General features: G+C 42.8%; 1 protein-coding gene across 1 annotated transcript; it reads left to right on the top strand.

Moving 5' to 3' along the window:
- The first annotated feature begins 1,062 nt into the window (after positions 1-1,062).
- plekhb2 (pleckstrin homology domain containing, family B (evectins) member 2) lies at positions 1,063-44,419 on the top strand. The gene is made up of 8 exons (XM_059949095.1): positions 1,063-1,168; positions 3,698-3,753; positions 4,526-4,678; positions 5,050-5,152; positions 9,205-9,244; positions 11,167-11,259; positions 26,282-26,402; positions 41,589-44,419. Exons 2-8 carry the CDS (start codon positions 3,717-3,719, stop codon positions 41,717-41,719), a joined length of 678 nt encoding a protein of 225 aa, XP_059805078.1. The 5' UTR covers positions 1,063-1,168; positions 3,698-3,716; the 3' UTR covers positions 41,720-44,419.
- Positions 44,420-60,948: the final 16,529 nt, after the last annotated feature.

Below are 60,948 nucleotides of genomic sequence, written 5' to 3'. Positions count from 1 at the left end.
ACCTCAGAAAGATCCTTCTGGTGGATTTTTCCAGAAACGGTCTAATCCTTCTGGGAAGGTGGAGCAGGCTCTTCCTCCCCCCTCCCCCCAAAATCCCTTTGGATTTAACTTCCTAAACCCCTAATGGAGAGCATTGGTGAGAGTTACTGAGCTGAATAATCATGAGGTGTGCCAAAATAAATATTACGAAGAGGTTTTAAGTGCCAAGTGTAGTACGGTCCAGATTTTTACCACTTATGATTAAGGCTGGAATGTCATAGCTAGGATGGAGCAGTCTTACTTTTTAGATTGGATTATAGAGAATACATGAAATAGTCAGAGCATTTGATTTCACCAGCATCTGCCAATACATTTTCTCTTGGTCTCTTAAATTTATAAACAATATTTGGCTTAGGGTCTTGGACCTGAGACATGAATTCTGTTTCTCTTTCCACAGAACTATCTGATCAGTTGAGTATTTCCTGAATTACTGTTTTTATATATGTTTCCTTCTACCTCATAAGTTTGTCCAATCTCTTTAGTTGCATCTAAAATTCGCTACAGTTAATCATTCTACACGCACACCGCTCTCTGCGTAAATAACACACACAAGATGCTGGTGGAACACAGCAGGCCAGGCAGCATCTATAGGGAGAAGCGCTGCGACGCTTCTCGCTTCTCCCTATGGATGCTGCCTGGCCTGCTGTGTTCCACCAGCATTTTGTGTGTGTTGTTTGAATTTCCAGCATCTGCAGATTTCCTCGTCTCTGCGTAAATAATTTGCTTTAAAATCCCTTAATCCTGGAGGGCTGACTTATTAAAGGTTTCAAGTTAAGCTCTCAATCACCGGTGGTGATATTTTGCCGGTACTCGTCACTGAAACCGTGACAGATTTTTTTTAGGATGATACATTTACAGTCGCTGAAATAGTAACTTTGGGGAGGAGCTATCTGCTGTTTGTGTCAGACTCATCTGATCAGACCAGGGACGAGACGGCGCTCTGCCTCCTGGGATTTGTAGTATCTCAAACCCTAGGGACACGGCGAGGCTTGGTTGAATTCACTACAACCCCCAGACGGCATTGCGAAGGGAGGGGTGGGGACGTCGACGTGACTCCTCAGAAGTGAAACGTTTTCTGTTACAACACGGTTGCTTTTTGGTGTTTGTGTTGACAGGGACCCGTCTGCCGGTAAGTCAGGTGTTTTGTTGAATGAAGGGCAGGCAGCTGATGAGTGAGATGGAATGTGAAGTGTTACATGGCGTTCTGGTTCCAGTTCTGCTGTGTGTCAGGATTCCAGCCCTGAACGTCAGTCCGGGCCCGGACTCGATCCTTCGGCGGGTTCGGGGGTCATAGTGGAGCAGGGCTTGGCTCAGGGCTGGCGCACCTTACCAATGTTTACAGAGAAGGTGGAGCAGCCCCTGGCCAACTCAAACTGTAAATATAATCCCTCGTTTCGTCCCTTGCACTTTCTGTCTTGTCGACATTGCTTAGAATCGGGCTCTGCCATGCCAGTCATTGCGGCTCATTAAGTTTCAAAATAAAATCCTGTACAGGGTTAATGGGTCTTTGTGTATTCCTTCAGTATTGTTATTACATTAACGGTGATAACTCGTGATTCTGAAGTTAACTCATAGAAGCAAACATTTTTTCTCTATTTCCGTTTTTGGTTTGCTTCCGCCTTCCACCAAAAACTTGCTTCGTCCGCTGTCCATCATCGACACATTACAGTGCCGTTCTGAAAGCATCTTTATATTTCAATAAACTGATGTTAAAATCAAGTTTGTTCTCATATGCACAAGCACACGTTTGTATAACAGCATCACGGGCACATACAGAAGCTGCATTCACAAAAAAAAAACATTAAATAATTTATCCAAATATTTAAAAAACAATTAAAACAGTCCATCATATCGAGTAATCCAGGTGGTCATAGCATTGTTCTTGTTAATTTTAATATAGTTATAATGTTTTTGTTGCATGTTACACCCTGACCAACACACCACAGCAAATTCCTAATACATGTAAATATATATGGCCAATAAAGTTGATCCTTGATCCACTTGTGTTCTAGGACTTTGCTGATTGGTTTAGAAACTGAATGGTTGAAGGGAGGTGGCTGTTCTTGAACTTGGTGGTGGGGGCTTCTGTACCTCCTGCCAAGAAGCCTATGCATTTTGTAAGGGATATACATTATACAATGATAGTTTAATTCCCAAAAAGTGTTGTGCCTGTAACTTTTTCTAACGGTTGAAGGAACTTGCCCGTCGTTAGTTTGGGGAAGGGACAGGGAAAATGGAAGTTTTACCTGAGTCAAGTTCTGTATGACTGATCCCTTGTTCAAGCAGGTCCCCTGTGGGATTCCGGAAAAAGTTCCTTTCAAATCTGAGATCTCCTGTTGGTACTGCACTTCAAGCAATATACTTTGCCCACCTTAGCATAAAACCTTCTGGAAAACAGCAACAAAAGCAGCATTTGTGAAAATTCTAAAGACGCTGATAGATCATTTCTTGTAAATAAGTTTACTAGATTGACTAGATTAGGACTTTATTCCTTGGAACATAGAAGATTGAGGGGAGATTTGATAAGTGGTATACGAGATTATGATGGGTATAGAAAGGGTAAATGCAAGCAGGTTTTTTTCCCTTGTGTGATAGAGTGAGACTACAACTAGAGGTCATGGGTTAGGGGTAAAAGGTGGAAAGTTTAAACTGAGCATGAGGGGAGTCTTCTTCACCTAGAAGGTTGTGAGTATGGAATGAGCTGCCAGTGCATGGAGCTTGTGAGCTTTATTTCAATGTCATAAGAGAGGTTTGGATAGGTACGTGGATGGTAGGGGTATGGAGGCCTATGGTCCTGGTGCAGGTCAATGGGAGTAGGCTGTTTAAATGGTTCAGTACAGACTAGATGGGCAGAAGGGCCTGTTTGTGTGCTGTACTTTTCTATGACTCTAATTGAATGGCAGGGTAGTATATGGTGACAATAAATTTACTTTAAAAGTTTGAAACAAGGTAATAACAAGTGACCATGAGTAGATGAAAATGTGTTGATGTAATGGTCAGAGCAGTTTGAAGTTTTTGAATGCTACAGTAAGTGAGTGAGTGCTTAACCCAGCTAATTTGCAAACTTGTGCTTATGGTTGCCAACGTTGGCAGTGAACGGGAAATGTATAAGCATTGCAATTAATATGCTTTCAGTCAGGAAGTCTTTTGAGGCGAAAGACACTTTTTCAAGAAATTGGAAATAAAGAGGAAGAGCTTAAAGAAGATTGAAAATGATGACTTTTTAAAATCAAAATATTATACAGTACACTCACTAATTGTGTGTCTGCAGAATCTTTGGATTCTTTTCATTTCTAATACTTCAATCTTTGTCACCACACCTCTTGATTTAGTTTGAATCTACAAATTATTGATTAAAATAAGACATGCATTATGAATAAACTCTTCTCAGGCTTTCAGCTGGGTACAAGTGCTGACTGTAACAGACATTTCAATGACAAATTCTGCCATGGCAGAGTTTGTCATCGTAACGCCAGTAATAATCGATACCTGTACCTGGCTGGAAGCCCAGGAAGAGTTTATTTGTCACATTAACTGGGAAAGCACTAGATCATTTCGAGACATGCATTGTCCCTAATTTCATATGCCTGTAATGCGTAATACTGTATTTTGTGGGCCTTTGATTTTGGCTTGTTTTGATGCCTTTTTCTTTCCACAGACCTTTTGTTGCCACAAACATGGCCTACATTAAAAGTGGATGGCTGCATCGGCAAAGTAAGTTGTACAATCTTCAAGTAGGAGCTGTGATCTATTATTAAGAGCAATTGTAAGGAGAAAGTTTACGTGGTCATAAAGTACAGTATTTTCCCGATTTGAATCATTGTACACCAAATAAATAAAAAATTCCAATCTAGACCTGAATCTGCCTAGTTGGACACTAGCAACCTTTGCTCCCCACTGCCATTAATTACAGTCTAATGTCACACTATGCTAACTACTATGCTCCCTCTTTTAACTAGTCTCTTCCTTGTGGGTTAATTGAAACATGCTGGGAAACCACCTGCTTTCACACAACTTTCAGTCACCTTGCTTGAAATTCATGGAAAGTTATTTTGTGCCAACATTAAATTTTCCAGATGCATTTGCGTGATGCATCTGATGCTAAAAAAATATCTTTAAGACAATTATCTTATACCCAGGAGGTCTGTTGGCCTGCTCATGCAGAAGTAGACTAATGAACCATTGGGCTGTTGATATTTAGCAATGTGACGTAATTTTATTAGATGTGCACTTTCTGTGGAAAAAAATTGAAGGGAAGGGTGCGGGTGTGATTGAGGATATTCATAAATGTTTTTGCTGTGTTTTGGGTCATTACTTTTGTTTGCAATGTTCGATAACTTCATTAATTATCTTCTGTTTCGTGGCCTTCTTTTTCTGAGCGAGGAACTGTGGAACTTGCACTGATGGGAAAAGCTTCATGTTTTGAATGCTTTGTTTTGCATGTTAGATTCAGCTTTCTTTTCCTCACAAATTTGAACTATTTCAGGTACTATTTTAAAACGATGGAAGAACAACTGGTTTGACTTGTGGTCGAGTGGTCATCTCTTTTACTACGATGATCAGTTGCGAGTGGACTTGGAAGATAAAATCCACATGAAAGTGGACTGTGTTAACATCCGATCTGGATATGAGTGCAGAGGTATTATTCTGATTATTTTTTTACCTTCATTGCTTCATAGGTGTTTAATCAGATCTGTGACAAGGCTGTACTTAGTTAAATTTAATACTTTTAAAAATTGTGTCCTGACATGTTTATATCACATTTCAAAAGCTTATCATACAACTAATTTTATCTAGCCTGAAATTGTAGCTGAATGTTGCAACAATTAGGACATATTGTGCATTTTCTGCAGATTTGCAGTGCAGTCATGCTTAAAGCTATAGTGCAGTCAGTTAAAAGATAACTAGGCACCAGGCTGAGAAAAGCTTTGAACTGGCCTAATAGCTTTGAGTATACTACTTCCTTTCAAACTTAATGTTGGTTTTCGTTTTCTTTCCTCAACAAATTAGATTTCCAGCCTCCAGAAGGAAAGTCTAAAGATTGTTTACTCCAGATTGTGTGCAGAGATGGAAGAACCATCAATCTCTGTGCTGAAAGCCCGGATGATTCTTTGTAAGTATTTTTTACATTTCCCTCAGTTTTCAATATTTTTACAAAAAGTTACGTTTGTTCTAAGTAAAGGAGTCAAAAAAAGGTATTTCTTACCTGTGATCAATTCTCATTGCTTCTCCAAATTACAATACACAGAAGGTAGCACAGTTGGGCCTATGCCAGTTGCTAGAGAGGCAACTCCTTTAGTACTACCCCCACCCCATCCTACCTTCAAAACTTATACAGTCGGCCCTCCTTATCCACAGGTTCCGCATGTGCGGATTCAACCAACCGCGGATCGGGAAAACCCGGAAGTTCTCTCTCCAGCACTCGTTTGAGCATGTACAGACTTTTTTTTCTTGTAATTATTCCCTAAACAATACAGTATAACAACTATTTACATAGCGTTTACATTGTATTAGGTACTATAAGTAATCTAGAGATGATTTAAAGTACAGGCAGTCTTTAAGTCAGATTTGTACGTAAGTCAGAACAGGTACATCCAGTATTATTTAGCGCAGTTAGTCAAATGTTTGTCTTAGCATATAGTATATATTTTACCTTCCTGTGCATATAAAACACTTAAGAAACATATGTATTTCAATAATTAAACCACTGCGTTGCTTATTAATAATTGTAGCTTTCATGGGGGCAGGGCCTTTCACATGCTCCATTATTTTCACTTTACCCTTTAAAATTGTTCCGATTGTTGACCGACTGTAGCCTAATGCTTTTCCAATGACTGATGGTGTTTCAGCTCTTTCTGATCACTTTATTATTTCCACTTTATTTTCAATGGTCATCATTCTCCATCAACAGAACAGAAACACTGGATTCAGCAGGTCCTGAGCTCTGCTGGTCCTAAAGTCCACCATACAGAGGCAGGTTAAATAAGGGACTTGAGCATCCGTGTCTTTTGGTATCCACAGGGGGGGGGTGTCCCGGCACCAATTCCTCCACAGATAAGGAGATAAGGAGGGCCAACTCTACTCGCTTGTTCATTCTCTTCAGCTTCAAATTGACATGAGCCTAATCCAAGGGGCCATTTACAAGACTCAATTAACCTCTTGGCACGACTGGTGAATGTGAGAGGAAATTGGAACGTCGAAAGAAAGCCCTTGCAGTCACAAAAAAAAATTGCTAACTTAGTACCCAAGCTGAGGATGAATTTGTTTCATTGAGACAATGAGGCAGCAGCAATAGTTTCTCTACCAACAAGCCATTTTCCCTGTCTTTGCTCTGATCCTTCCTCTTAAAAATGTATTGTAAAAATATATGAGACTATTTTGTTTGCCGTGATTTTATTGGCTTTCAAATAGAGTTGATCTCCAAACTGTTTTGTTGCAGAAATTAGGCTTCAGCATTACGAAGGGAAAGCCCTGAGTTGAAAAGGAATACGTTGCACTGAAAGGCATTATGTTGCTATTTTGTTAAACAGCTTATTTTTCTGACTAATTTTGAGCTACTGTACACCATAAGAGAATGGCAAGTTCTGAATGTTAAACACGAGGCTCTTCAGACATCTTGTGTGCCACCTACCTACAGAAAAGATGTAAATAAGATTGAAAGAATACAAAGAAAATTACCAAGGATGTTGTTGGGTCTAGAACACCTGAGTTACAAGGAAAGATTGAATAGGTTAGGACTTTATTCCTTGGAAAACAGAAGATTGAGAGGAGATTTGATAGAGGTATGCAGAAATAGAGGGGTATAGATAGGGTAAATGCAAGCAGGCTTTTTCCACTGGGGTTGGGTGGGACTACAACCAGAGACCATGCGTTAAGGGTGAGAAGTGAAAAATTCAAGGGAAACATGAAAGGAAACTTTTCACTCAGAGGTTCATGAGAGCGTGCAACGAGCTGCCAGTGCAAGTGACGCATTGATTTCAACATTTAAGTTTGGTTCGGTACATGGATGGCAGGGGCACGGAGGGCTCTGGTCCCAATGCAGGTCGATGAGAGTAGGCAGTTTAAATGGTTTGGCATGGGCTGAAGGGCCTGCTTCTGAAAGGTGCTTTACTATGATTCTATGACTTAGAGCAAAAAAAGCAAAAGAGAGGGCATACAAGGAAGCCAAAGCTAGTGGGGTGGTACAGGATTGTGAAGCTTTTTAAAAACTTGTAGAAGGAAACTAAGAAGGTCATTAGGAAGGCAAAGATGAATTACGAAAGGAAGCTGGTGACTAATATCAAAGAAAATACTAATAGCTTTTTCAAGTATATAACGGGTAAAAGAGAGTTGACAGTAGATATAGGGCCAGTAGAAAATGACGCTGGAGATATTGTAAAGAGAGATGGCAGAGGAACTGAATGCATATTTTGCATCATTCTTCACAGTGAAAGCCTTCTGCAGTATACCGGACATTCAAGAGTGTCAGGGAAGTGAAGTATGCACAGTGAAAATTATGACTGAGAAAGTGCTCAGGAAGCTTAATGATCTGAGGGTGGATAAACCTCCTGGACCTGATGGAATACACTCTCGGGTTCTGAAGGAAGTAGCTAGAGAGATTGCGGAAGCATTAACAATGACTTTTCAAGAATCGATAGATCCTGGTATTGTACCAGATGACCGGAAAATTGCAAATGTTACTCCGCTATTTCAGAAGGGTGGGAGGCAGCAGAAAGGAAACTGTAGGCCTGTTAGGCTGACATCAATGGTTGGGAAGTTGTTGTTAAGGATGAGATTACAGAGTACCTGGAGGCACATGACAAGATAAGCCAAAGCCAGCATGGTTTCCTGAAAGGAAAATCCTGCCTGACTAACCTACTACAATTTTTTGAGGAAATTACAAGCAGGGTGGACAAAGGAGATGTAATAGTTGTGGTGTACTTGGATTCTCAAAAGGCTTTAGATGTGAGGCTGCTTAGTACGATAAGATCCCATAATTACAGGGGAGTTACTATCATGAGTGGAGCATTGGCTGATCGGCAGAAAACAGAGTGGGAATAAAGGGATCCTATTCTGGCTGGCTGCTGGTGGCCAGTGGAGTTCCACAGGGGTTGGTGTTGGGACTGCTGCTTTTTACGATGTATGTCAATGATTTGGACTATGGTATTAATGGATTTGTGGCTAAATTTGCAGATGATACAAAGATAGGTAGAGGAACAGGTGGTACTGAGGAAACAGAGAGCCTGTAGAGAGACTTAGATAGTTTAGGGGAATGGACAAAGACTTGGCAAATGAAATACAATGTTGGAAAGTGTATGGTCATACACTTTGGTGGAAGAAATAAACGGGCAAGTTATTATTTAGATGGGGAGAGAATTCAAAATGCAGAGATGCAAAGGGTCTTGGGAGTCCTTGTGCGGGATACACTAAAGGTTAACCTCCGGGTGGTAAAGAAGACAAATGCAATGTTGGCATTCATTTCTAGAGGTACAGAATATAAGAGCAGGGATGTGATGTTGAGGCTCTATAAGGCACTCGTGAGACCACACTTGGAGTATTGCGTATAGTTTCATGCTCCTTATTTTAGGAAGGATATACTGACATAGGAGAGGGTTCAGAGAAGATTCACGAGAATAATTTCAAAATGAAAGGGTTACCATACTAGGAACATCTGGCAGATCTTGGGCTGTATTCCCTGGAGTTCAGGAGAATAAGGGGGGATCGCATAGAAACATTCCAAATGTTAAAAGGCCTGAACAGATTAGATATGGCAAAGTTATTTCCCATGGTAGGGGAATCCAGGACAAGAGGGCACAATTTCAGAATTGAAGGACAGAGATGCAGTGAAATTACTTTAGTCAGAGGGTGGTAAATCTGGGGATTCGTTGCAACAAGTAGCTGTGGAGGCCAAGTCACTGGGTGCATTTAAAGTAGAGATAGATAGGTTCTTGATTAGCCAGGGCATCATGGGGTGAAGGCAGGAGAGTGGGGATGACTGGAAGAATTGGATCAGCCCATGATTGAATGGTGGAGCAGACTAGATGGGCAGAATGACCTACTTCTACTCCTATATCTTACGGTCTTATGACGTCAATTTCTTGGCATTCAATTGTACAAATCGGATATGAATTCATTTTGGACACTTGAGTGCTCCCAAATTAGTGTCTGTTTTTACTCTTCATGCAGGGCTTGGAAAATTGCTCTTCAAGATGCACGGACCAACTCAGTAAGTAGACAGTCTTCTGGTTGGTATATATCCTTTTCTGTTTGAATGGATTTGAATGATAAAAGCTTTCTGTTTTCATATCTCATCTGTTAAAGCTTGCACTGCATATGTTGATGAGTGGGGGAGTTTTAAGGGTGCTTTTCATCACTTTGTTTCTGTCAATGATTCTAAGATGTGTCTTCATTAACAGCGACACCCTGACATCCCCCTTCCCTGCCCCCACCCTCACCTTCCAAATCCTCAATGCTTCATACCTCCAAGAGATCAGGTCTGGTGGGTAAATCTCAAAGTTGAGTGCTAACCTGTTCTTTCAGCATGTCACTGAATACAATTGTCTTACGCAATCTTCGTAGATAGAAAGCTCAGTATCTTCACCTCCTCAGCATACTGTCAAAATTAGTTTTGGCCCCTACTTAGTTTTTCGACTAAGAAAGTTATTAGTTTTTTGATGAGATGACAAGGATGATTGAAGGTAGAGCTGTGGATGTTGCCTGTGTGGATTTTAGTAAGGTGATTGTCAAGGTCTCTCGTGGGAGGCTCATCCAGAAGGTTAAGATCCATGGTGTGATGGCTGTTTGGGTTCGGAACTGGCATGCCCGTAGAAGACAGAGAGTAGTGGTCGAAGGGATTTATTTGAGCTGGAGGTCTGTGATTAGTGATGATTCTTGGGTATTTATGCTGAGACATCTGCTGTTTGTGATGTATATAAATGGTCTGGATGAAAATATAGATGGGTAGGTTAGTAAGTTTGCAGATGACATGAAGATTGCTGGTGTTGTGGATAGTGTAGAAGACTGGCAACAATACTGTGGGATATAGATCAGATGCAGATATGGGCAGAGAAATGGCAAATGGAGTTTAGCTTAACCAAATGTGAAGTGTTGCACCTTGGTAGGTCATGGAAAGAGAGAGTACATTGTTCAAGGCAAAATCCTGAACAGTGTTGATGAACAGAGGGATCTTGGCATCTAAGTTCATGGCTCCCTAAAAGTGGCCACGCCAGTTGACAGTGTTGTTAAGAAGGCTTATGACATGGTTGCATTTATGAGTTGATGCATTGAATTCAAAGGTCAGATATTCAGACTTAATAAAACTCTAGTTGGGCTGTATCTGGCCCCACTATAAGAAGGATGGAAAAGCTTTGGAGAGGATGCCGAAGTGGTTTATTAGAATGCTGCCTGGATTAAAGAGCATGTGCTATAAGCAAGAGGTTAGACAAATCTGGTTGGTTTTCTCTGCTGAGGGGAAATGTTGTAGGAATTTATAAGACTATGAGAGGCATAGATAGAGGAGACAGCATCTATTTTCCAGGGTTGAAATGTGTAGTACCAGAGGGTATGCATTTAAGGTGAGAGTTGTTCATTTCAAAGGAGATGTGAGGGCCCACTTTTGTTTATTTTAAACAGAATGATGGAGGCCTGGAATGTGCTGCCTGGTGTGGTGGTAGAGGCAGATTCATTGTGGACATTAAAGAGCCATTTAGATGGCACATGAATGTGAGGAAAACAGAAAAGTGGATTAATTTAGTTGGCCATTTTGATTACTTATTTATTTGATTCTCCACAATGTGGACTGAAGGGCCTGTTCCTGTTCGGTGATCAATGAACAAGATTTGTTAATGTATCCTCTTCTTCATTAACCGTATAACAAATGACCTCCACGATGTCTATTGTCATAACACCCCTAATACATCATAATCATTCTAGTGTGTTGATTACAATGTACTTATGCTGTGTTTCATATATGAAGACACATATGTAAATGAGTGAATGCTCAGCCTGCAGAGCATTGTGATGGCTGTTGCTGTTTTCATATTAATATAAAGCCAGAGCTTATTACAAAGTTTTCTTTATGTAATTCTTAATTACATTTTTAGGAAGTTCTAAGCATAAACTTGTTTTAACATATTTGACTTATTGCAGAACATTGCTGTCGGTCCTGAAGTTCTCAGAGAAAATGCTGCTTTTGACTCTGCACCTCCACCATACACAGCTTATCCCACAGCACCGGGACAGGTAGATACTAGCCATTACATCGGAACCATTTGTTTGTTTTCACATGGGATTGTTCCGGGGTCATTTCTTTGTTTTGCTGAAGTATACAATTCCATCAACTGGGAGCTGCACGTGGGGAAACAAAGGCAAGTGCATTATTTGGGTCAAGAAGGATGATGATAGGAGGAATGCAGTAGACGTAACGGAAGCTCGAATGGAACTAGGCCTGGAATAATAGTGAAAGCTGCGTGGGAATTTGATGGTAAAAGTACACACATTAGAACATGTAAAAGTGAGGAGCTTGGGAGTGGTGGAGGAAAGGGGAGAAAAATGATAGACTTTGTAAGGTTTAACCTTTTTATGAGTGAAGGATTAGTCAGTTTTGTCCAGTGTGCCTGCCCTGAATTCCCTCATGGGGTGTGATGCAGGCATATTGCGGATGGATTGTCTGCTCTACCAGAACAGAAGATTTATACTGCTTAGGGTCTGCCTTTTGTTTTCTTGGAGGTGCCCAGGGCTTTGTTTCACTTTCCTTATTGACCTATCTTGTGTAGCACACGTAAGGTGCTGCTGGAACTCCGTAAGTCAGGCAGCATCTATGGAAATGAATAAACAGCCAATGCCTCAGGCCCAGATTCTTCCATCCCATCTTGTGTGTTTGTTTGAAGGGTAATGAGAAATTATCATTGTTCTCGTCTCTCTGATAAATATACAGATGGTGAAGAATTTATCTTCTTCTGATTAATTTACTTTAATTTTATTAAGTGGTAAATTTGGGCCATTTAGCACACTCTCTTCTCCAGGCACAATTTTGTTCTCTCTCAGGATACATCCCAAGGGCAAAGTTGGGGATGGGGCAGTGGTGTCATGCTTAAACTTTCCATTCCATAGTGCCAATGTAGTCGCAGTAAACTGAAATGTACATCTGTCATCAAATCCTCATCAAATTTGTTTTCTTGTTGGCAGTCATGGCATGTAGAGTGATTTTATTTCAATACAGGTATTGTTTGGGGATACTGCTTTGTTACAGAGTTGCGCTAACTTGCTTGGGTTGGGGGGGGGGGTTGTCTGGTGCATTTGGTTTAGGTCAGATTAGAGGCGGATTCCCCAGTGAAGAGTTTCTTTTCTATATACTATAGCTTGCAAATTTCCTGAATCATCATTATTTTCATCTCTTCTGTTATCCAGTATGATAACCATCATGTTGACTTTGTGGAGTAAATTATAATTCCATTGCTAGGTTTAAAGCTAAAGTGACTTCAGATCATTCAGCATTGCAGGTAGTTACTGTGCCATTGTTGCAGTAGACAAGCTTTGCAACTTTTAAAATGGTTTATAACATTGGGTATAACTGTGGGTATAAGATTTTTCAGCCCACTTTGAGCTGGAATGCTGTGACCCACTGAAATTTTCTTTGCTTAGTGAAATATTTTTAAGGGCTAAGTTTGAGAATTTAATTTGAAATCTGGACACATTATTTGCATGTATATAAACACCTCCATACACACCACTGACTGCAGTTTTCCACAGAGGATGGCAATAATTGCTGAGGGCCTCCTTATCTCTCCTGAGCAATCTGACCACCATCATCTCTGTCCTAATTGTCCAGCTCGGGTAGCTGACATCTAAGGCTTGTATTGTTTGTCCCATATCCAGCCGGCTAGCCGTGCTTCATCATGCAGTGCTCGAACAAAATCCACTCCAGAATGGCACTACGGTTTCCCTTGGTGGGTCCTGTGCAAGGTTTTGGACTGACCATGTGCCTTAATTGATTATTTTTTTAAAATTTGTACACACATACCTAACTACTGATACCATTAAACAGGTTACCGATAAGTGCAAATAAGAGAAAATCTGCAGATGCTGGAAATCCAAACAACACACACAAAATACTCAAGGAACTCAGCAGGCCAGGCAGCATATATGGGGAAAAAAGTACAGTCAACTTTTCAGGTCTCTGAAACATCGACTGTACATTTTCCCATAGATGCTGCCTGACCTGCTGAGTTCCTCCAGCATTTTATGTGTGTTACCAATAAGTACCATCATTACATAGGTATAACACTTGTGTGTTCTAACAGAAATTTGTCGTAAACTACAAATTTAGACAAGAAAATGGATAGTACTTGTTTTTAAACATAAATCCCAATGAAACTCACGTTTTACAGCCTTTAACCCACATTACAGTTTCTAGTCTTAGAGTGGCTGATGTCTGTCTACTGGAAGTCTGCTTCTTAGCATTTGGAGTGTGATCTAATGGATGTGACGATACCAGTGGCGGAGGATGGTAGTGGCTGCCTGATGCCAGTCTACCATCCACAGCCAGTTGAGGGATTGTCTGGGGGGGGGGCTGCAGGGATTAGGTGGGGTGAGCCTGAGAGATCGTTGTACCAGTCGGTGTTTCATGGAGAGTGAGAAGACATCAATGCCCTGAAGTCTGCACACCAGGCAACCTCATGGGAGACTGGGTGGGGAATTGGTGTGAAGGTCAGACAGCAACTGGCCCACCTCCTCACTACTCCACATTGGTGCTGGGCCCGCTCATCACCATTGTTTTGCTGTCTTCATTCCTTGGAGATCACTCTTCATGCAGTGAGAGGAGAACAATGCTCGTGTTTAAATCATGTGCATTGAGGGGGTATATTCTGCCCGCTGCATGAGAGCAGTCAGTTTGTGGGTGTTTGCTTTCTTATAAGCTACTTGTGTGCAACATCACTGTGGGGAGGTTGACTCAGACTTGCTCATATTATGGCTCAGCACTGTCCGCTATAAGATATAGAGAGGGGCTCCTTCATCCTGCTTGTCACTTCCCACTACCGGTCACCTCTGCCTTCTCCAGAGGCATCCCTGTCCTGGTGCTCACTTGAGGCATGTTTGAATTTTTTTTCCCTAGGTGAGCTCTCACACTTCGTTCCCAAACTGTGGACTGGTGGTGTCTGTTGCCGTGTGAGACACCCAGTAACATTGTGATCTCTAATGGTACCGATGGCTGAGAATATATGGGCTACGTGTGACACGCTGAGTCCTGAACCTTCAGGTTTTTTCAGGTTTCTTCTACTCCCTCGAGTATCTCACCTGCCTGTTCCTGGTCCATTAGTTCTTCCTCTTCTAGTAGAAGGATACCTTGAGCCTCCAATAATAACCTGCAAGGGCAGGAACAGCTACGAAGGTGTAGATGCTGAGTCTTCTGTTAATGTAGCAGTGGTGAATCATTTGATGGTGTGTATGCTGAGTCTGGGGCATGTAGTGTTTTATGATCCATCTCTATTAGATGCCTGCAGCTCTTGTTCCTTGGCCATATAATTCTTCCTACCTTTTCCTGGCAGGTTCTGCTTAAAAGGAAAAGGAATATGGTTATTAACAGACATCATATCTGTTTAAATGCCTGTTCCTTGAATGGAATCGGTTGTGGCAGAGGCAGTCACTACTGTAAAAGAGAGGAGTCTCTTTGAGGGAGAATCACATCTTCTATGGTTGTACACATTTCACCTTGATATTTCAGCTCAAATCATGGAACTACTTGTACCATTGTTCCATGGTCGTTACTGGCACTATCCCAACAACCTCCCAGACTTTTCTAATGGTGCCTCTACGGGTTCTCTTTGCAGCAAAGGACCGTCTTCTCTCATTTCTGACATCAGTCGGCACTTATAAATCTGCCAATTGAAAATCGGTTCTCTCTCCCTTTCCCCAGAAACCCCTTTGTCTTTCTTGCTTGCGCAAGCTCAGTGATCAGCACCCTGAGGGATCACACTGTTGTGCGCAGTTCATGTCTCTACTTGTTGTGTGGTGTGCCCTTTGGGGGCCGTCTCCCTGGCCAGTTTGGTGCTCAGCAAGGTGTGCTGTCATCGTTTAAATTGAGTTGGATACCTTGTGAAATAGAGCAAGTCCCAAATTACAGCATTATTCCAAGTGAAAAGGTTCAAGTGCTTTTTTTTTTGTTTAAAGGTGTTAGTATATTTTGTCTTTTATGGAGAAAATATCGAAGTATTAGTGTTTTTCAAGCTACCCTTAAAAAAGAGCAATAGTGTCTAAGACTCCATTTCTAAATAATACTTTGTTTAATATCCATGTTTTCATATTGGAGATGTAAATGTTTAATTACTTATGCCGAGCAGTTGGTAATTCTTGGAATCAGGTTATTGCTCTAAGTATATCTAGTTGTAGCCAGCCAGTGGTGTCGTGGCCTCTATGCTGGGCTTCAAGGCTGGTGATCCCGGATTTGAAATCAGCCGGCTCCTTGCACACTTCCCATCCGTGCTGGGCTGAGCATTGACCTAACAACTTGACTTCATTTTTTAAAAAAAGCAGACCAAAAAAAAAATGTTAAACAAATGGTTTAATTTATAGAATTATCCAATGTTTGATATGTTATAACTGATTGTAACCATAGTATTGTAAGAACGTCAGGAAACAGTCCATTTGAATATCCTAGTTTGAGGTTTTGGCTTGAATTTGTGTACAAGGACCTCTTCTTTCTTTTTCTCTCCTCCTGCTGAATTTCTGCAACATTCTCTCTGTATAGAGTCATGTATACAGGACCTTCAACCCAACGAATTCATGCTGACCACTATGCCCACCCAGCTAGTCCCAATTTCCTGCATTCAGCCCATGTTCCTCTAAGGCCCAACTCTCCATGTACCTGTACCTTTCTCAGTGTTTCTAAATGATACATTTTACCTGTCTCAGCCACTTCCTCTGGTAGCTTGTTCCATATGCTCATCCCCTGCATGGAATACATTGCCCCTTTAACCCTTTCCTCCTCACCCTAAATTTATGGCCCCTGGATTTGGATTCACCTACTATGGGGAAAATTCTGTCACCATCCATCTTATCTATGCTGCTTACAATTTTAAGTGTTTGTATAAGATTGTCCCTCATTCTGCTACATTCCAAAGAATTAAGATTTGGCCTGGCCAACCTATCTCTATAACTCACACCCTCTAGTCCTGGCAACGTCCTTCTAAATCTTTTCTGTGCTCTTTTCTAGTTTAATCACATAATTCTTACAATGGGTTGACCATAACTGTACAATATTCCAAGTGCGGCCTCACTGACAGACAGGCACCAACCAAGAATAGTGTAGAAATATAGCAATATAAAACCATAAATAAATAAATGATACACGTACAACTGCAAATTGATGTCTAAGTTCCTATACCCAGCACCATGGCCTTCATTAGTCAGGGCAAAGCACCTTTTCTCACTGCCTGTGGTCTCCCTCAACGAGCTGTGCACTTGTTCTCCAAGGTTCCTGTGTTCCATTACACTCCCTGGTACCCTGCCAATCATAGAACAATTCCTGCGCTAATTTGAATTTCCAAGAAGCGTCATTCATACTTATCTGTATTGAAACCCATTTGGCACTGTACTTCTTGGCCCAATTCACCAACTGATCAGGATCCCCCTGCAATCTGTTATAATTATCTTCACTATCTGCAAGCTTACTTAATAAGATTTGTGCTTTCGCACCCAAATCAATTATAAATAATGACTGACAGAGATTCGAACACTGACCCTTGCGGCACACTGCTTCCATTCCAAGAAACAACTTTCAACCATCACCCTCTGCTTCCTATCTCAGACAATTGTCAATCCGCCTAGCCAGCTCCCTCCAGATTCCATTGCACCTAAGCTTCCAGAATAGTCTACGATACAGAACTTTGCCAAAGGCCTTGCTAAAGTCCAAGTAGACAACACCCACTGTCCTGTTCTCATCTACCTTTTCAGTTACCTCTTCAAAGCAATGTAGAAGTTTTAGTCAAGTCTGACATTCCATGCACAGAGCCATGCTGACTCCTAATCAGATGGTCTATCCAAATGGTGGTCGATTCTATTCTTCAGAGTTCCTTCTTCACTGCTGAGGTCAGGCTGACAAGCCTGTAATTCCCTGGTTTTTCCTTTCTACCCTTTCTAAACAGAACAACCTTAGACACCTTCTAGTCATCAGACACTTCAAGAGCTAATAATCAATCAAGTATCTCTGTAAGAGCCTCCACAATTTATTCTGTAGCCTTTCACAAAGCCCATGGAACATTGGATCAGTCCCTGGGAATCTGTCCAGCTTGGTCTGCTGTAAGGTTCCAAAACACATCCACTTGTTTTCCTTCTCTTGAGCAATTACTGTTTTCTCATCAGTAAATACAGAAGAGCAGTACTCATTAAAAAATCTCTCATCCCCACCCCAATCTCCTGTGGTTAGGGCATAGGCAACCCTTCCGATCTCTAAGGGGACTTGTTCCTCCCTAGCCACCTTTTTATTTTTAATATATTTATAAGACCAAAAACACAAGATATTTTGCAGATGCTAGAAATCCAGAGTAACTCACACAAAATTCTGGAGGAACTCAGCAGGGCAGGGAGCATCTATGAAGAGAAATGGAGAGTCGACATTTTGGGCCAAGACCCTTTATCAGGACTCTTGTGAGTCCTGACAAAGTGTCTTAGCCCAAAACATTTATTTATTCCTCTCCGAAGAGGCTTCCTGACCTGCTGAGTTCCTCCAGCGTTTTGGAAAAAATAAGGATTTTCCTTAACTTTACTATCCAAATCCATTTCATACCCTCTTTGCCCTCCTGATTTCCCTCCTTAGTGTATTCCTAATTTTTTGTAGTCGTCATGGGATTCCTGACCTAAACCTCATGTATGCTTTATTTTTCATGACCAGAGCCTCAATATCTCTCTTAAGCCAAAGTTCACTGAACTTTCCAGGTTTAACCTTCACCTCAAGACAGGGGTTCCCAAGCTGGTATCCACAGACCCCTCGGTAAATGGTAGGGGTCCATGGTGTAAAAAAGGCTGTGAATCCCTGCTCTAAAGAGGAACAGACTGCTCCTGGGCTCTTGGTATCACAACCTTAAAAGCTTTGCACTTGCTGTTTGTTCCTCGTCGTTCAAGCAGGGTGATCCATTCGACCCCTGCTCAGATCTGTCCCATTCCACCAAAGTTAGCCCTGCGGTCTAGGACCAACCTGTGGACCTGCCCTGTCCTCTCCTTTTCTATCAATATCTGAAAACTAATAGAATAATGGTTATTAGAGCCTAGGTGCTCACTGTCTACTGCTTCAGTTACCTCCCTGTCTTGTTCCCTAAGACAAGTTCAGGTATTGCACCCTCCTGAGTTGAGCCCTCCATGTACAGACTGGGGGAAACTTCCCTGGACACGTTTCACAAATTCCAGCATGTCCAGACCTCTAATGCTCTGGGTAGTCCAGTCAACACCAGGGAAATTAAAATCTCCTGCTAATACAATCTTATTATTTTTTGCAGCTATGAGCATTTTTCATATGCACCTGCTCTTCCAAGTTCCTGCTGACTGTTGGGGAGTTTACAGCCCCACTACAGTGACCCTCTCCTTGTTTTTACCTATCCTGCCTCACTGGGCAATCCCTCAAGACTGCCATCTCTAAGTACTGCTATTAGCTCCTCCCTTACCTGTATCTTTGTCATACCTGTAACATCAGTACCCTGGAATATTGAGTTGCCATTGTGTGGCCCTCTTTCAACTACATTTCTGTTATGACTGTAACATCCCAGTCCTCAGTCAATCCATGCTCTCAGTCCGTGTGTCTTGCGTGTTGAACCTTGAGCACTGAAATAAAAGCAGTTTAACGGGGTATTTATTTCCCTGTGTTTACTGTGCCTTTAGCTATCCTGATTTCTAGTACTGCTTTATCCCATGACTTGAACCTGCCAATCTAGTTTCAGCGCTACTGTGTAGCACTAGCAAATTTTGTTGTAAGTTCAAGTGCAACCTGCCCTTCTCCCCAATAGATGGCAGTCACCAGCTGTTGGAAAGGTATTTGGAGGACACAGCTGTTGCAGAAGACAGTGCAACACTTGCAGGGGAAGTCATTTCTATTTCTGCTGAAAGAGCCAAAGAGTGGAGGAGGAGTAGGCATAGACCTGCTTTAATAGGCTTTAAGAAGGTAGCACTGATGTTGTTGAATGTTGGGCTGAATTTTGGGATGTGGTCTTTCCTTGAGATGTTGTCTATTGCTAATTGGCTTGACGTAGCACAGAATTGCGCAGAATAGGGGTTTAACATCAGCACTCGCAGAGTGACTGGTTGTCGGTGAGAACCTCATCCCAACGCTTGCCCATAATCTGGAGAGAATCAAACACAAGAAAATCTGCAGTTGCTGGAAATCCAAAGCAACACACACAAAATGCTGGAAGAACTCAGCAGGCCAGGCAGCATCTATGGATAAGACTGAATACAACTGTCCTGATGAAGGGTCTTAGCCTGGAACGTCGACCATATTCTCTTTTCCATAGATGCTGCCTGGCCTGCTGAGTTCTTCCAGCATTGTGTGTGTTGCTATTATTTAAACTGTGCATTTGTCCATAGATATCTTTGATAACTGCAGAGAAAACTAGCAGATAATCAATTTTAAAATTATTGAATAATTACAGTAAATTGTGCTTAAATGTTCTTCAGATAATGTAAATTGAAATGTGCTGGGAGTGAACAGTATGTGTGCTGCTCAGTAACCGTCCCTATTACACTCTTTCTTCCTGCTACACACCCCCCACCCCACCTGTCTTTTTGAGCTTTGATATTGTGGACTGCGAGTCTAGCTATTGTGCAGCACATCAAACGTTGATTACACCATCTTCGAGAAACACCACCACATCCTTCATTAGGGAAAGGAAAGTGCTGTAGGTATACAAAGCTGAGAGGACAGTAAGAAACTTTATTCCAAGGAAAATGTGTCTAGAATGAAAGTATATAGATTTAAAGTGTGGTGAAAGAAGTTTATATTTGATCAGATTAATTTTGTTTTCACTCAGAGGCAGGTGCTGTAGGCAAGTACTGTCAGAACATTTAAGGAGCATTGGACCGAGTCCCTGCAACTTATTCTTTCATATGCTCAAGAATGCTTTATCTTATCTTCCCCTTCCCCCCTCCCTGCAATAATTCTGATATCCACCTGGATTGAGGTTCACTTACAACACACAGTGAACCTGTCAACCAACACGTATTTGGGACATGGGCAGAAACTGGAATATGCAGAAGACTTGGAGAGAATTTACACACAGAGAGCATTGGAGCCTTGGTTCTTGCAGCTGTGTGCCACCAGCCAAAACACAGTGCTACTAGTCAGATTTGCCTTCAACAAGTTGATAAATTCTTCCCTTTGGGGGGAAGCAGTGTTTAAATTTGTTCTTAACTGTAAAATCTTTGCACCACTCGTGAGCTACCCTTTAGGTACTAGTGTCACTTGATAATTTTCTGATGGGAATGATGGATTTTTGTTAATTAAGGGGATCAAAATATGTAAGATAGTTTCCTGATCTGTGGCTTTACAGTGGCCTAAAGGGTATGGGAAAGGCACTACTTAAATGAAGCAGCTCCTCTTTATGTGTTTTGGCTAGGGTGATGAGTACAGATTGGTGGCACACAGAGTTGTGTTCATAGTTATTAATGCAAAGGAATAGCTAAAGGTACTTTCGGAGGATTAATATTTGTGAAAAATCATCCTAGTTATGGCTCTTTTCTCTAAAGGCCTCTAGGCTTTGTATCCAGCAGGCTGTTGGCCAATTTCAGTTATGTTGACTTCAAGACAAAGGCAGAAGTGCTTCCAGCATGTGTACAAAGACATTACCAGACAACACTGACAGCTTGTTGATCCCTAGGAAAACAAGATTCTCTGTCTATTTTTTAATGCTATGGGCGCACATGCACTGAAATTGTGAATAATATCTGATCTGATTTGCACAACATATTACATCCCATCCATGGCTATATATCCAGAGTGATTCTAACTTCATAATTGGCATGTTGATGACTTGGTGCAAAACTTACTTGACATCAATCCTAAAATTATCTTTTCTAGCTTGGAGCCATTTCATTCAAAATTCTAATCAACTTGGTCTTGCCACCCCTACTTCTCAGTGCTGCTGCCCACTCTGCACCCATGCCTGCACTTGCATCTCTTCTCCCCCACCCCCTCAGCCTACTGCATTCTGGAATGTTGAAACATGGACGTCACATTGTAGTGTAGAGACCCCACAACGGTGAAGCCCCAGCCAGAAAGTAAAATTTGGGCACGGGGCACAGACATTCAGATCATTTTAAACTATGAAAATTGAAGTGAACTACCAAATGCTCTTCAAAACACTTGAAATACTGTGTATATATAAATAAGGCATTGAACTAAAACTAAGTAACTTTGCTGCCAAAATGTTTATCCTGAAGTCCCTGTTTAAATCTGTGCAGCCCCAATATTTGTGCCAGATGTGATAGGAGGTGCTGTTCACCTTCCTCCTTCCACTTACCCGGCTAATGCTGGGGAGAAAAGAGCAGGTTTTGCTGCCGATTGTCAGTGCAAAGCAACTGAGGACTTGTTTTGACATCCAGTACTGGCTCAGCCTTCCGCTCCCATCTGTAAATACCAGACATTTGCATCTCACGCGCACTTGTGACATTCCATTGACTTATTTTAATGTTGAATGATGTCTGCTCATGGATGATCTGCCAGCTTCAATGAATGCTTCAATGATTTCCCATCAACACTTAGTTGATGCTTAGGTATTGTGGTCACAGACTGTCCGTTCTTGTCTTGAGTGGTGGGTTTCTAGATAGGAGTTGTTGACCTTGCAACAGTGATTCAAGTCCAAGTTGAACTGAGATACAAGTTGGAGGTGATTGTGTCCCTAGGCATCCCATGGCCATGTTCTTGATCAAGGTCAGTGTGTTTGGAGGATGGGGTGCCCGCGTCCACCACAGCGTTGAGGTCATCTTCCATCGCCTCCTTCTCCGAGCCCACCCTTCACTGATGAACCTTATCTCCAACCCTCCTCTTCTTGGACACCCTGCTCTGGTTTCCTGCCTGCTCTCAATCTTTTCATCTCTTAATTGCTGATGAGACATCAACCAGCTCGACTTCAGCACTCCTCTTTCATCCTCGAATTGTACCCCCTCTAAACACACAGCCTTCCATTCTCTCCACACAAGTCCCAACCTTACCGTTAAACCCACATTCAAAGGGGGTGCTGTTGTCGTCTGGCGGACTGAGACCAAACACCAACTCTCAGAGACCTCCTTGTACTTGACCCTTGAAAAGATCCTCACTCTGGACCATCAGAAACTATCTCCAACACCATCACTAACCCTGGAGAACTCCCATTCACTGGCACCAAACTGACTTCCCTGCTCATTTCTACCTTCTACCAAAGATCCACAAACCCGACTGTCTGGATAGCTTCATTGTCTCTGCCTGCTTCTGCCCCAATGAACTCGTACCTGCATAGCTCGATTCCATTCTATCCCTCTTGGTTCAGTCCCTTCCCACCTGCATCTAAGACAATTTGCATGTTCTCAATCTCCTCAACAACTTTCAATCCCCTGGCCCTGACTGCCTCATTAATGTCCAATCCCTTTACACCTCACCCTTCCCCCCCCCCCCCAATCAAGGAGGCTTTAAAGCTCTTTGCTTCTTTCTTAACAAAAGACCCAATCAATTCCCCTCCACCACCACTTTCTTCCATCTGGCAGGAATGGTCCTCGCTCTCAAATGTTAGTCCTTTGGCTCCTCTCACTTTCTCTAAACTCGAGGGGTAGTTACTCAAGGCTATCCTGCCTTTTCGTTGACTACATAAAAGTGTTCATGTTTACTTGGTTAAATTTACTTGGTCCATTTCTAACACATCTCTCCCCTGTCTCTGCCTCTCTGTCTCCATCTCTGGAGACAGATTGTCTACCAACATATTTTGTAAACCTGCAGATTCCCATGGCTATCTTGACGATAGCTCTTCCCACTCCGTCCCCTGTAAAAATGTATTCTATTTTCTCAGTTCCTTCATCTCTGTCACATCTGTTCCAGGATGAGGCTTTTCATTTCAGGGCATCAGAGATGCCCTCCTTCTTTAAAGAACGGGGTTTCCCTTCCTCCACCATTGATGCTGCCCTCACCTGTTTCTCCTCCGTTTTCCAGACATCCGCGCTCACCCCATCTTCCTGCTGCCTAAGCAGGGATAGAGTTCCTCTTGTCCTCACCTACCACCCCATGAGCCTCCACATCCAACATGTCATTGCCTGCAACGTCCACCAACTCCAACGGGATCGGACACCATGCCTGTCTTTACCTCCCATCCCCACTCTGCACTTACTGCAAGGTTTGCACCCTCCATGATTGCCTATTTGTAGTACCTCACTAATCTCCCTCCCGGGTATATTTTGCTGAAAGTAGTGGAAATGCTACCCTTTCCCGTGCATCTGCTCCCTTACCTTCATTCAGGGCCTAAACAGTCCTTCCAGGTGAGGCAACACTTCACCTGCAAAACTGTTGGGATCACCTAATGTATTCAGTGCTCCTGTTGCAGCCTCCTCTACATTGGTGAGACCCAATGTAAATTGGGAGGTGGGGTGCATTGTGTGAAGTACTGATGCTCTATCTGCCAAAAGTGGAATTTCCCAGTGGCCAACCATTTTGATTCTGTCCCCATTCCTGTTTGATACATTCATCCATGGCCTCCACTTTTGCACGATGAGGCCACACTCAGGGTGGAGGACCAATGCCTCATATTCTGTCCAGGTGGCCTTTAGCCTGGTGCCATGAACATCTGTTTTTCCTTCCAGTGTGTTTTTCCTCCACTTCATTCCCACTTCTTTAATTCCCTACTCTGGCCTCTTACCTCTTCACCTCACCTGTTTGTCACCTCCTCCCCCCATGCCCCTCTTCCTTCCCCTTCTCCCATGGCCTACTCTCTTATCAAATTACTTCTTTTTCAGCCATTGCCTTTTTCTCCTATCACTTCTCAGCTTCTTACTTCAGCCCACCTCCCCCACCCGCCGGCTTTCACTCTCTAGCTCCTTCCTCTCCCACCACCTTTTTATTCTGGCATCTCCCCTCTTCCTTTCCAATCTGAAAGACAGGTGTTGACTCCAAACATTTCCATAGATGCTGCTTGACCTGCTGAGTTCCTCCAACGTTTTGTGTGTGTTGCTCTGGATTTCCAACATCTGCAGAGTCTCTTGTGTTAATGGGGTGAAAGAAGCTGAAGTGGGAATTGGCACCAGGGCTTCTTTCTCATTGGTTTTTGGTGAACAGATCCAAGCAGATTCTCAATACTAGCTGACATGAGAGATTTGATGATGGTCGTTTCAATGAAAACATCAGTATCCTCTTGGCTTAGTACTCTCCATTATCCGGAAATATTTGGTGTGGGCTCTGTAGAGATGGCTTTATTTAATGGGGTGTATCTCACTTCATTTTGTTCCAATGTGTGAAACCTCGTATCTTTCTTCACTAAATTCATCTGTTGCTCAGATGTTTTCTCACTGAGATTTTCCTGCCTCTCCCAGTCTGATACAATATGCACGTTTGATCAAGGAGCTTTGTCTTCTGTGGGGGCTTGGCAAAAGCATTCCCTTGCTTTTATATACTACTTCATGTTCCAATTCAACTCCACTTGTGTTTTTTCTTATAATGCAACCTTAATTTTAGCAAAAAAAATTACCTGAACTGGGCTGTACATCCTGATGCATTGTCCACTCTCCCCTCTTATCAGCTTCCTTCTCCAGCCCTTAACACTTCCTATCCATTTGGCTTCACCCATCACCTCCTTCCCTTCCCCTCACCATTTGATTCTGGCATCTACCCCTTCCTTTTCAGTCCTGAAGAAGGGTCTCAGTCTAGAATGTCAATCGTTTATTCATTTCCATATATAAATCAACTGTGATCTAATGGCAGAGCAGACTCGATGGGCTGAATGGCCTAATGCTACTCCTTTGTCTTATAGTCTTAAGGACTTTCTGTGTTACTTGGAGTGCAGCTCTGGCTACAAAAGATAGCCAGATAGATGCTATTTGAAACAACACACAAAATGGGGTCACATACTGTGCCTGGTGCTCCCGATGTCGCCTCCTGTATATCGGTGAGACCCGACATAGATTGGCAGACCGTTTTGCCGATTCCACCTGTACTCCATCTGCCAGAAGAAATGGGATCTCCCAGTCAGCACTCATTTTAATTCCACTTCCATTCCCATTCCCATTCCGATATGTCCATACACGGCCTCCTCCAGTGACGTGATGAAGCCACTCAGGCTGGAGGAACAGCACCTTATATTCCGTCTGGGTAGCCTCCAACCCACTGGCATGAGCATCGAATTCTCGAACTTCCGGTAATGTTCTCCCCCCCACCCTCCCTTCAGCATTCCCCATCTCCTTTTTCCCCCTCTAGCCTTATCTCCTTGCCTGCCCATCACATCCCTTGTTTTCTTTCTTCCATGGCCTTCTGTCCTCTCCTACTAGATTCCCCCTTCTCCAGCCCTGTATCTCTCACCCATCAACTTCCCAGCACTTTACTTCACTCCTCTGCCTCCCAGTTTCACCTATCACTTTGCGTTCCACTGCCCCTCCCTCATCTTTTAACTCTACTCCTCATTTTTTTTCCCCTCCATTCCTGCTGAAGGGTTTCGGTTTACATAGATGGATGCTGCCTGGCCTGCTGATTTCCTCCAGTATTTTGTGTGTGTTGCTTGGATTTGCAGATTTTCCCTTGTTTGTAATAGTTGAAAAAGCTTTGAATTGTCACTCAAAAGGAATAATATTTGCTTAACCATTTTGCCTCTACTGTTTGAGTGGAGCAAAAGAAATAAGTGCTATTTTTGCAACTGACACCTAGCAGTTCACTTGGGAGCTGCCTTCTACAATTATTGTGTGCTGCATAAAAACACAAAATGCCGGCAGAACTCAGCAGGCCGGACAGTATCTATTCACTCGTGTTGCCTTTGAATTCACCATTGTGTGCTGCAGATGCTTATTGGAAAGAAATGTTCATATCAATGTAAGGGGCTGACTGGTTGAGAACAACTAGAAACTTTACAATAACCTATAGCCTTGAGGATGGCAATTGGGAAAGAAAGAAGATGTATGTTCTTTCATCTTCGCTACAAATGCAAAAAGCACATTGCTAGGTGAAGATGAAAGTACATTTGTCTTCTACTTAGTATGTAGGTGTAATCATCTCAAGATAAGGCAGTATTCTGAGGTATTAAATGTTTTGAGTGCTTAAAATTTATATGGAATTTTTCAGGTCTATAGCTATGATTCATACAGTGGTACCTACACTCCACAGACGCCCGCTGCGTCACAACAAGTGATCTACACAACCAATGGTCAGCCTTACGCTGTGGCCTATCAGTATCCCTACCAAGGTGAGTGTTTGTATCAGCCTGCCTTTTCTATATTTCATAAAGTTCATTGACTGAAAGGTGATCCGAATGCGGCAATCCAAATTACGGGCTAAAAGGGCAGCTTCCCAGTTTGAAGATCTAATCCTCGTTCGCTATAACTTTTTGTGACATCTTCCTTTCAGGGGAACAAAGGTTTTGACTGGTTGCTTTTAATAGTTCGATGAAGTTGCTTGATCATCATTCTTTGGATGACCATATTTTGGCCATCCTCTGGATCAGCGAGTAATGTGTTGCCCCAGAAAGGGATGACTCGTTCACTGAGGCTCTCTTCATCTGGACTTTGCCTGCCGTATCAGCAGGGAGGATGTTGGCACTAGAACCACAGGCATATGGCGGAGCCCTGGCAGCTTTGTTTGATGTATTCTGATAATTAGAGAAAAAAACTTTGCAGCCAGGCCTTAAAGCTGCAGAATACATCAGGAAGAAGCAGTATGGTATGCTCCATTCTGCACAAAACTCCATTAACAAGCTGCTTTATCATTTGACATTGAGCATTCGCATTCATTATGTTACATATATGAAGGGCTCAAAACATTGTCAACGATCCCTACCAGCCATCCCACAATGTCTTTGACCCACTACCATCAGGAAGGAGGTACTGGAGCATCAGGACTAGGACGGCCAGACTGGGTAACAGCTTCTTCCCCCAGACCGTGAGACAGATAAATACCCTGCTACCACCAAGGGTAGCGAGCTGTTTACTGTTCACCTATACTGCACACACTGAATTATATGTTATTACCTTATTTGTGGTGATTTGTTTATTATGTTGCGCCTAATATATGTGTTGTGGGTGCACAGTAGTTTGGAGGAATTTTGGGGGTTTTTTTGGTTGAATATATGTGCAGTCGGATTACAATAAACTTGAACTCAACCTTGGCTAACTAGAGCAGTATGATTTAATGGGACTCTGGAAATAAACCCATCTTGTTGATTAGAACTCTAGTCATTTTTGACTGAATTGGAATCGGTAAGCAGAATATGAGGTACAATTGATTTAAGTGTCGTGCCAAATTGGAGCGGTCAAGCACAGGCCAATTTGAGGAGGAGTATTCCAGGCCCCAAGAGTGTACCAAAGCAACTGAGCCCAATGATTTGACGGCAACTAAGATTGAAAAGGTCAGGGTGTCGGGGCCTGAATGAGCGATGGGCCAGTTCAGCTCACTGTTTTACCCTGTATTGAACTAAAGGTCTGGGAACTGACTCTCCTTGTGGACTTCAGTTCAGAACACTATTTGTTTGCCTTTATTGTTCACATGATTTTTTTTTCTCTCTGCACCTTGGGTGTTTGATAGGGGTTTTTTTGGGCTTCTTTGCTTCGTGGCTGCCTTTTAAGAGACAAATTTCAAGGTTGTATAATGTATACTTTGCAAATGAATGTACTTTGAGATGGGCTCTAACTTCAAGATAACAGATTCCCATAACTTAACTGTTACTGAAGTGAAAAGAATGGGTCAAGGTGATTGTCGGGTTTGATTGTATAAAAGTTGATGCAGAAGTCTGACGTGTGCAATTAATCTTCCATGGGGCGCATGCTGCTGGATCATAAAGTATACGTACTTGTTATCAACAATTTTTGGATGCACCTCCCAGCCGTATTTGCTGGCAGGGATAGATTTGGAGAAGTTGAAATGAAACGACATCTTATTCAGTTTTCCCATTGACTGGCCAGATGGTGGCAGTGTTAAGTTAGTTTCAGAACTCTAAAGTCATCTTCTAGGGAAAATGAACTTGTATTTGTTCACTGACCTTGAATCGTGGCTGGTTCATTATTTTACAAAGACTTGGCATTGTTGGGTCAATGTGATAATGATTAATGGACAATAACTGTTCTCAAAGAGTTAGAGGAGATTTGTTTACATGTGCTAAGCATCTGCTAATGGTTGCTGAATTTGGGACTGCCCTTTGAAAATTGTATCAGATTATAATTACCCAAGTAATTGCCCCCCCTCCCCACCTTAGTGCTGTGGCGTGACGTTCTAAAATATCCCTGATTTTGTTCACATTCTCACTCAGGCCTTGTACTGGACCTGATCCTTCCCACTTGCATGGAATCAGGTTTGCAGTGACAAAACTGCCAATGTGAAATTATCCCGGACAGCATTTATTTTGGAGAAGAGCTGACACAACAATCCATTAACCTCCAATGTACCTCATTACCTGGGGGTATTTGCCAATGTCATCTTTGTTTTAGCTTTCAGAAATGCTAGCACTAATTTAAAATGCTTGCTTACTGTTTGAGAGCTTTCTGCCCAGTGTCAGAGACGGGCAGTTAATCTCTTTTCCTTTCCCATTCCCTCTGCCTGTCTTTATCTTTGCCAGCTTGTTTTTTGAAAGTGGATTCAACTCAACATTCTTAACAGGATATTCTAGATGATTGCAACCTATTGTATGAATATATTTTTGCCTCCTTGTCTTTATTTTTCAGTTGTTTATTATATAACCATGTCCTCTCCTCAGCAACCCCTTTGCCAATGGAAACAGTTCTCTTGACATCATTTCATCCATTCCACTAAATGGTGTAGTTTTTGAATATCTGTAAAAATCTTCCCTTAACCTTCCCAGCTCTAAAAGTGAACAATTCCAACTGGCAGTCCCACTGCCAGCACAATTCTGCAATGCTGACAGTTTAACTTTGCTGATGAGTAATTATTGCCCAGACATGGAAACAGAGTGCTTTTGTGACACTTCCTGTGCTCGCATTGTCATTCATTGCAATGGCACCTCCCCAGGTGCTCCGGGTCATGTCTTTCCAGATAAAATGTGAGCAGATTCTTGTAATGCTGCCTTTGAATTCAGAGTCAGAATCAGGTGTAATTATCACTGGCATATGTCGCAAATTTTGTTGTCTTTGCGGCAGCAGTGCAAGCAGTACTTAATCATAGAAATAAAACTGAGTTACAGTAAACAGGAGGAAATCTGCAGATGCTGGAAATTCAAACAACAACACACACAAAATGCTGGTGGAACGCACTGGGAGCACCAGCCGCAGTATACCACACCAGCCGACTCACACGTGAAGTGTCACCTCACCTGGAAGTACTGTCTGGGGCCCTGAATGGTGGTGAGGGAGGAAGTGTAAGGGCAGGTGTAGCACTTGTTCCGCTTACAAGGATAAGTGCCAGGAGGGAGATCGGTGGGAAGGGATGGGGGGGTGGGGGGAGAAACGAGTGGACAAGGGAGTCGCGTAGGGAGCAATCCCTGTGGAAAGCAGAAGGGGGGGGAGGGTAGTGGGATCCCGTTGGAGGTGGCGGAAGTTATGGAGAATTATACGTTGGACCTGGAGGCTGGTGGTGTGGTAGGTGAGGACAAAGGGAACCCTATCCCGAGTGGGGTGGTGGGCGGATGGGGTGAGGGCAGATGTGCGGGAAATGGGAGAGATGTGTTTGAGAGCAGAGTTGATGGTGGAAGAAGGGAAGCCCCTTTTTTAAAAAAGGAAGGCATCGTCCTGAGAGCAGATGTGGTGAGGACGGAGGAATTGTGAGAAGGGGATAGCCTTTTTGCAAGAGGCAGGGTGGGAAGAGGAATAGTCCAGGTAGCTGTGAGAGTCTGTAGGCTTATAATAGATATCAGTAGATGGGCCGTCTCCAGAGATGGAGACAGAAAGATCAAGAAAGTTGAGGGAGGTGTCAGAAATGGACCAGGTAAATTTGAGGGCAGGGTGAAAGTTGGAGGCAAAGTTAATGAAGTCAACGAGCTCAGCATGCGTGCAGGAGGCAGCGCCAATGCAGTCATCGATGTAGCGACGGAAAAGAGGGGATGGATACCCATATAGACTTGGAACATGGACTGTTCCACAAAGCCAACAAAAAGGCAGGCATAACTGGGACCCATATGGGTGCCCATGACTACACTACACTACACTAGACTACATAAAGTACACAATAATTAATTAATTGATTAATTAACAGGACAATAGGCACAGTAGAGGACAAATAATATAATAATAAATGACGTAGATGTCAGTCTAGACCAGGGGTCAGCAACCTTTACCACTGAAAGAGCCACTTGGACCCGTTTCCCACAGAAAAGAAAACACTGGGAGCCGCAAAACCCGTTTGACATTTAAAATGAAATAACACTGCATACAACGTTTTTTTTGCCTTTATGCTATGTATAAACAAACTATAATGTGTTGCATTTATGAAATTGATGAACTCCTGCAGAGAAAACGAAATTACATTTCTGCATGCAACAAAAACATTTTGAACTCCGAAAAAAAGACGTTGGGTTGAAAGTTACTTTTAAGTAAAATATTCAATGTCTATTTGAGTCCTTCTTGTATTTATGAAAAACGCCGAACTTAAATTTTCCGCCAGCAGCAAACCAAAAATAACGTCAGCCAGCTGTCATCCTGAAAAATGAAAGGACTATTTCACTGAACAATGAAAAAATATGAACATGAGTAAAATAATAGGCAATTAAAATATTTATCATACTTGGTTAATGGGATTTCTGCTCCTGGACCTCAGCGCACAGCGTCTGCACATCAGGGCTGTATGATGTCACCTTCATCTTTACACAGGATCGCAAGCTGTCATCTGTGAGGTTTTCAATATCACTCCATTTGTGTTTCTGAGCAAGAACGGCCTTCTGACGGGCAACATCTTCAAGGTCTGCTGTCAAGCGTCTAAACTTGGACACCCATATGTCTTTGTCGGCTATGTCGGCCAGTTCCATCTCAAGATCAGGTTGACTCACACCTGCCAATGCAGTCGTATTCAGTAGGGAAGGATCGATGCTTAAGGGAGTGACCGGGAAGGATAATGTGTTTTTTTCCTCTCTGAACTCACAGAAGCGTTTCCCAAACGATGTTTGCATTGCGATGATTGCAGAATGTAAATACTCCGAAATTATCATGTCGTGACCTTGTTTGAACTCTCTCAAATTGGGGAAGTGAGACAAAGTGCCTTTCTGTAAATCTCTGGCAAGCACTGTCAACTTGCGCTCGAATGCCAAAACATCCTCCAACATGTGCAGGGTTGTACGTCCTTTCCCCTGAAGAGCTGTGTTCAGCGTGTTCAGGTGCGCTGTCATGTCTACCATGAAGTGTAGCTTTTCCAGCCACTCTGGCTGTTCCAGCTCAGGAAAGGTGAGCCCTTTGCTGCCCAGGAAAGTTTTCACTTCTTCCAGACACGCGACAAAGCGTTTCAGCACCTTCCGTCTGGACAGCCAGCGATAAAAACACGTTGTAGCGGTGTCAGTAAACTGCAGTCAAAGATAGCTTTATTCGAACTAAACAGCCTTGCTTTTCAGCTTCCCTCAACCCAGCCCCCATGGACGCAGATGCTGCAAAAGACGCGTACTCACAAACCCCCGTAGGCTATCTCCCTTAGCCGGAATGCTGGCTAATTGTGAGCCGTTTTATGATGTGGCAGGAAATGTGTCGCTACACTTAGGTTGTACAAGATCACCATAATTACATTTCAAAAGCTAACAAACTAACATAAAATACATTTTAATTAAATACTGACCAATTATTTCCCAAAGCCACAGGGAGCCGCAGCACAGAGGTGAAAGAGCCACAAATGGCTCGGGAGCCGCAGGTTGCCGACCCCCGGTCTAGACTCTGGGTATTGAGGATTCTGATGGCTTGGGGGAAGAAACTGTTGCACAGTCTGGTCGTGAGAGCCCAAATGCTTCGGTACCTTTTGCCAGAAGGCAGGAGGGAGAAGTGTTTGTGTGAGGGGTGCATGGGGTCCTTCAGAATGCTGTTTGCTTCGCAGATGCAGCATGTGGTGTAAATGTCTGTAATAGCGGGAAGAGAGACCCCGATGATCTTCTCAGCTGACTTCACTATCCGCTGCAGAGTCTTGCAATCTGAGACGGTGCAATTCCTGAATCAGGCAGTGATACAGCTGCTCAGGATGCTCTCGATACATCCTCTGTAGAATGTGGTGAGAATGGGGGGGTGGGAGATGGATTTTTCTCAGCCTTCACAGAAAGTAGAGACGCTGCTGGGCTTTCTTGGCTATGGAGCTGGTGTTGAGGGACCAGGTCAGATTCTCTGCCAGGTGAATACCAAGAAATTTGGTGCTCTTAACGGTCTCAACGGAGGAGCTATCAATGTTCAGTGGAGAGTGGTCGCTCTGTGCTCTCCTGAAGTCAACAACCATTTCTTTTGTTTTGTTCACATTAAGAGACAGTTGTTGGCTCTGCACCAGTCCGTTAACCGCTGCACCTCCTCTCTGTAAGCTGACTCGTCGTTCTTGCTGATGAGACCCACCACAGTCGTGTCATCGGTGAACTTGATGATGTGATTCGAGTTGTGTGTTGCAGCACAGTCGTGGGTCAGCAGAGTGAACAGCAGTGGACTGAGCACACAGTCCTGGGGAGCCCCTGTGCTCAGTGTGATGATGTTGGAGATGCTGCTCCCCATCCGGACTGACTGAGGTCTCCCGGTCAGGAAGTCTAGGATCCAGTTGCAGAGGGAGGTGTTCAGGCCCAGTAGGCTCAGCTTTCCAATCAGTTTCTGAGGGATGATTGTGTTGAATGCTGAACTGAAGTCTATGAACAGCATTTGAACGTACGTGTCTTTTTTGTCCAGGTGGAGGGTGGCAGCAATGGCGTCATCTGTTGAGCGGTTGGGACGATATGCGAGCTGCAGGGGGTCCAGTGGGGAGGGCAGCAGGGTCTTTATGTGCCTTATGATGAGCCTCTCATGACGGATGCTGCCTTTTTGAGGAACTGCTTTTTGAAGATGTCCTCACAGCTGGGGAAGCTAGTGCCAGAAATGGAGCTTGCTGAGTTTACAACTTGCACCTCACTACCAAGCCCAGCTTTCCGCAGGGATCGCTCCCTATGCGACTCCTTTGTCCACTCATTCCCCCTAATCCCTTCCCACCGATCTCCCTCCTGGCACTTATCCTCATAAGCGGAACAAGTGCTACACCTGCCCTTACACTTCCTCCCTCACCACCATTCAGGGCCCCAGACAGTCCTTCCAGGTGAGGTGACACTTCACCTGTGAGTCGGCTGGTGTGGTATACTGCGTCCGGTGCTCCCGGTGTGGCCTTTTATATATTGGTGAGACCTGACGCAGACTGGGAGACGGTTTCGCTGAACACCTACGCTCGGTCTGCCAGAGAAAGCAGGATCTCCCAGTGGCCACACATTTTAATTCCACTTCCCATCCCCATTCTGATATGTTTATCCATGGCCTCTACTGTCAAGATGAATCCAAACTCAGGTTGGAGGAACAACAACTTATGTACCGGCTGGGTAGCCTCCAACCTGATGGCATGAACATTGACTTCTCTAACTTCCGTTAATGCCCCTCCTCCCCTTCTTACCCCATCCCTGACATATTTAGTTGTTTTTTTTTTACTCTCTCTGCCCATCACCCTGGCTGTTCTCCATCTCCCTCTGGTGCTCCTCCCCCCCCCCCCCCCTTTCTCCTGATGCCTCCCGTCCCATGATCCTTTCCCTTCTCCAGCTCTGTATCACTTTCCCAATCACCTTTCCAGCTCTTAGCTTCATCCCACCCCCTCCGGTCTTCTCCTATCATTTTGCATTTCCCCCTTCTCTCTCCCGCCCCCCCCACTTTCAAATCTCTTAGTATCTCTCCTTTCAGTTAGTCCTGACAAAGGGTCTCGGCCCAAAACGTCGACAGCGCTTCTCCCTATAGATGCTGCCTGGCCTGCTGTGTTCCACCAGCATTTTGTGTGTGTTGTTTGAGTTACAGTAAGTATATTTATAAAATAGTTAAATAAGTAGTGCAAAAATAAAAAAAAATTGAAATGTGAGATAGTGTTCATGGGTTCAATGTCCATTAAGAAATAAGTGAGGGGGAAGAAGCTGTTCCTGAATCGCTGAGTGGGTGCTTTCTGTCCTTGCCTCGTTTTCCAAGGCATGATCTGGGTGATGGGTTCCTTAATGATGGACGCCACCTTTCTGAGGCATCACTCCATGAAAATGTCCTGGATACTCTGGAGTCTATTGCCCTTGATGGAGCTGAAAGAGTTTACAGGTCTCTGAAGCTTCTTTCTATCCTGTACAGTAGCACCCGCCCCCGATGGCAGCCAATTAGATGCTCTCCACGTTACACTGTAGAAATTTGCCATGCAGCTGGTCTGTGTTTTGTTGGTGATGTACCAATGTAGTAGAACTGCCTTATAGCTCCAGTGACCTGGGTACAACGTTGATGTCTGGTCCTGCCTGCATTTTCTCACTTTGGCCGTTGACTTTGCTGGGGTGCCCTCATTTCCTCCTGCCTGTACGTTGCAGTTTAATTAGCCACTGTTGTGCGTGTGTGGGCCGGTTACTTCGCAGAGAAACTGAATGAGGGGCTGGGATTACTCTGAGACAAAGTGGCCAGATGCAAGTCCGAGAGGCTTTTGCCATTGGGGAATGCACTCATGAATCTAAATTTTTCACCCAGCCGAGTAGAATAACCACTGTGCATGTTGATTTTAAACAAGTAAATAAGATAATGGAAAACATAGTCCATGTACCACATATAAAACCCAAGATAAATTCTGAACGTAATGGCATAATGATTACCATTGAGTTCACAATTAATTTGTTATGTTGTTAATATAACTGATTAATCCTGGAAACTCTGCCACTATTACATTCAAAGCCATGTTTTAATCTACCCGATATGTGTCTCAACCTTTTCCAGCCAAGGACACTTGCTTGAATAACACGTCCCTGCAGAGCGTGCACATATCCACACTATTTGCATTCCTTGTGCAGCATGTTTCGGAACTTTTAAATAAACTGTAGCTTTGTTATTAAAGCTGGCAGAAGTGGTCGATCAGGTGCAATTAAGAGTTCCTATTCCACCGGTCCATGATGCTATCTTTGGTTTTATGACATTTCTCCATTCAGAATCGGGTTTATTGTCACTGATGTTAGTCATGAAATTAGTTGTTTTGTGTCAGCAGTAGAATGCAGTAGCCTAGCATTAGCATAACAATACATAGTACAAAAGAGGAATACTGAGGTAGTTCAGATAACTAGACAGATGCCACTTGGCCACGTGTCCGTCTAGTTATCTGAAGGTCGCTAGTTCGAGCCTTGGCTGAGGCTTGCGTGTGTGTCCTTGAGCAAGGCACTTAACCACACATTGCTCTGCAATGACACCAGTGCCAAGCTGTATCAGCCTAGTGCCCTTCCCTTGGACAACATCGGTGGCGTGGAGAGGGGAGACTTGCAGCTTGGGCAACTGCCAGTCTTCCATTTTTAAAAAAACCCTGCTCAGGCTTGTGCCCTGGAAACTTTCCAAGGTGCAAATTCATGGTCTATTGAGACTAACAGAGGCCTACTACTGAGGTGGTGTTCATGGACTGTTCAGAAACCTAACGGAGGGAAAGAAGCTGTTCCTAAAATGTTGAGTGCAGGTCCTCAGGCTCCTGTACCACCCTCCTCAAAAGGGGACATATCCCATGGTGAGGATCTTGAATGATGGATGCTGACTTCATGAGGCGCCACCATTTGAAGGTGCCCTCGGTGGTGGGGAGGTGGTGATGGAACTGGCTGGGTTTACAACCCACCGAAGCTTCTGTGCATTGGCACATTTATATTAGATTAGAATGTTCTCCGTGGTACAAATGCAGAATTTTTTTAAGAAACTTTGGTGGCATACCACACCTCCTGAAACTCCTAATGAAGTGTTGGTGCATCTTCCTTGTGATTGCAACAACGCGTATAACCTCTGATGTGACAATGCCTAGGAGTCACTAATCCCTCAATAAGGACTGGTGTGTTTTCTCCCGACTTCCTCTTCCTGAAGGCCGCAGTCAGTTTCTTTGTCTTGGTGATGTTGAGTGCAAAGCTGTTGTCATGGCGCTACTTTACCAGCTTGTGTATCTAGTCACCATCTGCCAACGAGAGTGGTGCCACCGGTGCATCTGTAGATGGCCCACACTGTCACAAGTGGAGATAGATTAGAGCAATAGGCCAAGCAAGCACCCTTGTGGTGGACTTGTGTTGTTTGTCTGCGAGGAAATGTTATCAGCAATTCATTCTGACCGTAGTCTCCCAGTGAGGACATTAAGAATCCAGGTGCAGGTTTGGAAAGCTCCTCAATATATATTGTTGAACATGGCACCAAAAACTGAGATTGTGAGTTTTGACAGCACTGGATATTCACTTGTGGCAGCCAGCTCAATCAGTGTGTCCTCAAATGCTTGTGTTGGCAAAGACACCATTAATGTTGGTAGTGGGAATATTTCATAGCTGTCTCTGGCGTCATTGTAACCCTGAATATGGCTCGCATCCAAACCTGTGCAATTTACCAGGGCTGGTAAGAAGTTTTCAGATCACCAAGGTGTCACTTGGGTAGGAGGCTATGCACGATGTGATGTATTAGCAAGCAGGCTGCTGTATGCAGATGGCTGTGATATTGAGGAGTTTCACTTCCCCTCTTGGGTAATATAAATGTAATGGAACTTTTCCAACAAAAAGTCAGCATATTTCTTTGTGCAGCAGCGCTCTCTGATGTTGTGCTCCCGTATCCTTGCACAACAATGAGAAAAGACAGCTTCAGAAACTATGGTTCATTTAGAATTGCTTCTTCCAATACTGAGAAGGGTACTCCTCTTAATGCTTTGCAGTGTGAGAGTATGAGAGCTTGCAGTGTTCCAGGGAGTAGTGAATTAGCGGCATATCTTTTATAAAAGTTATTTGGAAAATATATCCATTCCAAAGATGGATTCGTTTTCCAACTGGAAAAATGGGCTGAAAGATAGCAGGTGGAATTTAATGGAGGTAAATGCGAGGTGTTGGTTGTTGACTGGACCAACAAGGGTAAGTCTTGCACTGTGAACAGTAGGGCACTTTGGAGTGTGATAGGACAAAGAGAGCTGGGAGAGCAAGTCCAAAGTTCTTTGGAAGTGGTGTCACAGGTAGATAAGACAGGAAAGAAAGCTTTGGACACATTGGTTCCCCATGGTGGGAGAGTCTAGGACAAAGGGGCACAACCACAGGATAGCGATGCGAAGAAATTTCTTTAAACAAAGGTTGGTGAATGTGTGGAATTTGTTGCCACATGCAGCTGTAGATGCACATGTAGCTGATTGTTGGGTATATTTAAGGCAGAAATTGATAGGTTCTTGATTGGACATGACATCAAAGGTAATGGGAGGAATGCCGGGAAATGGGGTTGAGGGGGAGATTTAGAAAGAAAGGATCAGCCATGATTGAATGGGCCAGATGGCCTAATTCTGCTCCTGTGTCTCATGTTCTTATGGCCTTCATAAATCAAAGTATTGAGTACAGGATGCTATGTTGAAGTTGTATAAGACGTTGGTGAGGCCTAATTTGGAGCATTGTGGTTAGCTACCTACAGGAAAGGTGCAAATAAGGTTGAAAGAATACAGAATAAATTTACAAGGATGTTGCTGGATCTGAAAGACCTGAGTTGTAAGGAAAGATTGAATAGGTTAGGACTGTATTCCTTGGAACGTAGAAGATTGAGAGGAGATGTGATAGAGGCATACAGAATTTATGAGGGGTATAAATAGGGTAAATGCAAGCAGGGTTTTTCCACTGAGGTTGGGTGAGACTGCAACCAGAGGTTAAGGGTGAGAGGTGAAAAGTGAGAAGTTTAAGGGGAGTAGGAGCGGAAGCTTCTTCACTCAGAGGGTCATGAGAGAGTGGAATGAGGTGCCAGCACAAGTGGAGCATGCAAGCTCAATTTCAACATGTTGAGAAGTTTGGATAGGTACATGGATGGTAAAAGTATTATCTTGGTACAGGCCGATGGAAGTAGGCAGTTTAAATGGTTCAGCAAGGACTGGATGGACAGAAGGGCCTGTTTCTGTGCTGTACTTTTCTATAACTGCTTTCAAAGTACATTCATTATCAAAGCACGTATACAGATAACAAGCCTGAGATTTGTCTCCCCACAGACAGCCACTAAACAAAGAACACCTTGGAACCCATTCAAAAGAAAAACATTAAAACCCCCAACACACAAACACAACAATTGCACAAATGACAAAAAAAAGCAATAAACACAGAATATAAAGCACTATACCACCAAAATCATCGGAAAAATCCAGGCATGTTCAGTCCGGCCAAGCTCAACTTAGCGCAGCGCTGCGTGATTCATTATCTTCAAAACCCTCGATCAAAAACTCACAAGATAGCAACAAACAGGGAGTGACCAGAAACACATTATAACTTGAACTACTGAGTCCAGACCACAAATGGCATCATTTAAACCTTGCCCAAGACCCAGGTCTCTAGCATAATCCTCTGGCAGCATCGAGTGTGAGGAAGAGAGAGACCATTTGAATACAGAGACTCCGGAATTAGTGGACAACAGGTAGAGACCGTCACATGCAGACACGTTGGGCTGCAGTGAGTGACACTGAACATCTGCTCACCTGGTGCTCTTGCCTTGATGATTTCAGTGTTCCTCGAAGCTTTATCCGGCAAGGTCAGCAAGAAATGGACTTAGTTATGGACTCACCCTGTCTCCAGGCTTCTTGCTTCAATTGAAACCCCTCAGAGACAGCAGAGCACCAGATTGCTCAGTGGGCCCAAAGACACACCACCAAAATGTAGATCACAGGCTCCAACCATAGCAGAACTACATTTAAAAGAACAAAGAGGAAATAATTTTGTGAACCATCTGGAGAATGTTGCCCTTCACTGCTTTGATTGCTGGCACCATCTTCTTCATGTTTTCATTTGTCCATTCTCAAACTATGTATGCCGTGGTCAGTGTAATTGTATTCTCTTGAATCATGTTACCTTTTGCAAAATGTATTTTCTTTCCTATCTCTTTTGGTGCACCTGATGATAATCTAGAGCTGAGCATGATCATTGATATCAGTTCACCTGTCAAGCTGTAAACAATTTCACTGTCAGCAGGTATATTTTCTTTATGGCAACTTATTTTTGAAAGAGGAGCCATTTTGTGTACAGTTGCACTCCCAACCTCTTTAAATGTTGGTAGAAAATGTAAATGCATGCAGCAATATTATCTGTGTAATAAGCTTGACCCAAATAGCCTGCTGCCTGTGCTTTATCAGGACACCAATACATTCCTGCAGAATCAACTCTTGGTCTTATTTTTTTGGTGGAGGGGGCACAAAATCATTGAAGATGAGAGACAGGTGTTTGGTTGTAAGATGTCATTTCAGAATAATTGGCAGGGAGAGGTTGACATAATTTTCCTCTCTACCAATTTAGAAAGTTAAAACCACTTCTTATCATTATAAAATGTTCTGCAAATTAAGAGGGAAGCTGATTGGAAGTACTTTGGAGGTCAAGCTTGTGCGTAGGCAAACTCAGAAAAGTCCCAAGCTAATCAAATTTTTTCCATCTTAATGTTAGTCTAATGCTTATTTCTCATTCTCCTCCCCCACCATTTCTAATCTGTCTCCTGGAGCACCAGCATTTAAATGGCTAGTTAAATTTTCATGCCTGTCATATGGAATCTGCAGCATTTATTGTTAATATTACCTTGTTCTTGCCACCAATATGTAGCATTTTTTGATGAAGTTTTGGCTGCTGCATGATTTTCACACATATTTCATCAACCCATCTTTATCGGGCCGTTCTTCTCCCCTTTTTGTTTATTATGAGTTGCATGTTCCTTTGGAAAATGTGCTCTGTTCCCTCAGGTCCAAGTTAGTTAAATACATCAAGAGAAATGGTGGCTGGTGGCACAGTGGCTTCAGGGGCGGACTTCGGAAGTGAAGGCTCCCGAGTTCAAACCCAGTCAGCCTCCGCCTCCCATCCGTGCCGGGTTGAGTGTCGAGCTAGCCACTCGGCCTCATAAAAAAAAATACAGGTGTCGAATCAGGAACGTTCATACCGTGACCCGGTTAATCTGAAAGGAGACCAATCCTGACACTATGTGCCAGACAAGAATGGCTGACTGTCTGGTGTGACAAGCTATGAAAATGAAATTAAAAGAGATGGTGATCCCAGTTCTATTTTCTGGGAAGCCACATTATGCATTTCTGAACAGTCTGAACAGCAACCTTTCCCTAACATTTTCTGTTACCTGGTAACTTTCTACCCATCTGCCAAAGACCCTATTGTGCCCTTCAGTCCTGATAAGCTGAAAATTGGTACCTTTATGAAATGCTCTTTATAAGTCCACATACAATATATCAACTTCAACCTGGAATCACACTTGTGATGGTAATTGTCTCACTCTTTCCCAAAATATAAAATCCCCTATAGCAAGTGCTCACTCAACTCTTCCCTCCTTCCTCCTGGATAGCAGGGTCACTCATGGTGCCAAGGTCTGGAACCTGGCTGTACTCCCATAAGGAGCCATCTTAACCCATTGGTATTCAAAACTTTATACAGGTTAAAGAAGAAGATGCCCTCAGGAGTGCCTTGAATTACTTGCCTCTTTGCCGTTCCTCTGCCCATTGTCCACCCCCCCCCCTTTGTCTGCGTGCTCATTATAGGGCGAACCCTAACTGAAGAATGTATCCCCAACGTCCTGAACCTTGCCAGAACACCATGGTGACATCAGCCTTTGTTTAAACTCTGCAGCCCAGAGCTCGAGCTCTTGCAGCTAGCCACGTTTCCTGTATTTGAAAGCTCCGTGTAATTCCTGCATCCTGAGGGATGTGGATCCCCTGACTCTGAGCTGCCCTTCCATCATTTTTATTTCAGCTCCGGGATTTAAATTGAACAGATGTGAAATTCTCTCTCCAATTCCTACTTGTTTTGATGGTTGATGTATCTTCTCTACCAGAGATAGTAGAGGGTATTGCTTCTGATGTGATGTTCCAAAGGGGAGTATTCCTTATTGAAGACCTCTTGTTTGATACCTCGGTGTACTGATATGATGAAATAATCGGTATGGATGGTATGCAAAACAAACTTTTTCCACTGTAACTTGCGACTTTTGACAATAAATAGATTTGCCAATTTACAGCATTTGGAACTGACGTATACATGCCATCAACAATTATGCTGGATTTCTTTGTTACATGGTCCTTGGTTGTCTATATTTAATGATCTGGATGCAGAGAGGTGATCTGATTTGATTTCCACACCCTAGATTTGAGTGGCTAGAGTTGTGTCAGTAGTTTAGTCCAATCTTAGCTAATTATATTCCCGTAGAGGGATCTGGGATGTTTTCTGTGTTTAAGGTAAGTGTTAAGTTTGTGCTTTTAAAAGCCATGTTCATCTGATAGATTAACTTCTCACATTCATAACCCACAGGTCCTTACCCCCCGGCAACCAATCATGTTATCATTCAAGACCGGCGACGTGATGACGGAGACCTGGCACTGGGTATGGTGGCAGGAGCTGCCACTGGGATGGCACTGGGATCATTGTTCTGGGCATTCTAACGCTCTGATCGGCTCAAACAGTCTGCTGCTTCCCTAGACTTCACTTCCTGCCTGGAGCCACTCCTTGCAATTTGCACCCTTTGTGTAATTCCTTAGCACATGCTGCCCTCAGCACTCATTTACAATCCACATTGCACCTTAACCATGCTGAAACAATTCCTGAGATCTGCAGTGATGTTTCTATAGCAAAATGTGTTTATAATATATATATTGCAAGACTATAATTAACTTATTTCAGAAATGCTAAGAAAAACAATATCATGTGTTTCTCTAATCCTAATTTTATAACTTCCAAAAATATTGTTGATTGTATAAAAGAAAAGAATGATGTATGCTGGTGTGATGTGATGCAACTCCCTTGGGGGCCTCTTTTTTTTTCAAATTTTGCTTAAGATGTTATAATGAAGACTTTTGCTTATCCTTGCTGAAGTGTTCCTTTTGGTATGCAGTTAAAGTTCTTAATAATTACATAAGTTTAATGTAGAAGTGTGTCTATTTCACAGAATCTGAACTGTGCCCATTCTAGCTGCAGATAAGACAGGTGGAAATTGATGCTCTGGAGTAAAGTGAAGTCTCAGGCTGTGTTACCAGATTGTTCAATAGCTAGTTAAGTAGGCTCCTGTATTTTCACTGAAGTATTGAAGAGTTACTGCCACAGTCACAAAATAGGTTTTCAATGCTCATTTATTGGAGTTGGAGGTGTTTGATAACCACATGCATTTTGGATATGAAACGTTGCAGGTCAATCTGTTTGCTTCCGTTCTGTTACTTTGATTGTGGATTCACAGATTTCCAAAGCCGATAGCTTTAAATGATTGATTCACCAGATGTGGTGCAATGTTTTGGAGGCTGAAATTCAGGCATTTCACTTTTCAGTAAGTACTAGTTTGTTTCCTATTTTTAATTTATTGCTTTGCTTACAGAATCCCTGTATTAACTTTATCTCCTTATCCAATCTTTATCTCCTCATCACTTGTGACCAACTCTTTGCTCCTTTTTGTACAATGCTGTCCATAGCATCATCATCAAATGCTTTTGTCCAATGCTTCAACCTGACAGAGTGATTTGTGCTCAACTTATCCTTGAGGGCGCAGAAACGGTAAATACAGAAGTGAACTTAGCAGGGATCAATAGGGCTGACAATGAAATTGAAAGATTAGTGTAGGCCAGATATAGAAGCTGTGAATACTTAATCTGGGTGGTGAGGTATTGATTTCATAAGTGGTTGAGTTAAGAAAATTTACTTTGAAATGAAGGAACCATTTAAAATGTGTCATTGCTGTAAGCAGTCTCATATATTGGCTGTGGATTACCAAACAACGCTGTTTCAATTATTGAGTTAATAACTTCAAATTTATTTGAAGTACTTAATTGCAGTCCCATCTGGTCTAAATGTAGTTCAGAGCTGTAATGACAATACACATCCATATTTAATATTTTCCTCATGAGCTTTGAAATACAAGTCTTTACCTCCCCACCCTCGAGAAAGTAAAGCCGAGATCACTGAGGTCTTAGATGATACCTTACTAGAGTACTATTGCAAAAAGTACTTGAAGAAAAACTTTTAATTGAAAGAGGTGAGGGAAAAAATTGTTTTCAATTTATCTTGTCCTTGTATTGACAACTTTAAATTGCTTTTGGGTAATTTGTGCCTTTAGTTTTAACCTCTGTCAAAATCAAAGTTTTAGTGTAAATGTTACAATAAACTGTTTTTCTCCAAAGCAGCCTGCAAATTCCAATTAATCAATAGACCAGTATAATTTTAGTTGTAGTTTCAATTTGGGCACCACCAGCTGTTACAGTACATTATCCTCTTCAGGCGTACTGATTTCACAAAAGGCTGACAAGTTGAAGTCTCCACATGTGGCCTTGGGCCTGCAATTGTCCTCCCAGTATCCTTGTGTTTATAATGTGAAGATGTAGGGTAAAAGCTAAATATTGATCCAGTCCATTTTTCCTTCGTTGACAGGAAGGTGGGACCTATGTAATCATTAATCCTTGTGCAATATGATAGTTTTGTGCAAGGTTTCCTGGAGTTTTGGTTGAACTGTGTGGAGAGGTCTTTAAGTCCATTGTCAAGCTTACATAGAGGCACTGTGTCTAGCCAGAAGCACAGAACTTCAAATCTCAATGATGTCCTGAGCATTTTCTAACCAAAGTAGGTGTATCAGCTTTTTAGAGTACAAATGATTCTTCATAGCCCGAGAAGATTTACAACAAAAAGTGGACTACTTTCAGGAGAAGGAAGAAAATAACAAATCAAGAGAGAACAGTCAAATCTGAAGCACTGAATTAGTGGAGGTAAAGTGGTAGGTCAAGAATCACAAAATGGTGAAAGAATGAAGGAAGCGCTGGAAATCCAAGTAAATTTTCAGTTTTGATTGAGGACACAAGTTAGGTGCCACAGTGACAGGGAGTTTATTGGAAAATTCATGAGTGGGCTTTAAATGGTTTAACCTTGTAGCTGCTGGTTATGATTTTAATTTTATTACTCACATTTGCCATATAGATACTTGGCAAAGCATCTTGTCCTTTGAAATTACAATGTCTCTGTGCAGATTTAAAATTTATACTTCAATCATTTGTTTGATTATCTGCTGAACATGCTTTAGAAATTGCTCAATCAGTTTCAGTAGAGTGATTTATAAACTTTATTGTAGAATTTAAGTTTGTGTAATTAAATAAACAAATATAATTGCATTTACAGTTGTCTGATTTTTAAGACCAGTGATCCAGTTAATAACTTTGTGGTGTGAGGTTGTTTACTCAGTGTGTATCCACTGCCCTCTGACAACATATGATAGAAACATTTTGTTTGGATAGTGATGAGAGGGACTACAACAGAATACAAGAGGATATTACAGAATGGGTTAATATATCTCTGTAGCTATTTCCTACCAAAGTATGTAGACAAGTCAAGGTGGGGTAGAATGCTAAAGAGACCCGAGGACAGGTACAAAAAATAATTTGATAGAAGGCTTTTATGCCCTTATCCGCGGGTTCCGCATGTGCGGATTCAACCAACCGTGGATCTGGAAAACCTGGAAGTTCTCTCTCCAGCACTCGTTATTTGAGCATGTACAGACAACTTTTTCTTGTAATTATTCCCTAAACAATACAGTATACCAACTATTTACGTAGCAATTACATTGTATTAGGTATTATAAGTAATCTAGAGATGATTTAAAAGTACAGGCAGTCCCCAGATTATGAATGAGTTCCATTCCTGAGTTCGTCTTTAAAACGGATTTGAAGTCGGAACAGGTACATCCAGTACTATTTAGCGTCAGTTAGTCAAACGTTTGTCTTAGTATATAGTTTATATTTTATCTTTCTATGCATATAAAACACTTAAGAAACGTATGTATTTCAATATTCAAACCACTGCATTGCTTAGTAATAATTGTAGCTTTCATCAGGGCAGGGCCTTTCACATTATCCATTATCCATTGTTCCGATCGTTGACAGACTGTAGCCTAACGCTTTTCCAATGACTGATGGCGTTTCACCTCTTTCCGATCGCTTTATTATTTCCATTTTATTTTCAATTGTGATCCTGCTTATTTTCGTGAACAGGAACACTGCGGATTCAGAGCTGCGCCGGGTTTTAAAGAACACCGCACTGAGACAGGTTAAATAAGGTCTGGGGTTCTGCTCAGTCCTAAGGTCCACCGTATTGAGACAGGTTAAGTAAGGTCTGGGGTTCCGCTGGGTCCTAAGGTCCACCGTATTGAGACAGGTTAAATAAGGTCTGGGGTTCCGCTGGGTCCTAAGGTCCACCGTATTGAGACAGGTTAAATAAGGTCTGGGGTTCCGCTGGGTCCTAAGGTCCACCGTATTGAGACAGGTTAAATAAGGTCTGGGGTTCCGCTGGGTCCTAAGGTCCACCATATTGAGACAGGTTAAATAAGGTCTGGGGTTCCGCTGGGTCCTAAGGTCCACCGTATTGAGACAGGTTAAATAAGGGGCTTGAGCATCCGAAATTTTTGGTATCCACGGGGGTCCCGGAACCAATCCCCCATGGATAAGGAGAGCCGACTGTACTTGGGTTTTCCACTTTTCAAATTCCAGAGAGAGGGCGTGAACAAGTAGGGAGTTTAATCTTTCGGATGCTTAGCATAGTTCTGGTTGCTGTACTGTAGAAAGGATATAAAGATTAGCTCTATTTGTTACATATACATTGGAACGTACGGTGAAGTTTGCTTGAGTCTAATCAACTCAGCAAGGATTGAGTTGGACAGCCCGCAGGTGTTGCCACACTTCCAACGCCAACCGGGCACGCTCACAACTCTGCAATCTCAAGTTGCATGCCTTTGGAAAGCGGGCAGAAACTCTCACACCTGGAGGAAATCCATCCAGTCATAAGGGGAGCGTATAAACTCCTTACAGACAGCAGTGAGAATCAAACCCCAGTCTTGCAGCTAGTGTTACTATGCATCAAAGAAAGTTCAGAATTTATAAGAATACCAGCCAATTAAATATATACACGTGGTGGCCACTTTAGTAGGTACAGGAGTGGAATCTGGTGTGACCTTCTCTTGTCGTAGCCCATCCACATGTCGCCTGTTCGTAGATACTTTTTTGCACACCACTGTTATGATGGTGTGGTTATTTGAGTTACTGTCACCTTCCTGTCAGCTGGAACCAGTCTGGCCATTCTCCTCTAATCTCTCTCATTAACAAGACCTTTTCACCTACAGAACTGCCGCTCTGGATATTTTTTTTTCTTTTATTTTTACATAATTCTCTGTAAACTCCAGAGGCTGTTGTGCATGAAAATCCCAGGGAATCAGCAGTTTCTGAGATACTCAAACCACCCCTGCTGGCCCCAACAATCATTCCACACTCAAAGTCACTTTTCTTCACCATTTAGATGTTTGGTCTGAACAACGACTGAACTTTTTGACCATGTCTGCATGGTTTTCTGCATTGAGTTGCTGTCACATGATTGGCTGATTAGATATTTGCACCAATGAGCTTATGTACAGGTGTACCTAATAAAATGGCCTCTGAGTGTTTACCAGGGGATACACAGTGCTTTGAGAAAAGACTGAGAGGCAAATTCAAGGTTTTAAAAATTATGTTTTTGATAAAGCAGTGACAAAAAGTGTTTCTTCTTGAGAAGAATGCAGAAGATGTTATAAGATGGACACAAAGCAATCCAATACAGAATTCAGAAGAGTGCATTCGACTGCTCACCCCCCCCCCCCCCCACCACCACCACCCCATCCTCCTGAAGAGAATGTGTGGGATTAGCTGCCTCTGGAATTGGTTGAGGCTAATAATCTAGGGAGGCTAGACCAGCATATGAGGGAGAGGGTAACACTGAAGAAGTTTTTTTGAGCAAAAATCCTAAATGGGTCACTAGTGCTGATGTGGACTGGTTGCATTGAATGCTGTTTTTGTGCCATTCAAGCAGTGAGCAACATAATGGCCCTCCTCAAACTTTAATTTCATTCTTTCCCTTCAGTGCTTTCCTGAGCACTGAAGTTCTCTACAGTTTCAACTCCGTATCACTGAACACATTCAGGGTTGATGCAAAGCCAATTTCCTTGATTATTCAGCTACCTCCCCAAGTGATCAGGGATTTTGCACAATTTCAAGTGGATTGCTTAAAAGTAAACTATTCCCAAAGAAACACTGAATGGAAAAGTTGAAGTTATGAAAAGCATCTGTAAAGTCTTTAGTTTGCATTATTCATTGTTTCTGCTGTTATACAATTATAGCACATTTTTCATTACTGTGGTGTGGACATGTGTTCTGTTTGTGTTTATTAACCTGTGGGCTTTTGTATTGACCTTCAATACTACCTCTAGACTTGGCCTAATGAATTAATAGAAATTAGGTCTCCAAGTAATTATACTTTATTGAAATAGCCAAGCAGACAACATGAGTAATCACCTATTTAAAAATTGCAACACCCATCCCTTTTTGCTATTTCAAGAAAGCTATATCATATCTCCACCACCCAGGCTCTGCCTGCTTCTCACTACTGCCATTGGCAGGAGGTACAAAAGCCTGAATCCACAGCATCAGGTTCAGGAATGGTTATTACTCTTCTTGCCAATGATCCTGAACCAATTTGGAGAACTTCAATCACCACTACTCTGAGCTGGTTCTGTGACCTACTCTCTCACATTCGTGGAATTGTTATGACTCATTTTCAGTACTATTTTTTATTTGCATGGTTCATCTTTTGAACATTGATTGTTTGACAATGTTTGTAGTTTATTAATAAATTCTACTGTTTCTCCCTGTAACTAGTTTCAAGAAAACAAATTGAGTAGAATACAGTAAAGTGTATGTACTTTGATCATAAATTGAATGTTGAACCACCAGTTCAGTTGCAAAGGTGACAGAGTGTTTGGTTTTTTGTTGACATTTGAAGATGTGTTCATTTATTTCTCCTCGTTGGTGTGTGTGGTGGAGGGGGGGGGGGGAGTGTGGAAGAGCAGGGGGATAAACACATTTAGATCCAGGCAAAACACTTTTCCCCTGGAGCAACTGAGCTCCCCCAACGCAACAAGCTTTTGCTTTTCCATGTCAAGACTGCACTTTCAAATGGAGAAGCACTGCCGTGGGTATGAACCTCAGCAGAACAATCTGGAAGTTCCAATCTGATGAATTTCAAAAGTTCTTATTTTTTGGGGAGGTCGGTGGTTGTGCAGAATTCTGCTAAACATTGGTCATGTGCTTTGAACCAGAAGTATCTCCTCGTAAACATTATTTTCACTTGGGTTCAACTTCGGGCAATAAACTTTTGAGGGCATCTGTCACATCTTACAGGAGTGTGACTTTTCATCTTTTTTGGACATTGCTCTAAAGTTAGAAATGATCGATTGTTCCTTGTATTCTTTTAATGTTCAGAGTTCAAATCAAACAGTCAGTAAGTGTAGCTTTTATCAGCTGGACACTAGTCACTTTAACTTGATTGAAGATTCACTTACAGGCCAGGTTGAGCCTCACTGGTCTAAAATGAGATAGGAGCAATTCTCTTAACAAAATGGCAGACTTTTTTTTCCATTTTTCTTCACGATACAATGCTGTTGTCACTTTTAAAGAAAAAGAATGTGGAACTGTGATTGAGTGGCAATATACAGCAGCTAAAATGAAGCAGACAATTGAAGTTCAGCAGCTGACTCAGAGTATCAGCTCGGGTAATATTGCCCATGGATCTCTCTGCTTTTCTTTCCCACGCTTGGAAAGCACACTTCAAAGCAAATATCATCTTTCAAAATGATCGACGCTCCTATCTGAAATGTTACATTGTAAGGTTTTTCAACCATACTGAGAAAGGGCCATGATTATATACTGGAATGTGAGCAGGGGAAAGCAATGAAGCTTGAGGTAACATCATAACAACCTTCGCAATTGTCAGTGTCGCTGAATTGTATGCATAAGATGAACTCCAAACATTTAAATTAGTGAAATGGATTTTGATATATATTTTACTGAAAGAGTTGACATTATGTGACTTTAAAAAAAATGGTAGTGGTATATGTATTGAGTCATTTCTTATAGACTTGGGCATAACAATGGCTTCCCCCCACTCCCTTTCCCTGATAGAAGATCCTGCCTTATACTAGTGTATAATTGTATCAATTATCTTCCTTCCATTGGATTGTTATTCGTAGGAATGGCAACAGGCTTTTCTAGTTGGATGAGTGGAGCCTTCCAACAGAATATTTTCCTTTCCCCACAGGTCCCCCTTCTAATCTGAGAAGGTTTACCTTTCCCTATGCTTGGGTTGGTGGTGGAGTTTCAAACTGCATTAGACCAGACGGCCCCTCAAATCTGGTTCTCTGCTCAGTTTGATAAAGGCTGCACTTCACATCTACTTTGTTAGGTATATTTGTTGAGGGATATGCAATCAAAAATTTCCATGATCTCAAATTTGAAATTGTTCTTGGGACTGCGGCCAATCGGAGATGAGCGAGGGAAGAGGTGACTCTCACAGGGCGGTGAGTGTGCATCAGAAAGTAGCACTCGATGGGAGTACTGGCGTTTGAACAGTAGTCAATCAGTGATTGGGATAGGTCTGGTCCCAGGGTAGATATTCTAAATCGGAGAAAGACAAATTTTGTTGCGACCAGAAAGGATCTGGCAAGTGTGGATTGGGACAGGCTGTTTTCTGGCAAAGGTGTACTTGGTAAGTGGGAGGCCTTCAAAGGTGAAAATTTGAGAATACAAAGCTTGTATGTGTCTGTCAGAATAAAGGTTTAAGGAGCCTTAGTTTTCAGTAGATATAGAGGCCCTGGTTAAGGAAAAAAAGGAGTTGAATAGCAGGTATAGGGAGATAGGAACAATTTAAGTACTTATAAGAAATGCAAGAGAACACATAAGAAAGAAATCCAGAGGGCTAAAAGAAGGCATGAGGTTGTCCTAGCAGACAAGGTGAAGGAAAACCCAAGGAATTCTACAGGATTGCTAGGGACAAAATTAGTCCTGTGGAAGATCAGAATGGTCATCTGTGTGTGGAGACAAAAGAATTGTGGGAGATCTTAAATGGATTTTTTGCATCTGTGTTTACTCAAAAGAATACACAGAGCCTATAGAAATGAGGCAAAGTAGCAGTGAGGTCATGGATCCCTATACAGATCACAGAGGCAGAAGTGTTTGCTGCCTTGAGGCAAATAAGGGTGGACAAATCCCCAGGCCTTGACGAAGTGTTCACTCGGACCCTGTGTGAGGCAAGTGCAGACATTGTAGGGGCACAAGCAGAGATATTTAAATCATCCTTAGTGATAGGTGAGGCACTGGAGAATTGGAGGTAGCTAATGCTGTTCTGTTGCTTTAAAAAAGGCTCTAAGAAGAATTGATTAGAGCCAAGGCAACGGATGTTGTCTACATCGACTTCTTCAAAGCATTTGACAGGGCCTCCCATGGGTGGTTGGTCAAGAAGGTTCAATCGCTTCAAGATTAGATAGTAAATTGTATTAAATATCGGCTTTGCGAGAGAAGCCAGGAAGTGGTAGGAAATGGTTGCCTCTCTGACTGGAGGTCTGTAACTAGTGGAGTGCCGCAGGGATTGGTGCTGGGTTCAATGTTTTTTGTTATCTCTATCAACTAACTGGATGATAATGTGGTTAACTGGATCAGCAAATTTGCAGATGACTCTGAGAATGGGGACAGCAAGGAAAGCTATCAAAGCTTGCAGTGGGATCTGATCCAGTTGGAAAAATGGGCTGAAAATGGCAGATGGGATTTAATGCAGACAAATGTGAGGTGTTGCACTTTGGGTGGATCAACCAGGTCTTACGCAGTGAGTGGTAGGGCACTGAGGAGTACAGTAGAACAAAGGGATCTGGGAATGCAGATCCATAATTCATTGAAAGTGGCATCACAGGTAGACAGGGTCATAAAGAAAGGTTTTGGCCTTCATAGATCAAAGTACTGAGTACAGGGCTTGGGACGTTAAGCTGAAGTTATATAAGATGATCGTGAGGCCCAATTTGGATATTGTGTGCAGCTTTGGTCACCTACCTACAGGAAATTTGTAAATAAGATTGAAAGAGTGTCGAGAAGATTTACAAGGATGTTGCCAGGTCTGGGGGACTGGAGTAATAAAGAAAGATTGAATAGGATGGTACTTTATTCCCTAGAATGTAGAAGATTTAGGGGAGATTAGGTAGAGGAATACAAACTTATGTAGATAGGGTAAATGCAAGCAGGCTTTCTCCACTGAAGACTACAGCTACATGTCAAGGGTTAAGGGGGAAAGGTGAAATGTTTAAGGGAAACATGAAGGGAAATTTGTTCACTCAGAGGGCGCTGAGTGTGAAATGAGCTACCAGCCCATGTGGAGGATGCAATTTTGATTTAAGCATCAAAGGAAGTTTGGATAGGTATATGGATGGTAGGGGTATGGGGGGGGGGTTATGGTCCTGGTGCAGGTCGATGGGAGTAGGCTGTTTAAATAGTTCAGCATGGTCTAGATGAGCTGAAAGGCCAGTTTCTGTGCTGTACATTTCTATGACTGTGGGAGTATAACAAGGTAATAATTCATTCTGGGTATTCTAGCATAACCATGTAATTTTATTAGCTGTTGGGTATAGTACTCAACTCACAAGTTAGTCTGCACCCCTTCAATGCAAGGTGACTTCATAATTTAATTCTTTGAGTCTGCTGCCATCATGCCAAAATATCCTCCTTGATGTTGTCTGTCCACAAATAAATGCAATACAAGAAAAAATTGTGTTGACTTTGTAAATGTGTTTTCTCAGCATCTTTGGATACAACTGGATGTGACAGCACCTGCACAGGGCATATTATGGAAGTGGTGTCAGAAAGAGTTGCTTTTCATTGAGTAATCAATTGCTGGAGTTTGTGATGAAGCAGCTGGGCTCAGCTAATGAGCTGAGACACAATAATGGGAAATAGATATTTTAGAAGGACTGGATTTATGGGCTAAAGATTGTCTTTATCTGGCTGTTGTAGCAGAAGAGTAGTATATTGCAAAACCAGATTTGTTCACAATCCAGCAAAAGTAATTGGGCATTGTCAGAATTTAGCCTCCAATGGCAGACTCCTGCTGGAGGAAATTAAACTAAAAATTTAGCATTTGGAATGAATGTTAATTGTGTTGAAGGATTAGGGCATTTCACAGAATGGTAATCAATCTCCAGTTTGTTGTCCTATAGACTTGGTGTTACAGCAAATTCCTGTTCCCAGGTGTCATGCTGAAGAAGTTGTACAATGAGTCTTCCTTTACTTTCTTCCATGGGACTGACCTTCACAGGAAAGCCGACAGAGTTTCCTATTTGAAAGAGTGAAGAAGCATCACAACGTGTTCATTCTCCTTCCTACATGGGTATCCATTCTAGCTGGTTACTGAATAATAATCTGAGAGGGGAGCAATTTCCTGTAGTTAGGCATGAAAGAGACTTTACTAATATCTCCTAGGTCCTGTTGATCAGTAAATGAACTGAGGACCACCTTGTAATTCAATCTTTTGCCTGCTTATCAACTGAGCCATTTCATTTGGAAGCAGGTTTGTTTCAGATAACTTGGGAATAAATGTTCTCAGGGAAATGTATGGAAGAAATATGGCAAATATTCAGGGGATATTTGTGTGGAGTTCTGCATAGTTATGTTCCAATGAGACAGGGAAAGGATAGTGGTGTACAAAGGCTGTAGTCAAGAAGAAAAGAAGAGCTTACGAAAGGTTAAAAAAACTAGGTAATGATCAAGAGCTATAAGGCTAGCAGGCAGGAGCTCAAGAAAGAAACTGGGAGAGCTAGAAGGGGGCATGAAAAAGCCTTGGTGGACAGGATTAAGGAAAACCACAGGGCATTCTACAAGTATGTGAAGAGCATGAGGATAAGACATGAGAGGATAGGACCACTCAAGTGTGACAGTGGAAAAGTGTGTTTGGGATCGGATGAGATAGCAGAGGTACTTAATGAATGCTTTGCTTCAGTATTCACTACAGAAAAGGACCTTGGCAATTGTAGGGATGTTTTACAGTGGACTGAAAAGCTTGAACATGTAGATATTAAGGAAGAGGATGGGCTGGAGTTTTTGGAAAGTATCAAGTTGGATAAATCACCAGGACTGGATGAGATGTACTCCAGGCTACTGTGGGAGGTGAGGGATTGCTGAGCCTCTGGCAATGATCTTTGCATCATCAATTGGGACAGGAGAGGTTCCGGAGGATAGGAGGGTTGCGGATGTTGTTCCCTTATTCAAGAAAGGGAGTAGGGATAGCCCAGGAAATTATAGACCAGTGGGTCTTTCTTCAGTGGTGGGTAAGTTGATGGAGAAGACCCCTGAGAGGAAGGATTTATGAACATTTGGAGAGGCATAATATGATTAAGAATAGTCAGCATGGCTTTGTTAAAGGCAGGTCATGCCTTACAAGCCTGATTGAATTTTTTGAGGATGTGACTAAACACATTGATGAAGGAAGATCAGTAGATTTAGTGTATATGGATTTGAACATGGTATTTGACAAGCATGGTACCCCATGCAAGGCTTATTGAGAAAGTTAGGAGGCATGGGATCCATGGGGACATTGCTTTGTGGATCCAGAACTGGCTTGCCCACAGAAGGCAAAGAGTGGTTGTAGACGGGTCATATTCTACATGGAGGTCAGTCACCAGTGGTGTGCCTCAGGGATCTGTTCTGGGACCCTTACTCTTTGTGATTTTTATAAATGACCTGGATGAGGAAGTGGAGGGATGGGTTAGTAAATTTGCTGATGTCACAAAGGTTTGGGGTGTTCTGGATAGTGTGGAGGGCTGTCAGAGGCTACAGCCGAATATCGATAGGATGCAAAACTTGGCTGAGAAATGGCAGATGGAGTTCAACCCAGTTAAGTGTGACGTGGTTCATTTTGATGTTAGAATATAGTATTAATGGTAAGACTCTTGGCAGAGTGGAAGATCAGAGGGATCTTGGTGTCTGAGTCCATAGGACACTCAAAGCTGCTGCGCGGGTTGACTGTGGTTAAGAAAGCATACAGTGTACTGGCCTTCATCAATCGTGGGATTGTGTTTAGGAGCTGAGAAGTAATGTTGCAGCTATATAGGACCCTGGTCAGACGCCACTTGGAGTACTGTGTTCAGTTCTGGTTGCCTCACTATAGGAAGGATGTGGAAACCATAGAAAGGGTGCAGTGGAGATTTGCAAGGATGTTGCCTAGATTGAGGAGCATGCCTTATGAAAATATATTGAGTGAACTCAGTTTTTTTTCCTTGGAGCAACGGAGGATGAGAGGTGACCTGATAGAGGTGTATAAGATGATGAGATGATGGCTAGCACGAGAGCGTACAGTTTTAAGATGCTTGGAAGTAGGTATAGAGGAGATGTCAGGGATAAGCTTTTTACGCAGAGAGTGGTGAATGCATGGATTCGGTTGCTGGCGACGGTGGTGGAGGCGGATACATTAGGGTCTTTTAAGAGACTCCTGGACAGGTATATGAAGCTCAGAAAATAGAGTGCTATCGGTAACCCTAGGTAATTTCTAAGGTAGGGAGCTGTTCAGCACAACTTTGTGGGCTGAAGGGCCTGTATTGTGCTGTAGGTTTTCTATGTTTCTATAATATAAACTATGTCTACTGTTTTATAGCTTTAATTTAATGTCACTCAAGACAAACAGCAAAGAAATATCATTGCAAATTTTCAGAGCCAGACATCCCATTTTCCATTTTTGTTTCAATATACAGTATGTTTGACCTAAGATAGTATAACAGTAATGAAGGTGTTAAAGTTCATAAGTTGCTGGATATTTGTTTCTGATTTATATTTCCTGTCAAGAAAAAATGTGTAGTACTTGGATAATTGGATATGGATCTTGTTAACAATTTTCAAAGAGCTTTGATGTCAGAAATATTTCTTTCTTGATGATTCATGAGCATCAATGTGGCATGGCTTCTTTAAATTTCTTCTAACACAGTAAATTTGACAACTGGAAGAGTGTCCCCAGTGAGGAGATATTTGAGGCATCATCCCAGGGTGTTAAATGAGGGTTCACATAGGGTTTTGGACAATGAGGGGCGTCAGAATAGAGTGTAGCGCTGTGTTGAATAGCAGAGAAATTGTTTACCAAGGACAATTTATTTTGTCCAAATGGAGGTGTATTTCAAAGACAAAGTTGTTTGTTTTTTGATGCGGAGATGCAATGAAAAATGCAACACAAGTGCATGGCATCAATGTGTGTTCACAAGAAAAACATAGAACATAGAATAGTACTGCACAGTACCGGCCCTTCAGCCCACAATGCTGTGCCGACCCTTAAACCCTGCCTCCCATATGACCACAACCTTAAATTCATCCATGTACCTGTCTAATAGCCTCTTAAAATTTCAATGGTGTATCTGCCTCCACCACTGACTCAGACAGTGCATTCAAAAAAACCAACCAACCACCAGCATAAACATAAGTTGTACACAGTTTTTACAGGGACGAATGACACAAGTCTGTTTTTGTGCAAAGAAGTCATAGTGTTGCTAAGCTATAGTGATTAGGGTTTTGCTGGTTGGTTCAAAAACAAAATGGTTAAAGGGAAATGGTGCTTGAACCTGGTAGTGTGGGTCTTCCGGTTTCTGTACCTCCTGCCTGATGATAGCTGAAAGCAGATGGACCTCCTGGATGGCAGGCATCTTTGACGATGGAGTTGCCATGATGATGGATGGCAGGGATCTTTGACGATGGAGTTGCCATGATGATGGATGGCAGGGATCTTTGACTATGGAGTAGCCATGATGATGGATGGCAGGGATCTTTGACGATGCAGTTGCCATGATGATGGATGGCAGGGATCTTTGATGATGGAGTTGCCATGATGATGGATGGCAGGGATCTTTGACTATGGAGTAGCCATGATGATGGATGGCAGGGATCTTTGACGATGCAGTTGTCATGATGATGGATGGCAGGGATCTTTGACGATGGAGTTGCCATGATGATGGATGGCAGCCATCTTTGACGATGGAGTTGCCATATTGATGGATGGCAGCCATCTTTGACTATGGAGTTGCCATGATGATGGATGGCAGCCATCTTTGACTATGGAGTTGCCATGATGATGGATGGCAGCCATCTTTGATGTTTCAGTTGCCATGTTGATGGATGGCAGGGATCTTTGATGATGGAGTTGCCATGATGATGGATGGCAGCCATCTTTGACGATGGAGTTGCCATGATGATGGATGGCAGGGATCTTTGATGTTTCAGTTGCCATGTTGATGGATGGCAGGGATCTTTGATGATGGAGTTGCCATGTTGATGGATGGCAGGGATCTTTGACTATGGAGTAGCCATGATGACGGATGGCAGGGATCTTTGACGATGCAGTTGCCATGATGATGGATGGCAGGGATCTTTGACGATGGAGTTGCCATGTTGATGGATGGCAGGGATCTTTGACGATGGAGTTGCCATGATGATGGATGGCAGAAATCTTTGATGATGGAGTTGCCATGATGATGGATGGCAGCCACCTTTGATGTTTCAGTTGCCATGTTGATGGATGGCAGGGATCTTTGATGATGGAGTTGCCATGATGATGGATGGCAGCCATCTTTGATGATGGAGTTGCCATGATGATGGATGGCAGGGATCTTTGATGTTTCAGTTGCCATGTTGATGGATGGCAGGGATCTTTGACGATGGAGTTGCCATGATGATGGATGGCAGGGATCTTTGACGATGGAGTTGCCATGTTGATGGATGGCAGGGATCTTTGACGATGGAGTTGCCATGATGATGGATGGCAGGGATCTTTGATGATGGAGTTGCCATGATGATGGATGGCAGGGATCTTTGACGATGGAGTTGCCATGATGATGGATGGCAGGGATCTTTGACGATGGAGTTGCCATGATGATGGATGGCAGGGATCTTTGACGATGGAGTTGCCATGATGATGGATGGCAGGGATTTTTGATGATGGAGTTGCCATGATGATAGATGGCAGCCATCTTTGATGTTTCAGTTGCCATGATGATGGATGGCAGCCACCTTTGACGATGGAGATGCCATGATGATGGATGGCAGGGATCTTTGACGATGGAGTTGCCATGTTGATGGATGGCAGGGATCTTTGACGATGGAGTTGCCATGATGATGGATGGCAGGGATCTTTGACTATGGAGTAGCCATGATGATGGATGGCAGGGATCTTTGACGATGGAGCTGCCATGATGATGAACAGCAGGGATCTTTGACGATGGAGCTGCCATGATGATGAATGGCAGGGATCGTTGACGATGGAGTTGCTATGATGATGGATGACAGGGATCTTTGACAATGGAGCAGCCATGTTGATGGATGGCAGGGATCTTTGACGATGGAGTTGCCATGATGATGGATGGCAGGGATCTTTGACGATGGAGCTGCCATGATGATGGACGGCAGGGATCTTTGACTATGGAGTAGCCATGATGATGGATTGCAGCGATCTTTGATGATGGAGTTGCCATGATGATGGATGGCAGCCATCTTTGATGATGGAGTTGCCATGATGATGGATGGCAGCCACCTTTGATGATGGAGTTGCCATGATGATGGATGGCAGCCATCTTTGATGATGGAGTTGCCATGATGATGGATGGCAGCCACCTTTGATGATGGATTTGCCATGATGATGGATGGCAGCCATCTTTGATGATGGATTTGCCATGATGATGGATGGCAGCCATCTTTGACGGTGGAGTTGCCATGATGATGGATTCCATGGATCTTTGATGATGGAGTTGCCATGATGATGGATGGCAGGGATCTTTGACGATGGAGTTGCCATGATGATGGATGGTAGGGATCTTTGATGATGGAGTTGCCATGATGATGGATGGCAGTCATCTTTGATGTTTCAGTTGCCATGTTGATGGATGGCAGTGATCTTTGATGATGGAGTTGCCATGATGATGGTTGGCAGCCATCTTTGACGATGGAGTTGCCATGATGATGGATGACAGGGATCTTTGACGATGGAGTTGCCATGTTGATGGATGGCAGCCATCTTTGACGATGGAGTTGCCATGATGATGGACGGCAAGGATCTTTGACTATGGAGTAGCCATGATGATGGATGGCAGGGATCTTTGACGATGCAGTTGCCATGATGATGGATGGCAGGGATCTTTGACGATGGAGTTGCCATGATGATGGATGGCAGCCATCTTTGACGATGGATTTGCCATGATGATGTATGGCAGGGATCTTTGAGGATGGAGTTGCCATGATGATGGATGGCAGCCATCTTTGACGATGAAGTTGCCATGATGATGGATGGCAGCCATCTTTGATGATGAAGTTGCCATGATGATGGATGGCAGGGATCTTTGACGATGGAGCTGCCATGATGATGGATGGCAGGGATCTTTGACGATGGAACTGCCATGATGATGAACGGCAGGGATCTTTGACGATGGAGCTGCCATGATGATGAATGGCAGGGATCATTGACGATGGAGTTGCTATGATGATGGATGACAGGGATCTTTGACAATGGAGCAGCCATCATGATGGATGGCAGGGATCTTTGACGATGGAGCTGCCATCATGATGGATGGCAGGGATCTTTGACGATGGAGCTGCCATGATGATGGATGGCAGGGATCTTTGACGATGGAGCTGCCATGATGATGGATGGCAGGGATCTTTGTCGATGGAGCTGCCATGATGTTGAATGGCAGGGATCTTTGACGATGGAGTTGCCATGATGATGGATGGCAGGGATCTTTGACGATGGAGCTGCCATGATGATGGATGGCAGGGATCTTTGACGATGGAGCTGCCATGATGATGGATGGCAGGGATCTTTGACGATGGAGTTGCCATGATGATGGATGATGGACAAAAAAAAGGTATGTTACAGGCATGTAATATTCTGAAATTTGAGCAGTCTTGAAAGGTATCAGTACTAACCTTTCAATCATTTTCTGAGAAGTTTCTAAGTTACTCTTTATCTCACGTTCTTGAATATTTCCAGTGGTTTATACTAAAGGGGGTTCTTTTTCAGAAAATAATGCAAACAAATGTTCAATATCTTCAAAGCAAGTGGCAGAGTGGTGTTACGTACCCCGTATCTGGGTCACTTACCAGCAAAGATAGAGAAGTCTGTTGAAGTCTGTTGGTACTATTTTTAACAGTATTTATTGATAAAAATACACAAAAATAATATCAATGCAAACATACAGATAATATACGTCGTCAATACTAAATCTAAATGCGCGGGTATAATAATAATCAATAAGAAATAGCTATCGTTGTCTAGGGGATAACGTATTGTCCGATGGAAATAAAAAAGTCACTTCAGTTCATTCAAGCTGCAGCTTTCTGGTTTGAGAGAAAGACTGGTTAAAACTTGCCCAGTCTTTTTATGATGTCAATCCTTCGAGAGTCTTTGGGAATTGATTTCCCCGTTGTTAGCTAAAAACCATTCTTCCATGGTCAAGGCACACCGATTCTGGAACAAATGGAACCGAACGCACATGGCCTTCCCACCGGCTTTTGCTATTACAGGATCGCTAGCGTTTCTTCTGGTGCGTCTGAGGGGCTGTTCCCACAAACCCTCTTTTATCCCGACTCACAGGGTCTCAGATGTCAATCAGGTTGGGATGATGCAATCCCTCCGCCAACCAGCCCACTTTGCCTGAGGGCTTCCACGAAGCACAGTATCTTAATACACAATTCCGTCTCCAAGAGACAATGGCCGTTTCCCATAGCTTTATATCGCCGGGGGGTGGGGGGGGGGTCAAGACATTCCAAATGTCTCTCTCTCTCATTTCCTGGGTCTCCTGACCCAAATAACAGTGGTACAATTGGAAAAGCTGCTGTCTCTTAGCCCTTGAGATCGAAACTAAACCCCAATGTCCTGTGCTGCTTGTGTGAAATTTGCACACACTGTTTGTGATCACATGGGTTTCTTTGAGGTGCTCTGATTTAGTCCTAAACCCAGAAAATGTATATAGGCTGATAGGTTAATTGGCCACTGGTAATTGCTCCAAGTGAGGACATGAATGCTGGGTTCTGGGAGATTTGAATGAGAATGTATTGAGAAGAGTCATATTGTAATCCCTAGTTTTAATGAAAATGAGTGGTTAATAGTCACTGCAGACCTGCTACATGGAAGAGCCCATATTAGAATATGAAAGCAAGGAGATAATGCTGAGGCTTTATAAGACTGGTCAGGCTGCACTTGGAGCAATATCAACAGTTTCGGGCCCTTTATCTCAAAAAGAATGTATTGAAATTGGAAAGTGTCCAGAGGAGATTCATGAGGATGATTCTGGGAATGGGGGATGAACCTATAGAAACATAGAAAATAGGTGCAGGAGTAGGCCATTCGGCCCTTCGAGCCTGCACCGCCATTCAGTGTGATCATGGCTCATCATCCAACTCAGAACCCTGTACCTGCTTTCTCTCCATACCCCCTGATCCCTTTAGCCACAAGGGCCATATCTAACTTCCTCTTAAATATAGCCAATGAACTGGCCTCAACTGTTTCCTGTGGCAGAGAATTCCACAGATTCACCACTCTCTTTGTGAAGAAGTTTTTCCTCATCTCGGTCCTAAAAGGCTTCCCCTTTATCCTTAAACTATGACCCCTCGTTCTGGACTTCCCCAACATCGGAAACAATCTTCCTGCATCTAGCCTGTCCAATCCCTTTAGAATTTTTTTATGTTTCAATAAGATCCCCCCTCAATCTTTTAAATTCCAGTGAGTATAAGCCTAGTCGATCCAGTCTTTCTTCATATGAAAGTCCTGCCATCCCAGGAATCAA

The sequence above is a fragment of the Hypanus sabinus genome, chromosome 2, assembly GCF_030144855.1.
Source record: "Hypanus sabinus isolate sHypSab1 chromosome 2, sHypSab1.hap1, whole genome shotgun sequence".
Classification (NCBI taxonomy): domain Eukaryota; kingdom Metazoa; phylum Chordata; class Chondrichthyes; order Myliobatiformes; family Dasyatidae; genus Hypanus; species Hypanus sabinus.
Note: the sequence above shows the minus strand (reverse complement) of the source record. Positions and strands in the feature narration are given on the sequence as shown.

Bases quoted from the DNA above. Each gene is read 5' to 3' on its own strand.
- plekhb2 (XM_059949095.1), top strand. From the start codon at position 3,717: ATGGCCTACATTAAAAGTGGATGGCTGCATCGGCAAA. The intron at 5,153-9,204 runs GTAAGTATTTTT...CTCTTCATGCAG, and splicing joins GAAAGCCCGGATGATTCTTT to GGCTTGGAAAATTGCTCTTC. The intron at 9,245-11,166 runs GTAAGTAGACAG...GACTTATTGCAG, and splicing joins AAGATGCACGGACCAACTCA to AACATTGCTGTCGGTCCTGA.